This window comes from Canis lupus, chromosome 13 (assembly GCF_003254725.2).
Source record: "Canis lupus dingo isolate Sandy chromosome 13, ASM325472v2, whole genome shotgun sequence".
NCBI classification, from domain to species: Eukaryota; Metazoa; Chordata; class Mammalia; order Carnivora; family Canidae; genus Canis; species Canis lupus.
In genome coordinates, this window is record NC_064255.1 from 52,350,079 (window position 1) to 52,422,167 (window position 72,089).

The 72,089-nt window shown below is 34.7% G+C and overlaps 1 long non-coding RNA gene across 1 annotated transcript; it reads right to left on the minus strand.

Moving 5' to 3' along the window:
* Positions 1-7,548: 7,548 nt before the first annotated feature.
* On the minus strand, positions 7,549-40,907 carry LOC118355003 (uncharacterized). Its single transcript, XR_004816580.2, has 3 exons — positions 40,831-40,907; positions 29,956-30,083; positions 7,549-7,724 (listed from the first exon to the last, which is right to left on the minus strand). It is a non-coding gene; the product is annotated as an uncharacterized LOC118355003 (long non-coding RNA).
* Between the last annotated feature and the right edge of the window lie 31,182 nt (positions 40,908-72,089).

Below are 72,089 nucleotides of genomic sequence, written 5' to 3' on the forward strand. Positions count from 1 at the left end.
TGAAAAAGAAGAAAAACATTCCCAGATGAATGAAAATGAAGAAAATTTGTTGCTAACCCTAATACCCTATACCCAGACCTAAACAGAAAGGAAGCAATCAAAGAAAGAATCTTGGAATATCAGGAAGGAAGGAAGAACAGAGTAAGCAAAAATATGAATAAATACGATAGACTTTCCTTCTGTTGAATCTTCTAAATTGTGTTTGAAGCAAAAAAATAATATGATGTTGTCTGATTGGGTTCTAAATATATGTAGAGAAATATTTAAATCAACTTTATTTCAAATAGAAATTAAGGGTATATAAAAAGAAGTAAATTTTCTGCACATGACTTGAAGTTGAAAATAATGATCCCAGAGGCTGAGAGTTGTAAAATATAACAATATAAATTGTATTTCTATCTCCAAAGAAACGAGATCTTTAAATGATACACTGGACCAGATGGATTTCACAGATATCTACAGAACTTTACATCCAAACTCAACTGAATACACATTCTTCTCAAGCGCACATGGAACTTTCTCCAGAATAGACCACATATTGGGTCACAAATCGGGTCTGAACCGATACCAAAAGATTGGGATTGTCCCCTGCATATTCTCAGACCATAATGCCTTGAAATTAGAACTAAATCACAACAAGAAGTTTGGAAGGACCTCAAACACATGGAGGTTAAGGACCATCCTGCTAAAAGATAAAAGGGTCAACCAGGAAATTAAGGAAGAATTAAAAAGATTCATGGAAACTAATGAGAATGAAGATACAACCGTTCAAAATCTTTGGGATGCAGCAAAAGCAGTCCTAAGGGGGAAATACATCGCAATACAAGTATCCATTCAAAAACTGGAAAGAACTCAAATACAAAAGCTAACCTTACACATAAAGGAGCTAGAGAAAAAACAGCAAATAGATCCTACACCCAAGAGAAGAAAGGAGTTAATAAAGATTCAGGCAGAACTCAACTAAATCGAGACCAGAAGAACTGTGGAACAGATCAACAGAACCAGGAGTTGGTTCTTTGAAAGAATTAATAAGATAGATAAACCATGAGCCAGCCTTATTAAAAAGAAGAGAGAGAAGACTCAAATTAATAAAATCATGAATGAGAAAGGAGAGATCACTACCAACACCAAGGAAATACAAACGATTTTAAAAACATATTATGAACAGCTATATGCCAATAAATTAGGCAATCTAGAAGAAATGGACGCATTCCTGGAAAGCCACAAACTACCAAAACTGGAACAGGAAGAAATAGAAAACCTGAACAGGCCAATAACCAGGGAGGAAATTGAAGCAGTCATCAAAAACCTCCCAAGACACAAGAGTCCAGGGCCAGATGGCTTCCCAGCGGAATTTTATCAAACGTTTAAAGAAGAAACCATACCTATTCTCCTAAAGCTGTTTGGAAAGATAGAAAGAGATGGAGTACTTCCAAATTCGTTCTATGAAGCCAGCATCACCTTAATTCCAAAGCCAGACAAAGACCCCACCAAAAAGGAGAATTACAGACCAATATCCCTGATGAACATGGATGCAAAAATTCTCAACAAGATACTGGCCAATAGGATCCAACAGTACATTAAGAAAATTATTCACCATGACCAAGTAGGATTTATCCCTGGGACACAAGGCTGGTTCAACACCCGTAAAACAATCAATGTGATTCATCATATCAGCAAGAGAAAAACCAAGAACCATATGATCCTCTCATTGGATGCAGAGAAAGCATTTGACAAAATACAGCATCCATTCCTGATCAAAACTCTTCAGAGTGTAGGGATAGAGGGAACATTCCTCGACATCTTAAAAGCCATCTATGAAAAGCCCACAGCAAATATCATTCTCAATGGGGAAGCACTGGGAGCCTTTCCCCTAAGATCAGGAACAAGACAGGGATGTCCACTCTCACCACTGCTGTTCAACATAGTACTGGAAGTCCTAGCCTCAGCAATCAGACAACAAAAAGACATTAAAGGCATTCAAATTGGCAAAGAAGTCAAACTCTCCCTCTTCGCCGATGACATGATACTTTACATAGAAAACCCAAAAGTCTCCACCCCAAGATTACTAGAACTCATACAGCAATTCGGTAGTGTGGCAGGATACAAAATCAATGCCCAGAAGTCAGTGGCATTTCTATACACTAACAATGAGACTGAAGAAAGAGAAATTAAGGAGTCAATCCCATTTACAATCGCACCCAAAAGCATAAGATACCTAGGAATAAACCTAACTAAAGATGTAAAGGATCTATACCCTCAAAACTATAGAACACTTCTGAAAGAAATGGAGGAAGACACAAAGAGATGGAAAAATATTCCATGCTCATGGATTGGCAGAATTAATATTGTGAAAATGTCAATGTTACCCAGGGCAATATACACGTTTAATGCAATCCCTATCAAAATACCATGGACTTTCTTCAGAGAGTTAGAACAAATTATTTTAAGATTTGTGTGGAATCAGAAAAGACCCCGAATAGCCAGGGGAATTTTAAAAAAGAAAACCATATCTGGGGGCATCACAATGCCAGATTTCAGGTTGTACTACAAAGCTGTGGTCATCAAGACAGTGTGGTACTGGCACAAAAACAGACACATAGATCAGTGGAACAGAATAGAGAATCCAGAAGTGGACCCTGAACTTTATGGGCAACTAATATTCGATAAAGGAGGAAAGACTATCCATTGGAAGAAAAAAAGTCTCTTCAATAAATGGTGCTGGGAAAATTGGACATCCACATGCAGAAGAATGAAACTAGACCACTCTCTTGCACCATACACAAAGATAAACTCAAAATGGATGAAAGATCTAAATGTGAGACAAGATTCCATCAAAATCCTAGAGAAGAACACAGGCAACACCCTTTTTTAACTCGGCCATAGTAACTTCTTGCAAGATACATCCACGAAGGCAAAAGAAACAAAAGCAAAAATGAACTATTGGGACTTCATCAAGATAAGAAGCTTTTGCACAGCAAAGGATACAGTCAACAAAACTCAAAGACAACCTACAGAATGGGAGAAGATATTTGCAAATGACCAATCAGATAAAGGCCTAGTTTCCAAGATCTATAAAGAACTTTTTAAACTCAACACCAAAGAAACAAACAATCCAATCATGAAATGGGCAAAAGACATGAAGAGAAATCTCACAGAGGAAGACATAGACATGGCCAACATGCATATGAGAAAATGCTCTGCATCACTTGCCATCAGGGAAATACAAATCAAAACCACAATGAGATACCACCTCACACCAGTGAGAATGGGGAAAATTAACAAGGCAGGAAACAACAAATGTTGGAGGGGATGCGGAGAAAAGGGAACCCTCATACACTGTTGGTGGGAATGTGAACTGGTGCAGCCACTCTGGAAAACTGTGTGGAGGTTCCTCAAAGAGTTAAAAATAGACCTGCCCTACGACCCAGCAATTGCACTGTTGGGGATTTACCCCAAAGATTCAGATGCAATGAAACCCCGGGACACCTGCACCCCGATGTTTATAGCAGCAATGGCCACGATAGCCAAACTGTGGAAGGAGCCTCGGTGTCCAACGAAAGATGAATGGATAAAGAAGATGTGGTTTATGTATACAATGGAATATTACTCAGCTATTAGAAATGACAAATACCCACCATTTGCTTCAACGTGGATGGAAGTGGAGGGTATTATGCTGAGTGAAGTAAGTCAGTCGGAGAAGGACAAACATTATATGTTCTCATTCATTTGGGGAATATAAATAATAGTGAAAGGGAATATAAGGGAAGGGAGAAGAAATGTGTGGGAAATATCAGAAAGGGAGACAGAACATAAAGACTGCTAACTCTGGGAAACGAACTAGGGGTGGTAGAAGGGGAGGAGGGCGGGGGGTGGGAGTGAATGGGTGAGGGCACTGGGGGTTATTCTGTATGTTAGTAAATTGAACACCAATAAAAAATAAATTTAAAAAAATTGTATTTCTACAAAAAATGTCTAAAGCAACCACCTAGCAAGTTATACAGAGAGATACACTTAAAAATAGTATAAATAAGTCAAAACAAAATTCTAAAAGATGCTCCCAGTATCCTACAGAAAATCAGAAAAAAGTAAACAGGAGATGAAAGATCTGTATAGTGGAAATAACAAAACATTGATGAATGAAATTGAAGAAGATAAAAATAAATGGAAAAATGTCCTGTGTTCAGGGAACAGATGAACTTATATTGTTAAAATGTTTATACTACTCAAAGCCACTTGTAGATTCAATGAAATCATATCACAATTCTAATGGCATTTTTTTAAGAAACAGAAAACATTTCTAAAATTCATATGGAACCACAAAAGACCCTAAATAGCCAAAGCAATTCCAAGAAAGAAGAACAACACTGGAGGCATTATACTTTCTGACTTCAAACTATGTTACAAAGGTGCAGTAATAAATAAAAATGTGATACTAGCATAAAAACAGGTAAGTAGATCAATGGAACAGAATCAAGAGCCCAGAAATAAGACCTCATGTATACAGTAAACTAATATTTGACACGAGAACCAAGGATACTCAATGGGAAAAGGATAGTTTCTTTAGTAAATGATGCTGGGAAACCAAAGAATGAAATTTGACCTCCATCTTACACCACTCACAAAAGTAAACTCAAAATTAATTAAAAGTTAAACGTAAGACCTGAAACCATAAAACTCCTAGAAGAAAACAGGGAAAAACCTCCTTGACATTGGTCTTAGCAGTGTTTTTTTTGGATTTGACACCAAAAGCACAAGTAACCAAAGCAAAAAATAAACAAATGGAAGTACACCCAACTTAAAAACTTATGCACTGTGGGAAAGAAGCAATCAACAAAATGAAAAGGTAGCCTATGGAATGGAAAAAAAAATATAAACCATTTGCTGATAACTGAGCATATTCAAAATATATAAGAAAAGAATATAAATAAGGAGCTCATACAACTCAATATCAAAAAGAAAAACGATTTAAAAAATGGGCAGAAGATCTGAATAGGCTTTTTTCAAAATAAGATATATGGTAGGTACATGAGAAGGTGTTCAACATCACTAATCATTAGGGTAATGTAAATCAAAATCATAATAAGGTGTCACTCCAGACCTGTTGGAAATGGCTATTATAAAAAATAAGAGATAACCAGCATTGAGGAGAATGAGAAAAAGAGACCCTCTCTGTATACTGTCGGTGGGAATGGAGTTTCCTCCAAAAATTAAAAATAGAACTATCATATGATCTAGCAATCCCACTTCTGGGTATATATCTAAGATAAACGGAATCACTCTCATGAAGAGATATCTGTAACCCATGTTCATGCAGCATTATTCACAATACCCAAGGTATTAAAACAACCTGTGTCTATCTACAGATGAATGAGTAAAAAAGATGCGGTGGTGTGTGTGTGTGTGTGTGTGTGTGTGTGTGTGTGCATAAATATAAATAGCAGAATATTATTCAACATGAGAATAAGGAAATCCTGCCATATGCAGCAACATGGATAGAACTTGAGGGCATTCTACTAAGTGAAATAAGTCAGTCAGAGAAAGACAAGTGTCATATAACCTCACCTACATGTGAAACCTATAAAAGCCAAACTTATAATAACAGGATAGAATGGTCATTACCAGGGGCTGAAAATTGGGGGAAGTGTTGGTCAAAGGGTACAAATTTCCAGTAATAAGATGAATAAGTTCTGAGCATCTAATGTACAGCATGATGACTATAGTTAAAAATATTGTATTATATACCTGAAAGTTGCTGAGAGATTAGATCGTGTATGTTTTCACCACACACACACACACACACACACACGCACAGAATAATTATGTTGAGGTGATGGAGTTGTTAACTAACCCCACTGTGAAAATTATTTCACAATACATACACGTATCAATTTATCATGCTATCCTTAAAATTATACAATGTTATAGATCAATTATATACCTCAAGAATGTTGAGAAAAATAAAAAATGAGATTCTTTTTTTTCATTATGTTGAAAAAAATGTATATTTTTCTATAAAATAGTTTTTAAAAAAGAGGCAGACTTTAGAAACCTAAAGATTTAATCCCATGCTGATAATTTGCTTACAATATAGCATAATTTTGAAGGATGGCAATACGTATTCTATCAGATATATTTATCTTGAATCAAAGTTTTCCAAAAATGTATTTTCATATATGCTAACCAGTAAGCTTCTTATAATAACGTGATAATTATAATTGGGAAGAAATTGTGATTAACATTATACTTTAAAATATTTTTTTCAGAGTGTGTCTACACTGTACTGATTTGTTGGTTTTTTTAAAAGATTTTATTTATTTATTTGACAGAAAGAGAGAGTACAAACAGAGGGAGAAGCCGGCTCCCTGCTGAGCAGAGAGCCTGATGTGGGGCTAGATCCCAGAACCCTGGCATCATGATCTGAGCTGAAGGAAAACACTTAACTGACTGAGCCAACCAAGACACCCCTTTACTAATTTTTTTGAAATAAGTATTTAATGTGGGAGATCTATGGAGAGATGATAGAAATTCTTGCTCAAGGAAATTGAATTGTGATCAAGGAATATACTATATATATCATAGAATCCTCAGTCCTCACGATCTAAATTTAAAATATATATTGCAAAAAATATTAAAGACAAAAAATATATGTATGTTAAAGGCAATTTGACTAAACTATTATTCTATTTATATAAATCCTATATCTTCTGTAAGTCAGTGTACTGACAAGAGAAATTTCTTTTACTTGGAGAATATATATATATATATATATATATATATATACACACACACATATATATGCACACACACACATATAACACACAAATATATGTATTTCACATGCATATTTGAAAATAAAAGGTATAAAATTATTCATGTTTTCAGTAGATATCTGCAGTTAATACCTATTACTATAATTAACTAAGGCATTCATGAAGAAAAAGTGGGCCAAAAATTGAATACATAGTGCAGAACTGTTTAATCTTATTATAAAGAACAGAAAAACAATTTTGCCAAAATAACATAACTACTTAGAGTAGGTGACACTTAATACACATGAGTATTATATTGAACAAACCTTTTTGCCCTGCTCTTTCTGTATTATGTGAAGCTCAAAGAAAGGACACTTACCAAGCTTTAGAAGTGAGACACATTGAAAATAGGACAAGAATTCATAAAATAGAAACCATTGACCAAAGAGACATTTTGTTCGTTTCATGTCCCTATTTTATTCCCACATTTATTTCCATTTATTTTAAAGCATCTCCCCTTGTTGTTTTGTCCTTTTACTTGGCTAACTGAATCATCAAGGAGGATTAATGTGACTTTCAACCACCATGGACTTCTTTTGCCTTTTTCTCAGCACTCTTCCTACCCACCCAGGCCAAAGTTCCTTTGAAGTCAATGGGAAGTCCACATCAGAGGTGATTAGTAGGGTTCAGAGCAAACCAGAATAGCTTCCTGACAAAGGTATCGTACCTTTCCACAAATATCTCCAGCCTGGAGTGTCACAACTCTTTTCTAAAAATCCAAGTTACTTACCTATTCAATCGAGCTCACTTTTCGCCCCTGTGCCTTAGATCGGAGTCAGGCTGTTTGTTTGACTGCTTGGGACACATCTCACTTTGGGTTGCATATTAAACCATGAACTTTTCCTCTCAGGACTTCTCCCATAGTGTGCAACTATCTCTGTGTGTCATCCTTCATAGAATGCTGGAAAGGACCTGAAAAATTATGACAGAGTGAAATAGGGAAAGGTAGCTGCTGACAGGACAAAAATGATGAGACGGATACATTTTGAGACAGCTGCTGCATCCTGACAGCTGACAGAAAGCCAATCAGGCAAAGCAGCATTGCCAACACCAAAGAAAAGTCTGGCCAAGGGGTGAGGCATGCTCTCATAGCTATGGGAAATGGAGAAACATTTGCGGTGGGAAGAGGACCGGCGAGGTTCTGAACCTGCCTCTGCTGCTAGCCCCTACATACCTTTGGGCAAGACAAAGCACTTCCTGGAAACTATTTCTTAATGAAAGGAGTTAAGAGAAGAAATTTGGTTCCTTCCAGAATCTCATCATGAGAAATGTCACAGAATTTCCCCATCCAAATGTTTTCATCATTATCACTTGGTGCTGAAGACTACTTGGGATTTAAGGTACAAGAGGCAAGTAATCCACAAAGGACCATTAAATAAAAAGAGAAAAACAGGATATAAGACAAAAATAAATCAAATGTCATGTCTTCAGAAATGTCACTAACATGAAAATAAAAACTGGAAAGTCGAGTAGCTGTAGCTAGCATAATGTCATGTTCAAAAAGATACTGATTTTGGATGGAAATGTCTTCTTGTACCTCACATATCATCCTGTCATATGTAGCTACTTCTTATTTTGATCTCAGTAAAGATATTAAAAGAAAAAAAAACTTGCTGCCAATCTTTTCATAATGTTTTGATATCTTTTTTTTGGCATAACAGACACATGATTCTTAAGTATTTTTCTTATCACTCTTTTTAACTATTTATATTTCTAATTACTTATGATAAACATGTGACTGCTGAATTCTTCAATATCAAATGTAGCTTCGCATGTCCCACAAGGCAAATGTAACATATTAAAGGCATAGCGATGCAAATGTTAGAAAATCCATTAAATAAATATATATATATTTTTTCTTTTTTGCTAGTACATAAAACTTCAGCAGGCACATGAATTTCATAGAAACAAGCCAGGAATGAAGCAATGGAAAGAAGCTAGAGTAACATCCAACAGAGGCTAAGGGAGAAGAACAAATGAAATTTATTTTGATTATGAATAAACCAACTTATTCGGTGCAAGACAAATTCCAAGGATATTTCATTTCATTAACAAGGCTATTTCAAGCAATATCCATAAATATGAGACAAGTGTGCAGAAAATAAATATATAGAAAACAATACTTAATTTGGGGGAAAAATAGATAACGGAGAAGAAAAATGCATCATATCTGAAATACGGTAAAACTTTCCATAACCAAATTAACACAGCAGTTTTAAGAATACCAGTTATTTGATAATGAGCATGACATGAAGAATAGCTCTTAGCAAATGAGATATTACTTCTGTGGCAAATTTTTTCTTCAGAAAAATAATTGGTTTCTAAGTCAATGCCTTTCCAAACAGTAATTAATGAGAGCCACTGACAGTAGAGATCGGAGAAAACAATATTCACGGATTAACTGTGGGAGAAATTAGTTCACTATCTCAGTGTATGGGATAAATTGTTCATTAAGGAAAAAAGGATGAAGAGAAGAGAATGCATATATATTTCTCAATATGACATCATTATTGTATTGGCCCATATAAACAGGAAGTAGAACCAGGGCATAAGCACATTTCCTTTATAAATTATAAATAGAATGAGTTATATAATGAAAGAAAGACTAATTCACTATAAGTGTAGTTGGCTGATTCTAAGTAATTGTTAGTTGCAAAGGCAAATCAGAATTACCTTCAAAACTTATTTCTAAAATTATGCTGCATACTTGCTCCATTGTTATATAGTGAGAAATATGTTTACAGATCCTGAAAAATCTTTCGAATTTAAGTGATCTATCTGTTTTGTTGAATTACCAATAGACACTATATTAATAACACTCCAACATAAATTTGAAATGTTGAGGAGAAAGATATTTCAACATACACTATGTCTATCAGTTTTGAAAATATAAATGCTTAAAACATAAAAGGGAAATGTAAAATATATATGCTTGAAATTTATTGATTCATATTAAGTCCCTGCCTGCTGTGAATCAAAGACAAGTAGGAAGAACCTGAATGAATAGCAAATGGCTAATTTTAAATTGTTGGGTGCTTTGTTAACAAGTCAATCAACACACCTCAGTGATAAGAACTTTTACAATTCAGTTAAAAAATAGTAGAATGGCATAAATACACTATTGTCATCTTTAGGCTACAGTACAATTACATTATTTCTTTTCAATAACTGATTATGTACTGCCAACTTCCTAGTATCTTTTTAAGTATGTCGTCAAATTTTATCCCCATTGTGCAAGTGAGAAAACTAAAACACAAATAAGTTTACTGAAAAGAGAGATATTAATTATTATACTAGTCATAAATTAATATGGCCTGCCAGATGTATAACATTTTATCATTATTTTGAACTTCTTTCAACAGGCTTTCTTTTAAATATCAAATAAGTATTTAAAGCTGATTACTTTGTGTATCAGTAAACTGATCTCCTGAATACATTTTGTAAATGAGAAAAGAAATCATAAGAAGCTAAGATACTAGCAAAAACCAACATCAAATATTAGCTATCTATTTTGAAAAAAATTCTATGAAAACATGCAATAATTACAAGGATTAGAATTACATGTTCTAATTACAACATTAGAAAATGTTTCCAAAAGATGAGCACTCTAAAGCAAATGTCTTTTTTAGAGAATATGTAATGATCTTCAAGAAAGATGAGAATTGTACCTTAAGCAAATGTAAGTGCAAATCCACCATGTAGGGGTTGTCCAGCATTGAGGGACGACTTTTCTACTTCCTACAATGGCATTCATGGACTAACAGCTACTCTGTTCATGTGACAGCTCCTTGAATTACTTGGTCACCCATCAGTGGACCAAGGGTGGGGAGAGATCCTGAATAACTAAGTTGGCTCCCATGAGAAAATAACAATGGTTTCTTCAATAATATAGAGTACCACAGTCTGATGAGATTGATCTTCCACAAAAACAAAGTAATATTTTTCCAGTGTCCCGTAGAGAATGTTTCTTCTAAACTTGGCCAAGTGGTGCAGTCCTGGCATGCATCTGGATTGCTTCTCTAAAAGAAGATAATCCTCCTCATACAGCTTTGAAACAGTGCCTCTCATCACAGACCTATTTTTTAAAAATTGTGATCCTGTCAGTATATGCTTTCTCTTTCATTTTATTTATGCACCTAGCTATGCATGTAAAACTAGACAATGAAATATTTTAGTTTTTAATATAGATGAGAGAAAAACAAATGTCTTCATGTGACTGGTAGCTAAAGAGCTGGGTATAAAAGCTTTTGTGTTTGGTAATGTTTGATGAGAGAAGGAGAAGCACTCTTAATGGTATAGAAAATGAAACTGTATTATAGCAATTAGACCACATGCGTTTGTGGGAGCAGGTCCAGCAGTCTAGTGGCTATGGCTTCTGCTTCTGGTTTTAGGTCTGAATTCAGATTTAGAGGTTGGAAAGGAAAGGTAAATGCATAGTTAGGGGAAAGCAAGAACTAACTGAAAGCCTTATCTGTCTCTCACTTCCCGCAACCTTTACTATAAAAGGGATTGCATGCAGGATAGCCTCGCCCTCTTCACTGTGGAACTGTACATGCACTGGCTCAGGATTCCCCATGCTGCTTTGGGATATTGAAAAGAGGAGATTCAATGGGAATAGAATGAGCTTCAGGTCTGAAACTGCTGGGCCCAAACAATTAGTTAAACCAACAGATGAGGTATGTATGGAAGCAACAATAGCTCCTGGCCCTATGCAAACTTCAGATAATAAATACATAAATAAACAAACAAACAAACAAATAAATAAATCTGCTTCTCCTCCTACACAAATTTCTCTTAAGGTCAACCTAATTTGACAGCATGTCAGGAAGGAAATCTGTGAAATATAGCTCTAGTTTAGCTAAATTGACACAGTAAAAAAGCCACCATAGGTTTCATTTTACAAAGCAAATGAAGAACACTGGCATAGATCTTTCTATACATCTTAACTGGGAAGATACATAAGAGATTTCCTGAGACTGTCCAAAAGCTGTCCAGATTGTGAAGAAGTCTTCCTAGGCTTTAGACATAGTATGAGGACCTGAATAATCTGCTTAATCCAGAAGAGGACATCTGATGCTTACGATGGAAAACAAGCCAGAAGAAACAAAAGCACTTTGGAAAAAATGTGTTTGCTCAAATAGTCCCTTTACACTCTCACAAAGGATGAATAGATGGAGGATATCAATAGGCACAGATATAGATATTTAAAATTTTGAATAATCTATTTTTAAATAGTTCAAGATATATCAGTACCATCAACCATGATAGTTTGGAGCCTCTGAGCTCAAACTGACATTCAATCAGCAAAGATCTTTAATGATCTTCATATCAAAGTACCATGTATTCCCTTCCTACATTTAATTTAGCAGGAGATAAGTGAAAGCCTTACTTTTTGGTGAGACAAATCCATTTGACTTTCAAGAATACACAGTCTTTATTCAGGGAGAACAGTTATAAATATTGCTAATATTTATCCCATGCAATTATATGTTTTCATACTATGCACTTGGAGAACCAAGTACTTGTATTCTGTGAAGAGTCTCATTTTAACCCAATATATAGTAGATGTAGGTTGCCATAAGAATACTGATTTGAATACAATCTCTATGATTGAGGGCCTTATCAAGTGCTTATTTGAGTAATATGCAACAGAATACTTGGCTTTTATTAAAATCAGGGTTGGATATGAGTAAATAATTTTGAAATCTATCATCTATCTATCTATGTATCTACCTATCTTTCTATCTATCCATCTCTTTCATTTATTTCTGTCATGCTTTATTCAAAACAGATCCTTAGGGGGCAACTGAGTGGCTCCATTGGTTGAGCACCTGAGTCTTGGTTTCAACTCAGTTTATGATCTCAGGGTACTGAGATGGAGCCTACTTTTTTGCATTTTTTAAAGATTTTTATTTATTTATTCATGAGGGACACAGAAAGAGAGGCAGAGACATAGGCAGAGGGAGAAGCAGGCTCCCCATCAGGGACTGGAGGCAGAGACATAGGCAGAGGGAGAAGCAGGCTCCCCATCAGGGGACTTGGACTCAATTCCAAGATCCCAGGATCACAATCAGAGCCAAAGGCAGACACTCAACCACTGAACCGCCCAGGTGCACCGAGATGGAGCCTGCTTAAGATTCTCTCTCTCCCTCTGCTCCTTCCCCTGCCTATGAGTGTGTGGGTGTTTATGCTCTCATTCATTCTCTCTAAAATAAATAAATAAATCTTAAAACAACAACAACAGAACAGCATTTTAGCACTAAGGTCCTCCAAGATATTCAATAAAAATATCATATATTATACTCTAACACCTTACTCCAAGAATATCCGCTTAGTGGTTGTAAGAGTACCCTAGAGCAGCATGGAGAAGCTATTGAAAATAAAAGGAGGGCCATAAATACGAAGACAGGGAAAGAAATTAAGTAAGGAATGAAAAGAAGTAAAGAGAAAAATAAGAAAAGAGAGGGGATACTTGAATGGCTGTCACTTATGTGTCCAATCCTTGATTTTGGCCCAAGTCATGATCTCAGGGTCCTGGAATGTAGCCCCATATGGGGCTTTGCACTCAGCAGGGAGTCTGCTTAAGGATTCTCTCCCTCTACCCCTCTCCTCACTCTCTCTCTTTCTCTCTCTAAAATAAATAAATCTCTAAAAAAATAGAGACAAAATAACTTCATTTGTTAACTAGTTATCAAAGAATAGTGTTAAATTTTTCTCTTTCTCTCTCTCTCTCTCTCTCTCTCTCTTTCACATGCACACACACATATACACACACCACACATAGTCACATCAATAAACAACATTGAAAAAAACTTACTGTGCATTGTAATAAGATCTATAAATACAACAAAGGTTAAAACACAGAGAACACACAGAATAATTGTGGGAGTTTCTATCTCCTTTATCCTCCATCCCACCAGAGTCCTAGTTCCCACACTATGTCTAATAAATAATTATCCATTGTCATAGCTAAACTTGCCTATCTTCTCTTTAAGACTTGAAACCTACTGAGTTTGGTCATCTCCATTTTGTGTGGTCTAGTTATTTGTGACAATTCTAAATGATCTTTGTGATAATTAGTGCTAGTAACTATAATGGGTACTTATCAATGAAAGATATAACAGGTACAATATTATGTTATATATTATATAATATGTAGATGCTATAATGGACACAAGTTGAGTCTGAGACTGTCTATAAGAATGTATTTGTAGGCAGTTGTAGCTTGAGCAATAGTTATGGGCCTCAGTCTCAAAAGAGTAGTTTTGTTTAATTTTCTTGGTACATCTTAAATGTCTTTTCACCTTGTTTATATAGTTGAAGCCTACAAAAATTATTTATCTTTAATAAAAAATCTTACAAACAACGAGTAGAAGAAATAAGATAGACCCCAGGTGTTTACAATGCTGATACCCGTTTCTCACTGAACTGCAATCATCTGCATAATTAGCATTCTCTGTTTTGAGCACCTAGCAGAGGGCCTGGCTCATATATACCCTCATACATATTTCTTACGCATCCAAAGTTGATATGTACCAACGTGTTTCTTTCAGTTATCTTTGGTTGTTGCATGTTCTGATTGCTCAGTTCAACTACATTCTGAGTTTTAGAGAAATTTAAATTCACTTCTGGCTGCACCATTTCTTCACCCTATATCGATTTCATACTAAAAAAAATAACAATAAACGTCAGTAATGGCAAAGGATTCTCTTACTGTGCTAATAAAATCAGATAAGTCTGCATCCATAAATGGAAATAAATGATGGACAATTTGACGTATGTTTATTGGATATTTAATTATTCAGAGATTTGATGAAATTAATAGACTGCAATTTTTTATTGTATCTATGAGTCAAAAAAACATTTCCTGTAAGTTAAATAAAATGCTCGTAGATGCCTATTACTTAATATAAGTGTGTCCAACCTATTAAGCTGTAGAAGTGAAGTTTTGCTTAACTGAAGCTTTAAGAGTCTTAGAAAATGAGATACAGATATTAACTCTGAGTGGGGTCAGAAAGGATAGCCTACTAGGGCACTTGAGTGGCTCAGTCGGTTAAGCATCTGCCTTAGGCTCATGTCAGGATCTCAGGCGGGGGCAGTGGGAAGCCTGCTCCTCCCTTTTCCTCTGCCCCTCTCCCCCTACTTGTGTTCTCAATCATTTTGCTTGCTTGCTGTCTTTCTCTCAAATAAATAAACAGGTACGTAGACCTACAGTTAGCTGAAGCCTCTGGAAAGGGTTTAGGAACATGCATTTTAACAAATGTATCTGTTGATTTTTGTGATCATACACATTTGAGCAACACAAACAAACTGGACTTTTAAAAAGGAAAATATAATTTAGACTCTTAGCTCTCCTGTTAATTATCTGTATGACTTTGTACATAAGTTTTCTTTAGTTAACCTTAGCAGAATTTTGATGAGTGTTTATTATGTATAGAAAGGGTTTTATGCTTGGTGCTTCAGTTGAATATCTTATTAAGTAACAGGCTCAAAAGATATGCTGTCAAATGTCTTTTCTAGTTTTAAAATGTTGATACCATAAAACAGGCCCATTTGTTTTTTGTTTATCTGATGTGTTATTTTTTAAGAGATTTATGGGAACATAGTTTAATTGGAAAATGCTAACATGAAAGCATTATATTAGCAGTTTAAGCACATTGAGATTATCTCAATAGCTTTCTGACATACACAATTTCAGACACTATTAAACTAATCAAATGAGATATCACTATGATTACATGAGTCACTTACACTCAGAGTGAGATTTTTTATTTTTTTATATAATGGTATAACAATATCAATGAGAATAAAATATATGTATTTGACTTTGCTGAATCAATTTTGTGACAGCCTGGATTAACTATTTTGTAGAGTATAATTAAACTAATTTATAAAGTAAATTTGTACTAATCTCTTTATAAGAATGTATAGCTAAAATTTGAATCTCAGAAATATTTACATTTCCTCCAACATATAATCTTATTAATCTTAACATATTTTCTAAAGTGTGCTGCAACATACCCTCAATGTAAATTAGTAGTTAAAATATATTCACAGTAAAAATAATCCCTAATTCAGCTAAGAAATAACTTGGGTATCAACATTATAGGAGGAATTTCAAACGATATAAGAATAGGTATATTTTGTCTTAAAGATGAACTATAATATGGTTATATTCCATTTTCATCTTGATGAAAAGGAAGATATTATACTCTAATTTTATTAGTCATAAAAGATGTAATGATTAATACAATAATCAAATTTGTGGTATTACTGAACTGAAAGGCACTGAAATGATAGCAGTTTGGAGGAGTGGTAAAGTGAATAAATTACTTAAGAACTATTAAATATTATGCAACAAAGACAAAATAATCCTATATAATATAGTATGAAAACATCGAGATAATTATTTGTTATTCAAGAAAGTAAACTTTTTTACTTTTCGGCCAATAGAAACAAACCTGTATGATACATTTATGTATATGTTAATGAACAAAATAGTGATTTATTTTCATAGGTTAATATATGCATATTTTAAATATTTTTCCAAGTATGGTAGTTAAGAACTGCTCAGCAACAGGAGTACATAAGTGGTTCAGTCGGTTAAACATGCTACTCTTGGTTTCAGGTCAGGTCATGAGATGGAGCTCTGTATGAGTCAGGCTCCAGTCTGAGCCCAGAGTCAGCTTTCTCTGACTCTCCTCATGTTCTCTCCTTCTCTCTCAATCTCTCTCTCTTTCTCTCTTTCTCACTAAAAAACATAAGCAAATCTTTAAACAGGAACTACTCAACAATATATGAAAGTGCCTGTATTCTTATTCGCAATATAAGGAATTCCTCTTGTCAGTCTTATATGTTATTTTAATTTACATTTTCCTTACCAATACTAAAGATGAGCACCTTTTCTTCATGTTCATAGTAAATTTCCTACTTATAGTTTTTTCAATTTTTTCTCCAGACTGTATTTCTCTTATTTCTTAAGCTATATAAAAAATAAAAATTATTTGTAATTTTACTTCATATAGGTTGCAAATATTTGTAGCATCCATCATTTGCCTTTTCTATTTAATGTACCTTTTATTATACTTTTAAATTTTTTTGTACTGCTAAATATGTATACTTTTTCTCTGTTATCATGGGTTGCCTCTCTGACTTGGGGGACCATTAACAACCCATTTTTTTTTAACAACCCATTTTTTAAAAGTATTCTGATACTGTCTCTAATTTTTTTGTTATTTTCTTTAATATTTTATTTATTTATTCATGAAAGACACAAAAAGTGAGGCAGAGACATAGGCAGAGGGAGAAGCACAAGGAGCTCCACAGGATTCTCTATCCCAGGACCCCAGGATCAGGACATGAACCAAACACAAACACTCAATCACTGAGCCACTCAGGTGCCCCTAATTTTTTTTTGTTATTTATTTATTTATTTATTTATTTATTTATTTATTTATTTATTTATTTATTTATTATTTAAATCTCTGATATATTGGAAATTACCCATTTACAGCAGTAGAATAAAAAATAGAAAATGTGTGTTTGCTATCAAATGGATTACCAATTAAGACGAGATCATTAGTAAGTAAACCCCTTTTCCCTACTGAATTGAAATACAAATGTTTTTATATTAAATTTTATGGAGTATGTATTCTATTACACTGATCTAATTCACTATTCCTGTGACAATATCATGTTATAATTATAGTGGTTTTATAGAAAAATTCAATATCTTGTAAACTCAGCCCTCCGTAATTCCTTTTTTCATATTTTATTGTTTAATGGAACTGTAGACTTCCTTATTAATATTAGAATCTAGAAAACTATCCTCAGGGATTGTCAATGGAATTTCATTAAATTTATATATTATTTTTGGAGGATTGTTTCCTTCTTGAAATTAATTTAATTAAAATTAAATCTTCTCATTGAGGAAGTATAACTCTCCATTTCTTATAGTTTCAATGTCCTTAAAAATTGGTGTTCCCTTTCCATAAATGTTACAAATTTCTTATTAGATTTATTTCTTGGGTTCTTATGTCTTTGACTACTATTTTGAATATATATTTACATGTGTGTGTATGTCTTTATTTCCATCCAAATACAGCCTTTGCTTGAGTTAGAGAAAACCTGTTTTGTATTTATCTTATATTCAACTATCTTTAAAAATTCTGTCTTACTTAAGTGTTTTAACTAAAGTCTCTTGTTTTTTCTTAAATTTGTATTCTTATCATCCTCAAAAAATACATATTCTTGGCACTTCCTTCTGAAATGTGTAAAAAATTTCCCTGATCATAATAATAGTAGGTGAGGAAAAGCTTTCCTATTTTATTCCTGAATTTAATGAAAAGGGCTTCAATATATCATCATGTTGTCTGATATTTTCTACTTTGTTTTAAAAATTACCTTTATCCTATTTAATTACTGTCCCTCTCTTCCTGTTTTACTTAGAATTTTACTATGAATTGCTGTGAAAAAAACTATGGATGCAATAATTTTTTTTACAAAGTGGAAGACACAGAAGATAAAGATAAGTAAGAAAATAAATAATGTGTCAAAGCTTAGTAATCATGCACAGACCGCTGTAGCTCCAGGATTTTATTATTATTCAACATTTTCTTGTTTGTCTTTCTTGAGGCCAAATAGTTTTCTCAGTAGTGGACTTTCAAAGGGATAACTAAGAGATTAACAAAAACAAAATTCTATAAAGTTATATTTTGTCATACTAAATCATGGCTTTTAGAATTTTACTCTCATACAATGCATTAAACTTCATTTTACTGGGAGAAAAAAAAAAGAGAGAGAGAAAGGATGGAAAATTCTGGACAGATATCAGAGCACAAGTCTCCTTAAATCAGCAGCTCAACAACATCATCAAGACACAGTTTCTTTCAGTATGTGCCCTCAGCCATTATTAGGATGCTTTTCCTCTTAACATAGCAACTGGCAACTTTAACCTTTATCAGATCCCATGGAGAGTTTGTGACACCACTGAGTGTCTGCTTTAGTAGTTCTGGGATGGACTGAGCACAAAATTTTGTAGTCCCAACTTGTTTCCAGATGATGTTCTCTTTTTTTTTTTTTTTTTGATGTTGATGGTTCTAAGCGCACGGACTTCCCTCATGGCCCCCCAAATGAATGGCTGGAAACTTTTCCAGCATTTCATATGGATTACACTATAGTCAGGCAAAAGATAATGTATCCCTATTGAGTGTCCCATATTAGAAGCAATTTTTTTCAAAAGCCACAAAGTTGCCTTTTCTTCATTTCTTATTTTCTAAAATGTTGCTGTATGTCCATAACTAACCAGGATCTTTACAAAATGATTGAGTTAGTTAATTTGTTTAGACCCATCAAGTTTCACCATCTGGGGTTCTTTTAGATACCTTGATCACTTGAAAGACAGTAAAAAAGAATTAAAATTTTATAAACAACAAAAATGGGCAGAATGATCATGGATAGAAAATTAACAGAGCCTTAAACAACAAAAGCTAATATACATTTTCTCTTTTATGGCATAAATTAATTTACCGAAGATGTATCGGTCTTTTAAAAACTGATTTTGATTTTATTATTGTTCTATTTTTTTCCTTATTCATATTTCACTCGTAGTAACTTAATTTCCTAATTCTTTGATTTATTTGTAGTTTATTGTTCAGTTTGCTAATTTAAATATTTACCTAATGCTAATCTGATTTCATAATAAGTTTTACAGTGGTAACTATTTCTCTTAAATGCATTCTTGATTCCTATATATACTAAATTGTTATGTTTTCATTATTTTCTGTTGATTTGCATTTACTTTCCATTCTTGATATTTTCTGATACCTTGTGGTAATTTTAGAGAACATGTTCCTAACATGTTCTTTGAGCATGTTTCTGCTATTGATTTTTAGGTTTCATTTAATCATACCATATAAAATATCTACACTTTGAAACCGAATAAGAGTATCTGTATGATACAGTATATGTTATGTTTATGTAAGTGATGTATGGGTAAAAGGAAAAAATTTGCATTCTCTATAAATAACAATATGACATATATGTAATGACTGTAAACATATAAATAAACATTTAAGCTTTTTGATGACACATTATTCAAATCTGTTATTGCTATGTATTTGGTTTTCTGTATATTTAGCTTGTTTCATACACTCTTTGTGAAAATACATTTTTGAAAGATTTAATTAATTAATTAATTAATCTATTTATTTATTTATGTGAGTGAGAGAGAATCGAGACAGAGAGCAAGCAGGGAGAGGGGTGCAGGATGGCAGAGGCAGAGGGAAAAGTAGGCTCCCCACTGAGCAGGAAGCCCAGTGCAGGAATGGATCCCAGGACCCCTGGGATCATGACCTGAGCCACAGGCGGATGCTTAACTTGACTGAGCCACAGGTGCTCCAAAAAGGATGTATTAAATCATCTGCCAAATTTCTTCTTTTATGAAGTTGTCTTTGCAATTCAAACTCATTCTTATTCATGTATTTGACTTGTGATTGATTCATAAATATTTAATGTCTTTATGGATTTTAAAATTTATTAGTATATATGTGTGCTTCTTCTTTCATATAATACTTCTGGCCCTTAGTTCTAATTTATCTGATATTTATATTAATATGCACAATTTCTTCACTTTCATTTGGTTAGCATATAGTTGTTTAAGCCCTAGGTTTTACACTTTGTTTAGTTTGTTTTTGTTTTTTAGTTTCTTATAAGTTATATCCAGCTGATCGAGTTTTTTCAATAAACTAATCTTATTATGGGTTGGTTTTATAATTCTAGAGTTTGGACTCAAATTGGTTTTTTGTTTCTTTTTTTTTCTTTGCAGAGACTCTAGTTCACAAAACATGAGCCAAACATGAACAAACCATTTCCCACTATCCTGAAAGGCAGTGGAAGGAGAAATTCTATAGCTAAAAATAGAGTAAATAGTCATCCCTCAGGGGGTTTAAACACAGGCTCATATTTTACTTAATCCCATAGCTCCGAAAGGGAATTATGTTCTTTCTTATATTTCAAAAGGGGCATCAAGGACTAAATTCAAGCTGATGTATTATAATCAAGTTCCAATAGCCAGTTTCTTTTAGGCCTTTAGGCTTAAAATAATTTAAGGGATAGGCTGGTGACTGTCCTCTTACACAAAGTTAGAAACTGCGTGGGAAGGGAGTCTCCTCTCATTCTAATCAGGACATGCATCACTGTGGCTCTTTAAAATTTTGCTCAAGGGCCATCAAGACAAATGGCACCCCAGGCGAGACCAGCAATCTAACAATGTCTATATTTTGACAAAGGATTTAGCCAATCCACATTTAGTATAATGGCTGACATTTGATTTTGTGCTTCTCAGTCATACCTACAACCTGGTTACATTTCTGCTCGTTCATCTTAAACTTTTCCTAGTTCTGAAATTGTATTCTGCTCTTCAATTTTGCCCGATCCTTCCCTTCCTTATCAATAATAAATCAAGCCATATAACTTCAGTCTTTCAAATTATACTCTCACCCAAATGATTTATTCACCAACAGCATTTCCATCAGAATGAAACATTTTGAATACTTTCCTGTTTTATCCCCTTCCAACATGAAATCTTAATTTAGAATGCTTTTACTTCCCTGATTTTATCACCAAAATATAATATGCCTTATGCTGGGATTACTGTATATTTTTTTTTATGTATTTTATCTTTCGTTTCAATAGTTATCACTTAATTAATTACCATATTTTATTTAAGCATGAATCGTTTAATGCTTTTGCCATCAACTGTTTACCTAATGTATTTTCCATATCTTGGGATATCTATGACGGTTCAATTGCTACTTGGTTAGAGTACACAGGAATAAATAGTTTCTGAATTCTTGTATGCCTAAATATGTAGCACTTTGATGTTGATAGTCAATAGATGTAGTAGCTTAGTAGAGGATTCTGGAAATGCTATCATTTTCTCTCAGTAGTCTGCAGATATTCCTCCAGTCGCTGGCTTCTGGAATAGCAGATAAAATACCTGTAAGCAAAGTTTTTTGGGGGTCTAAAGTTTGGTAAGATATCTGTTTATCCTGGAAATGTAGGGATATCGCTGTTATGTCTGAGAGTAAGTCTTTAAAATTAATTTTCTAGAAGTTATTGAATTTTTCACAAATAAAGGCTTTTCTTAAGCTTAGGGAAATTCTCATATGTTCAATTATCTCTGCAATATTTTTCTGTTATATAATTTCCATTATTTGCATGAGATTTACTTCACCTGTTTTCCTTATCTTTTTCTTTTTAAAGATTTATTTACTTATTCAAGAGAGACACACAGAGAGAGAGGCAGAGACACAGGCAGAGGGAGAAGCAGACTCCATGCAGGGAGCCCAATGTGGGACCCCATCCCAGGACTCCAGGATCACGCCCTGGGCTGAAGGAAGGCAAGCACTCAACCACTGAGCCAACCAGGTGTCCCTATTTTTTTCTCAAGAATTCCATTTCCATATATATTACAGACAGAAAGAAAAAAAACACCATTAATATATATTTATTTAGTCTTCCTTAATAATGTTACTGTTTCTAATAGGAAAAATCCTGTTTTTAGTTGATCTACTGCCTTTAACATTTGAAAACCATGGGATATCTCTTGTTTCAGAAAATCTTTGTAAATATTTTTTAGGTTTCTCATTACTTTGTTGTTAATTTTCTCACAGTAGACTCTTGTGGTTTTCTTTAATGTACTTCAGGGAGAGACTTGTTCTGAATGTCTACCTTGAGCTTCGTCTTCATTTTCACATTAACATGTTCCCTTAATGAACTGTAATTATTTTCTCTTCCTGATCATGATTTTTTAGTTCAGTAAGGCTCAAGGCATTATTTTATGATTCTTTTCTTCATAGCAAATGAGTGATAAATAGAAGTAGAATATGGCATGGATTCCCTTCTAGGGGAACAGGTAGAGAGAATGCTTGGTAGAGAATTATTTCGTTGCTGAGGTACATGGAACAATCTCACATCCCAAGATTTCCTGGCTGTCCAAGCAGTAAGAATGATGACAATCAACTCACAAGAGCAGTTTACTTACAAGCCAACTGTAGTCAGCTGGATCCAGTAAGTTCTCCCACAAAAACCCCCAGCCAACTGGTAGGCTTTCTGATAGAATTTACTGGCTTTTTCCTGCTCAACCTTCAGGAAATCTTGACATCTTCATTATATGCCTTGGATCTGGAAGAAATGTACGATCTGTAGTTGGCTCTGAGCCCTGATTTACAATCCATACAAAGAAAAAACAAAGTACCACATGTTTTTCTTTCTTTGAGAGATACAGGGAGAAACACTGAGGTCAGACAAATGTTCTAGGCTCTGCCAAATTTCAGCGCCCTGTAAAAGAATTTGGGAAGAAGAGAGAAAAGAGGTAGCAACAAACAAGTTTATATGCCTAGGTATTGTTGAGCTTTTGAAATGTATTATTCATTTAATTCTTATAGCGACCTCAATGGTAGGAATTACTATTATCTTCATTTTCTGAGTACACAAACTACGGCATAGAGGCATTTTGCAATTTGGCCAACGTCTCATATGGCTAATAGAATAGCAGAAATAATGGTAAACCAGGGAGATACAAACCATGAGCTAAATCATCATGCTATATTACTTATTTCATTAGCTTCCTATCAGTTTATTTCCATCTGAACACAACATCCACAAAACATACTCTCATCATTTGTCTATTTTATCCATACTTTATCTTATGCGAACAAAGACTTGTTAAGACTTGGGAATACAAACAAGACAGCTCAAACTTTTAGAAGCTTATAGTTTAATGGCTTGACAGAACATAAAATCAATATTCAAATGTGAATTCCAACACTGGTAAGCAGAAGTGTTTGTATGTGTTTATGTGTGCGTGTAAAGAGAGTTTTAAAAATTTATACAAAACATTTTCATTTTTTAAAAGATTTTATTTATTTATTCATGAGAGACACACAGAGAGAGAGAGAAAGAGACAGAGACAGAGAGAGGTAGAGACACAGGCAGAGGGAGAAGCAGGCTCCATACAGGGAGCCTGACGTGGGACTCGATCCCAGGTCTCCAGGGTCACACCCTGGGCTGAAGGCGGCGCTAAACCACTGAGCCACCTGGGCTGCCCCACAAAACATTTTCAAAGTGTTTACAAACTATTCTACCAATTTAGCAAATTATCTACCTAAAAGATGCCAACAAATACTTAAAAATAAAATGGCTCATGGCAGTAATGACATGTAAATACTATAAATTTTACTTTAGTGCATAGTTTCTCAGCCTAGGTACTATGGGTGTTTGGGGCTGAATAACACTTTTGTGGGGGGGGCTTGTACTGTACGCTGCAGAATGTTTAGCACCAACCTTGTTCTTCACCCACTAGATCCTAGCAGCAGCCACTCCTCAGGTGTGCCAACCAAAAATATCTCCAGACATTGCCAAATGTCCTCGGGAGAAAAATTGTCCTCCATTAACCATGTTCTAGTGTTCTTCTTCAGGAATAACATTACTTATAATAATAAAAAAGAAGTTACATGTTCAAAGATTTGTATGGAGGAAAAGGGAAATTAAAATTTTTAAGGAATCCAATTGTTAGTTTGCCAATGCCAATGCTTATCTCAGGCAAGTTTAGTGATCATTCCTTAGTAGAAATATCATTTCTAAGTCCTTTTAATTCATAATCTCCACAGAATCACTCACAAGGCTCTCTCTTTGCCTCAAGCTACATCGGTCCTATGTTTTATTTAGTTTTTTGAAACAATATCTGCAACTCATCCAGAGGATAAGTGCATTCACCTTGGTTCTGGTATTTCCTCTACCTGGAATTCAAGTGTCTAAATTCCTACAGCTGGTTGGGCGTCCAACAATAGTTTGACACACCATTCAGAAAAGTTTGTCGTTGAGGAGACTAACTCTTCAGTATTTGATAAGTCATTGTGTCTGAAAGCAGAGCACCTACTAAAACAAACAAACAAACAAACAAACAAAAAGCAAAGGTTGGGAGCACCTGGGTGGCTCACTGGTGGAGTGTTTGCCTTTGGCTCAGGTTTCCTGGGATCCAGTCTTCCCACAGGGAGCCTGCTTCTCCCTCTGCCTATGTCGCTGCCTCTCTGTGTCTCTTGTGAATAAATAAATAAAACTTTAAAAAGAAAAAAAAAGAAAGAAAAAAGAAGGAAAACAAAGGCTAAGGTTTATGCTTCAGTCTCTATCGAAACTCTGACTTAAACATTGGTGATTTCTCTGCTAAAAACTATCTTGCTGCCTTCAGTCAGCTTTTTCTAAGTCTGCCATTCAGACTTTTCAGTTTGTTCACTACTAACAGAGGCTTTCATATCAAAGAAAGGCTCTAGTAGATTAGTCACATTTTTAGCACAAATATGCAATATGCAAACTTTGTGCTAGCAGAGCTTCCCTTGCATTAATTCAGATGGTGTTTAGTATAGAACCCAGCACTCAATAAGCCATGTAAGTGAAGCCACACCACCATTAAATCTTTTCACTTTTTAATTCTATGTTAATTCCTAGTCTTTTAGAACAAGCTAGCCATTAATCAATGTTACCTATATAACCATAGTCTTGTAAATTATTGGAATGACCACGCGTATAAAAAAATTACTTTTTTTTTTCTTTTGAGAGAGAGAGAGCACCTGTGCGTGCATACACAAGAGGGGAGGGGAGGGCGAGAGGGAGGAGACAGAAAATTAAGCAGGGTCCTCCAAGCTCAGTGCAGAGCCCAATGTGGGGCTCAGACTCACGACTCTGAGATCAAGAGCTGAGCCAAAATCAACAGTCAGATGCTTAACTGACAGAGCCACCCAGGCACCGCTAAACAACTTTTTAACTTGGAATGAGGACTCTCTCCTCTTTGACATATTATTACAGTTCTCTCTAGCAGTCAACTGTACACTTGAAAACCAATTTTTTTTATCGCTTCATATGTGATATCCAAGCTTGCCCCTGAGTGTTTGCCTATGCTTCATTTAAGGAAAAGTACTCTAACATTGTTCCAGGCAGTATGATATGACTCAAACTCCAAAGAAAATATTTAAAATAATAATAATAAAAAAACACCCACAAGGTCCTAATAGTGATTCTTCTTTTTAAATAAGAGAAGTTACTGCTACTCCTAACATCTCTACCTAATTTGTAATAGTCTAAGTTTTACAGTTTTCCTGGGCAATAAATTCTCTTCAAAATTTTTATATCTAATGCCAGACATAGCAATTTTCAAGCTGTGAGATCCACTTGTCACATCCTTGAAATTAGTTCCAGGTCTAAAGCAAGAATAAGAGGCATGTATAATCTTCCATCACTAGAAAACCAAACATATGTTTTGAATGGGAAAAAACAAAAGCATGTTTCTTATCAGCTATAACCATTGAGTGGCCAAAGTAACTTAGGTGCACTTATAGTTGGCTCTGTGTTTATATATATATATATATATATAATTATTTTATAATATTGGAACTGTAAAAGAACCTTTTAAAAAATGTTAGTGAGGAATTTAGAATTAGAGATTATTGGTAAGTGGAATTGGTTTCATTCATGCCTAGTTAAGGCATCAGTGTTCCTGGATAAAGCTAAATAGTGTCTATTGCACTTGGATCTAGAGTTTCAGTTCTGAGTTCATTACTTATTAGTTATAATACTCTGGCCAGGTTTTTTTGTTTTGGTTTTGTTTTTTTTTTTGTTTTGTTTTCTCTAAGCTTCACTTTCTCCAGTGTATTAACTAGGCTTCTCCAGAGAACAGAACTTATTATAGTTCTTTATTGTATATATATTGTTATATATTATATATGTACATTATATAGTTAATTTTATATATATATAATTAGAGAGAGATTGATTTATTATGAGAGATTCATTCACACAATTATGAAAGCTGAGAAGTCCTTTGATTTATCTGCAAGCTGGAGTCCCAAGAATGCTGGTGGAGTGTATAATTCCAGTGTAAACCTGAAGGCCTGAGAACCATGGGAACTAAAGCTATAAATTTCAATCTGAGTCCAATGGTGCACTAATGTCTAAGGGAGGAGAAGATGAATGTCCCAGCTTAAGCAAAAAAACAAATTCACCTTTTCACTGCTTTCTTGTTCAATTCAGATCCTCAATGGATTGGATGATGCCCACCTGTGTTGGTGAGGGCACTCTTCTTTCCTCAGTCTACCAATTCAAATGCTAATCTCTTCCATAAACACCCTCACAGACACCTTGAATATAATAGTTTACCAACTATCTAGGTATCCCTTAGCCCAGTCAATTTGCACCAAAATTAACTATCACACACATCCACCAAATAAGGATTATATTTAAAATCTTAAATTTGTTGTGAAGATTAGTTTAGATTATAAATGCCAACACATTTGTAGACTGTTGGGCAAAATGCAGTGTTTAATATGTTAGCTGCTACTAACATTTCAATGTATCTCATTATTTAAGTATAAGATAGGTAGAGATTTTTTGTGAGAGCAGATGTATACAATCACGCCACTTCACATTGTCCCCACACACCTGTCCAAGACAGATTCACAAGCCATTTAAAAACAAATGTACTCTAGTTAGTACGGTTGTTTAGGAAATGGGTAGTCTAGACACTGTATTGTTTTTAATTTAACATTGGACCTCAAATTGTCAAGTACAGTGACTATTTCTGGCACACACAACGTATCCCTGATTCTAGAACCAAATTCAGCCCAGCTATGTGTATATGTGTGTGAATGCAAAGAATTGTTTTCCTATTGCTATAAACTTTTAGATCCCCGAGGAAGTTTTACAATGAAACATCCCTTAGTGAATATAGTCAAAGAGAAGGAATTTCCTCTCTTAATCCTCAAGTATCAACTCTGTAATAGTATAGAGGATAATGTCTGTGCTCCTCTCAATATTCTCACTTTGCAGTCCTGGCCTGTGGATGATGATTTTCTAACCACAAATAAGATTTGGCGGTAATCCTTGTTTTAATTTTCTAATTTATCTATCCCCATCATGGAGGTTATGTGTTATTGATGAAAGCCTAACTGAGCTTCCTTTCACTAATGGGCAAGAATCCTATCGATATGTGTCAGAGAAGGGAATGCACAGTATATGCTTTTACTGACTTTAACTTCTTTACTTCCATGTGGCACAGCACACTTGGCATGACCTATTCTGCCAAATTTCGTTCCTCTCCAAGTACCTTCTCTTCCTTCTGAAGCAAGGTGAGTAATGTAATCAGCCATGCAGTTGGCCAGCCTGCCCAGCAGAGCCAGTCTTGTCTTACAATATATAAGCACATTTGAGCAAGTGAATCCAAACCCATTACTCTTTTTGGAATAAGAAGTAGGAGGTCCCACTTTAATATCAAGTAAAAGCCATGTTTTCTAATCTAGCTTTATTATATTCTATCTTTCTAAGAAATCAAAAACTTGCACATTTATTAACATTTTCCATTTCACTGTTTTCATTGGTCGCATATCCTGTATTGCAAGGAGACCAGAGGAGAATTAAGTGACACCTCAAACCTACTGCTGCCTGGATAATCTTCTGCATTATGGCAGTTATGGCAGGGTTTGCTCCAGAACAGGAGCAGGAAGGCAGTCAAGCCTCAGCTCCATGACTTGTCAAGGTTTGAGCAGTGTGTTTTGGCAACAAGGAAGTTCACTAAAAAGCCAAAATACAATTGTAGTTGGTAAATAATGTCTTGAAATAGAATTTCCTGAAGTCATAGATTGCAGATTTGCAGATCTCAGGAGTATACTTAAATTCTGGTAATCCTGGCAGAAACAGTACATTATGGGCAGGCTAAAGAAATCCTTCAGTTTATCAGAAAAAAAACTTGCAGGAAGAAACTTCTGCAAAGTACTAGAGTTGTTACTAGTAAGATAGGATGTAGTTATTTAGAGATTTTTTTTTAATGACCTCACACTGTGTTTGTGATATGTATATTTTCTTAAGGGTGTTCCAATAAAAATTAAAGCACAACAGCAACAGTGGAACATTTTCTAAAGATTATCTTTTTTACCATTTGATACACCCAACTTTGTGAATGAATGAGGAAAGGCAATATTACCTCTGTTAATATAAAGGTCATTCATTTAATAAGTGACACATCTGGAAGAACCACATGTCATAGCATCTCTTAACCTTACACCACAATGACATTGAATAATTTCAAGTTATTTTTTACTTCTTCTATTTAAAATTCTGGAAGTCTGCATGTATTTGTAGCTGGGCACAGGCCTTGCATTGTTAATCAGATACCCCATTCTCATCATTTCCTCATTATACTGTGATTTGTTGTACTTTGGAAAAACTGTCAGAAATGCCACATTACATGATTTCTAAATATCTTTCAATGAGGTGGATTGCTACCTACAGGATGATAGCAGAATAAATGCACATAAGAACTTTCCCCAGAAATGAGCTAGAAGTCTGTGGCAAAGGATGCATGTTTTATTTGTGAAAGCTGATTGTTAGTTTATTCAGATTTTCTACAGGAGAGATAGACAATACAGTATAGTAACAGAGACTGAATGTCTTTGAGTTAGACAAATCTTCGTTCAAATTCTACTTTACTTTCTACTGGCTGTTTGAGCAAGTTCCTTAACCTCTCTGAATCTTTTTTCTCTTTATATATATATATAGCTTAAATAATAGTTCACTGAGAAAACTTAAGTATAAAATGAGATGTTTTATGTAAAATACTTAGCATCGTACTTTGTGAAACATTCAAAATAGTTTTATTATGATATTAATAGTACATATATATTATATTGCATAAGTATAAGTTATAGGACTCAATCAACACATCTTTAGTTATTATTAAAATGTGTCAAACACTGTGCTAAGTTTCAGGAATTGGAAAATAAACAAATCCTTTGTTTATAAGCCTGTGTAGGAGATAAATATTAATCAAATAATCATACAAATTAATGTAAAATTACAGTTGTGATTAGTAATAAGAGGAAATACATCATGTTAATAAATTGAGTCTTTATACTAACATTAAAATTAGGTTAGTTTTATAATTTTTATTTTATTTTATTTTTTTTTTAGTTTTACAATTTTTAAAATAGGAGTTTTATACCTCTTATTGAGGATTTTAATATTTTCCTGAGTAGAAGACAATAATGCTTTTAAAACAAGGTGCTAATATGATTAATTCTTTGTATCAAAAAGTTACCTTTGATCACAGCTTGAGAAACAGGTAGTAGAAGGACAACAAACGGATGAGGAGAAGACAATTATCAAATGATTGTAATATTCCAGCCAACAGATGGTGTCAGATTTTGGTTGTAGATACTGGGAGGACTCAAAAAAAAATTCAAAAAAGAATTATAAGTTGACTAAACTTGGTAATAAAAGAACAAAGATGAAGGAAAAGAGTTGTCAGTGACGACCTAGCTTATGGACATGCTGAATGAGATGGATGATGTTGTCATTACAGTAGCATCGATAATAATTAATTATAATTAATAATGAAAATGTCATATTGGGAAAAGAACCTGTTAGCTTAAAGACTGGACAGTCACTTTTACCCATCCTATTGGTGTTAAATAGGTCCTTCAGAAATGTATGTCATGGTTCAAAATGTATTAGAACATATAAGAATGTTGAGGAGGCGAGAAGAATGCCATGGTTTCTAAAACTTTCTGATCTTGAGAATTACAAAGATCAAAAACCTATGAGTAGAAGTTCTATTTATGATGAAGTAAATGGGATCAGATTTACTTTCTGCTTAAAACAACAAAGACAAGCAATATGAAACAATGGTTTTAAGGTAAGTTTATTGGTCTGTAGGTAAATTTAAAATTTAATTTTACCCTGGGACATGAGAAATAATATAAGCCCTGTGACCATTCAAACATACAGGCCAAAATGGTTTATAGGTGTGATCCTGGGGGCATGTAATCAGACAGACTTCAGTGTCCTCCCTAAGTTGTGGAGACAGAGTTGAGTGTGCAGAAAAACCAAGAGAGCTATTATTCAAGAAAAGACTATAGCGAAGAGGGAAAATTCCAGAGAAATATTCCAGAAATTTGGAGAGACCCCTTTTGAGTATTTAGCTAACTACTGATCAGCATATGAGGGTACTAAGGAAAGTAGCACTCAAACAGGCTTTACATAAGAGTATTTGGTATTCATGCAGGCTTGCGAAAAGGTCTGTTCCCATCAAATAAACTGAAAAGCCTCAGGACACATGAGGCATGGGGTAATGGACAGGGAGTCTTGCCTCTTTAGTAGTGGGGAATAACTGACCCTTGAGAGATGACTGTTCCGATGCCACCTAATAAACATTAAAAGCAGGACCTGAAAAGATCAAACTCTTTCCAAATAATTTGATAGCATCCCAGACAAAGCTCAAGAATTGTATAGGAATATAAAATAACTCAGCACCAAACAAGCTGAAAATTATAATGTGTCTTATACAATAAAATTTATAAGACAAATAAATGAGGAAATACCATTTATGATAAAAAAAATCAATCCATTGAAATCTACCCAGAACTAATAAAGATGTTAGAATTAGCAAACAGGTACGTTAAAATAATTATTGTAACCCTATCCATATATTCACAAAATTAAGTAGAGTATGGAAGATATAAAAAGGACCCAAACCAAAATTCTATAGATACCAATCACAATGTGCAAGAAGAAAAACACTCGAATGTGATTAATTAAATATTAAGTATTGCAGAAGAAATGCTTAGTGAACTTATAAAAAGGGCAATAAGGTATTTAAAAATGAAACAGAAAAGGCAAACAGATTTAAAATAAATAAAAATTAATAGAAATCAGTGATCTGTGGGACTTCAAGTGGTTTAATATACTTGTAATTTGAGTCTCCCAACTAGAGGAAGCATATGTAGAAAGAGAAAAAAAAATTTGCATGTGAAAAAAATTGCCGACAATATTTTAATTTCAAGGAACATAGTCAAGAAGATCAAGAATTCTGGAATCAAGACAAGCAAGGACTGTTTTAATTATTATGGATTTATAATATATTTTACAATCAAAAAGTGTGATGCCTCTAGCTTTGTTTTATCTCTCAAGATATTTGGCTATTCAGGGTCTTTGGCAGTTTCAAATGAATTTTAGAATTGCTTTTACCATTTCTTTTAAAAAAAGTTTTGAATGGGAGAAAATATTTGCAGACCATATACCTGAAGTTGGTTTAAAATCCAAAATATATAAGAAACACAAACAACTCAACAGCCAAAAAAAAAAAAAAAAGACCCAATTTAAAAATAGACAAAAAACTTAAATAGATATTTCTCCAAAGAAAATATGCAAATAATCAAGAGGTATATGAAAAGGTAATCAATATCACTATACATAAGGGAAATATAAGTCAAAATCACAAAATGATGTCACCTCACTTCTTTTAAGATGGCTATTACCCAAAGAGCAAAAGATAGTGTTTGGAGGACTGAGAGAAATTGAAACCCCAGTACACTATTCGTAGGAATGTAAAATGATATGTGGCTGCTATGGAAAACAGTATGGAAGTTTCTCAAAAGATTAAAAATAGAATTACTACATGACCTAGCAATCCCATTTCTGGGTATATACTTAAAATAATTGAAATCAGAATTTTAAGAGATAGCTACACTATTTTTCATAATAGCCAAGATGAAAGTAACCTAAATGTCCATTGTTGGATGAATGGATTTAAAAATGCGGGAAGGGCCTGAGTGGCTCAGTTTATTGTCTGCCTTTGGCTCAGGTCATGATCCCTGGGTCCCAGCAATGAGGCTCACATTTGGCTCCCTACTCAGTGGGGAGTCTGCTTCTCCTTTGCTCTCTGCCCCTCCCCCTGCTTGCACTCTCTCTTTCTCTCTCTTAAATAAATAATTAAAATCTTTTTAAAAATATGGCATATGCACACAATAGAATATTATTCAACCTTGAAAAAGAAAGAAGCCCTGCCATGTGAGACAAAATGGGTGAACCTGGAAGTCATTATGCCAAGTGAAATAAGCTAGACACAGGAGGATAGATACTGTATACTTTCACCTCTATAAGTTATATAAAATAGTCAAATTCAGAGGAAAAGGTAATAGAATGGTGGTTTCCAGGCACTGAGAGAGGGAAAATGGGGGGTTGCTATTTAACAGATATAAAGTGGTAGGTTTTGCAAAGAGGCTAAGTTCTGGAGATCTGCTGTACACATTATGCCTATAGGTAGCAATATTGTATCATGTACTTAAAACTGTTAAGATGGTTGTTCTTAGCACAATAAAAACAAAATAATTTAAAAGAAATATACTCTAACTGTAAAGACACAAATGGACTAAATGTAAGAGGATGGAAAAATATACTAATACAAGTTAAAAGAAAGTAGAGGGGCTATGTTAATATAAAGCAAAGGTGATTTCAGAATAAGAGGACTCTTTCATTACAATAAATGTGTCAATTTATCAAGAATACAACAAATCTTAAGTGTTTGTGTGCTTAATAGCAGGGTTTCAAAATACCTAAAGTAAAAACTGGTAGAACTTCAATGAGAAATAGATAAATCAAAATGTATGAGATATTTTAATACCCTTTTCTCAATAACTGATGGAATAAGAGACACAAAGAGATAAGATTGTAACTTTTCCAACTGGATCTAACTTAACCTGACCAACATTTACACAACACTCTGTTCTACAACAGTAAAATATGTGTGCTCCTCAAATACACATAGAACATTTATTAAGATGGACCATGCTCTGAGTCATAAAATATGTCCCAATAAACTTTTAGAAGACTTAAGCCCTATAGTACATATTCTCTGACAACAATGAAATTAAATCAGCTAGTAATCTCAGGAAGATATCTCTTAAAAATCTCTAAATATTTACAAATCAGATAAAATACTTCTAAATAACCCATTACTTAAGAAGAAATCAAAAGGGAAAATAGAAAGTATTTGGAACTTAATAAAAGTAAAAACTCAACATATAGAAATTTATAAGATTCTGTTAAAAACAGTATACATGGAGAAATTTATGGCAATGAAATAAATTAGAACTATATCAAAAAATAATAGAGGTATTAATAATTTTAGCCTCAGGTTGCTTCTTAAGACACTATAAAATTAAAACCAAAGTGAGTAAAGGAAAAGAAACCATAAAGATTACAATGAATATCAGTGAAATATAAACTGAAAAGAAAAAGGAAAAATCAATGAAAACAAAAGATTCATTAAGAAGATCAATAATTGATAAAGTTTTAATCACATTGTTCAGGAAAAAGAGAAAGAAGACACAAATTACCAATATCAGGATTTAGAGAATTGATAACACTACAAATTCTATGTATATTAAAGTGATATAATAAGGAAGTGACAATAAATTAACAACAGAAATGCACAAAATCATTGAAACACACAAATCTCATTCAGGAAGAAATGAAGAAACTGAACAGGACTACGTATATTAGGAAATATAAATTGTAGTTGAAAACCTTCCCACAAAGAAAACCAATTCTAGTAAACATTTATAAGAAAGAAAATAACACAATTTCTATACAAACTCTTCCAGAAAGTTGACAGGGAAAGAATATATTGCAACACATTTTATAAAGAGACCATTCCCCTGATATAAAAACTATGAAAAAATATATTACTGCAGGAAAAAAAAACCTACAGAATAATAACTGTCAAAACAGATGCAAAAATTCTAAACCAAACCCAAGGACATATAAAAAGACTAATTTGTAATGACCAGTGGGGTCAATTTCAGGAAGGCAAGATTGGTTAACATTCAACTAAATAATTCACCAGGTTAATGAGTCAATAAAATCATATGGTCATCTCAATTGACACACACACAAACACCATTTGGTAAAATCCCATATTTGATTGCTTTCCACAATGTCTTGAATTAATTGGATGTTCATATTCAAAATTTAACTGATCCATGCACCATTTTATATAAATTTTTTTAAGGTGACTATTGACATAAATGTAAAATTACAAACTGTGATACTTCTAGGAAAAAAAACATCCAAGAAAACTTATGTGACTTTAAGTTAGGCAAAGATTTTTTAGATATGACACCAAAAAGCACAATCTTTTAAAGAAGAAATAGATCGATTTGTCTTGCTCACTGATTAAAAATGTCTACTTTTCTAAAAATATGGTTAAAGTAATGAGAAACAAGCCACAGACTGGGAGAAAATATTTGCAAGTCAGGAATATATATAAAAACCCTCAGAAATCTATTTTAAAAAGGAACTTTAAAAAAAAGAAGGACATAAGTTTTGAACAGATACTTCACCAAAGAAGATATATAAAGATATTCATCATTAGTTATTAGAAAGCTAAAATTAAAGCCACAGTACTACTACCCATGAATTAAGATTGTTAAGAGTTAAAAACCCCGATCTTGTCAAGTACTAGCAGATTTGTTTGTATTAGCCCAAACTGGAAATAACCAGGACATCCAATAGCAGGTGAATAAATAAACCAAGTTTGGTATATTAGTACAATAGAAAGCTACTCAGAAATAAAAAGTAATGAGTTCTTGAAACATGCTACAACTTGGATAATTCTCTGAATAATTATGCTGAGTGAAGCAATCAAACCAAAACAAAATTTTTTTTAAAGAACACACGTTCTGTGAGTCTCATATACATTTCTACAAAACAAAACCTAATCTCCAGTGAGAGAAATTAATTCAGTGGTTGCTTGGGGATAAGATGGACAGAAGGGAATTACTAAGGACATGACAAAGATATAGGGTGATGGATACCTTAATTATCCTGCTTTTGTCGATGGCTTCTCCCTATATACATATGTTGAACTTTATTGAGTTTTATATTTTAAATAGGCACACTTTATTGCTTGCCAATAAAATATCAAAAGAAGATCTTAATTTTAAGAAATTTCATTCACCAGAAAACATCACAGAGACAGTTGAAAGAAGGAAAAATAAGAAAGCTACTGGACTTGGTTAATTAGTACTAAGTGTTATCATTAGCATGATAATTTCCAGCTGGAGGTGCAGAGGCTTCCCACAGGCAAATGGCTGAACCAGCTCTGGGGACTGCAAACTAAAGGCTTTAAGGATTGCAGGGAACACCCGTGTCTCATTATGGGTAACAAGAGAAAAGAATGAAGAGAAAGGAAAATGAAAATGTTCAGTTTGATGCAATAATCCCATTAACTTTTTCTTCCTCTGTGTTCTTGCTCCAGAGAATTTATGCTAAAGGTTTAAACCTGCCTGTGATGTCCAGAGCTAAGGGGATGTTACCATCATGTGTTTGCCAGATGTTAGTCCACCCAGAAGATAAATAACACAGTTTTTTTTTGTCCCAACATTTTATACTATTTCTAATTGAAAATATTTTCCAATGCATAGAACGATTTTCTATTAGGAAATATATAACCTGTAATTAATAATTGAATAATTGACATGCGGATTAAAAAGAGAATTAAAATCATCATGAACATACCTCAAGTACTAGCTTGATCACATTGGTAAAAACAGCCCAATTTTGGACTACTACGTAAGAGATCAGAAAAGGCCTTTTTACTGTCTCGCAAGGATGTTTATTGTTAAGTTGCACATCGCATGTTATCTTCTATTTCTCTTGTCTTTTTAATATCATAATTGTGATATGATAAGTGTTAGTAATGGGAATAAAAATATGTCACGCAAAAAGTAGCAGGATAAGACTCTGAGTTTTGCACATTATCTTGCCAACATTTATATGGAAGATTTTCTCCAGAAGCCTTGAGTTTACGCGGTACCTTTCCTTTTTTTTTTTTTTTTTAAGATTTTTATTTATTTATTCATGATAGACATAGAGAGAGAGAGAGAGGCAGAGGCAGAGGGAGAAGCAGGCTCCATGCAGGGAGCCCGATGTGGGACTTGATCTTGGGACTCCAGGACTGCGCCCTGGGCCAAAGGCAGGCGCTAAACCGTTGAGCCACCCAGGGATCCCTCTACGTGGTACTTTTCCTAACTCAACATAGTGTAACCTAGAAAGCACATTAGAAAACTTTGAGGCAGTTCTCTTCATCAGACAAGTATATGTTGTTAGGTTCCCCACTGACCTCATTATCCCTTTCTTTCGTGTCACAATAGGTCTTATGTAGCAGTGCAAGGAAATAGCCAAAGTTTCCTGACTACCCCTCCTGAAGCTAATCAATGAATTCTGTAAGCAGGCAAGACCATTTCAGTCACCTCCTGAAATCTTTGGTGAAGCTTCTACTGTTCAGTTAGGTCTGGACAGCTGCTTCTATATTACTTCTTCCTCTGTTCTTTAAAGCAATCATTATTGTCATCTTTGTCTGTGTTTATATAAAGCTCTCTTTTACACACTGGAAAGACTGAACACGATCTCAGAATTTTATTCTATTAGAGGGAAAGAAGCTTCAGAGAAGGCAGTGATTCTGGCACCCTGCGAATCAGTAAAATCTGAGGATCCATTTAGAGAATATCTGTCATTCTGACAGCTCTTTCAGGCCTTGAGCCAGGAGGACCTGTTATCTCAGTGCTCCATGAAATTACTGATTGGAGTACAGTGAAGGAGAATTGTGACAGGGAGGGAAAGAGTGACTGAAAATAATAGAAATATGAGAAAACACAGTAATAAAGGAAAGAGGAGAGGAGTGAAAGGGAACTCGGGGAAGGAGTGCGAAAAACAGAAAACTCTGAGCCCAAAAGCAAGGAACACACAAAGATGGCCATCCACACACAAATATATGTCTGGAAAAATTAGTGGTAATCTTAAAACTATCTTGCAACCTTGTTCCAGACAAAGTACTCTTGTGACGTTCACTTCCTGACCCCATAGTGACTTATTCTGAGGCAAATAGTGCTCACTTGAAGAATATTTTTGTCTCCTACAAATTCAGAAAATGTCAAGAGATGAAGTTGGAGATAATCATACTGATATCATTTCAATGCAATAAAGGCTATATCATTTAGTGTTCAAGGTAAAAACACCAGAAACCACCCTAAGGAAAAAAGAATTTACTGTAAGAATTAGGCTGTTTACAAAGTTATCAAAGGGGCTAAAAGAATCATTTAGAAGCTGGGACTCTAGAGTTATGCCAAGAAGGACCCAGAACTAACCTACTCTGAAGCAAGGCTGTTCCAGCGTGGGCCATCAAGCCGTCTCTACTACCAGAGAAGACTTGGAGCAGAAAACTGAAATGACACACACAGTCATAACCCATGGAGTAAACAGTAAGATTAAGAGGCAACTACTCTGGAAAGCTGAAGAATGAGCACTGGATCCTGTTGCAAGAGAACCATGACTTTCCTAAGGAAGCAGGGCAGCCAGAGTTGAGGAAAGAGGGCCTTTCTTGGCTTTGACTTCCAAATCTTCTGGAAGCACATTTAATGGGTGAACACTAATTTGAATCTAGAACCCTAGCTGCAAAGGGGCTTTAAAAATATAGTTTTAAGCATTATACCATCTCCAAATAGAAGACAGGTAAAATAAGTAGAGAGAGCCAATTACAATATCTTAATACATGAGAATAATTTTACATTAGTAATAGAAAGTAAACATCCCAAGAGTTGCCTCCATAAGGTATATAACTATGCATAGATCTTTGGAATAAATTTTTTTATATATATATACTTAATATTTGTGGTCTATAGGAAGTGAGTTATAGAAGGCACAGAGTATCATGTAATTTCTGTTCCAGGAATTTTATTTTGACTATTCCATGAGAGCATTACGGGGCTCAGAAAATATCTCAGTTTGTGTTCGTTTAAATACAATACCTAAAAACTTTTAGGTAGATATGAAAATAGTGATCTTCAAATTTGGTGATTTTGGTAGTTAATATATTTCAAGTCACCTATGAAAAATGCTAAATAACAAGGATAATTTGAAAATATTGAATGATTGTTGCGTCTTTCCATGTTTGTTTAACTTTACCTCTGAGGATAGGATACCTGACATTTCAATACAAAGTACATTATAGGGATGTGTGGGTGGCTCAGTGGTTGAGCTTTTGCCTTTGGCTCAGGGCGTGATCCTGGAGACCCGGGATCAAGTCCCACGTCGGGCTCCCTGCATGGAGCCTGCTTCTCCCTCTGCCTGTGTCTCTGCTTCTCTCTCTGTGTCTCTCATAAATAAATAAATAAAATCTTAAAAAAAATAAGTACATTACATAGATGCCTGTTGGCATAGAGAATTCACTAGCAAAAATTTATAAGAATTAATAACTCTCAGTGCACAGTAAGATATGGGTCCTCTATAGATTTGGCATTCTCTCTCTCTCTCTCTCTCTCTCTTTTTTTTTTTTTTTTTTTTTTAGATTTGGCATTCTCAATTCTGTTCTTTTCTTCACGGCAGAAAATATAAAGGGATGCTTTCTTTGTTTTAGACTCTACTGAAATAACCCCCCCCCCCAAAAAAGGTGATATTTTCTTAGCAAAACTTTACATCAACACCAATACTGTTTAGATCCTCAATACCTCTCATCTAGGTACTATAATAAATTTCTGACTTATCTTTGACCTCTCTGATTTCTCTTCTTATTCTCACAAATTCATCCTAGCTCCTTCACTCCTGTGTTCAACTTTTCACTAGTTTTAATGGTTCCCCATGTGTACCTCCATTTCTTTAGTTTAAATTCACTAGTTTCTCACTGAGAGTCACCCCTGCTACTACAACTATCCCACCTTTTCATAATCCTAGTAATTTTATAGCATTTGAAAAGGTATTGTATTGCTATCACATCATTTCTGATTTCTCCCCATATTCCCCTACTGACACATATTTCACATGCTGTGCATTTAACTGTAATGTCTTTTCTTCTCCATATCCCACTATTGGCTGTGTTCATTCTTTGCAAACCAGCTCAAATGTTACTTTCCTCCTTTAGATTTCTTTCCCCATCAAGCTCTCCAAGGGTGACTTGTTTTTCCTCCGAAACTTTAAAGACATACATATTTCAGGGTCTCTTATGGCATGGGACAATTTCTCTTGTTTAATAATTATTTTGAGTCTGCTTCTATGCTGCCAGCTGACAAGGAGAGACATTGTCTATGTTTATGCCCCCACAGTGCTCTCATAAGGACATATGCTGAGTAGACAGTAAGTTATTACTAATTGAATACATACATTTGTGAATCATGCTAGAAAATGAAACCATTTCTATTTATTGAAAACATGAAAACAACTTCATATCCAGTCCTCTTTCTACTTTTTCCTTCCCCTGACATCCTACAGAAAGTAGCTTGAAGCAGTTTTGCAATTTTCTAACTAAGAAATAATTCATATGTAGGCTTTTTCTTATTACTTCACATAACCCGTTTTGTAGAATTCAAGCTTTCATTATGAATCAGAGTTCAAAGTTTTCATATTAGTGGGGAAAATGGTATTGGGGATTATATGAAAAAATCAATGCATGACCAGCCTTTAAAATAGCATTTTATAAACTACATAATTGTACATTTGTGCTAATTCATTCCATCTTCTTTTTCTTAGAAATACTTAAAATAGGTTACTATTTTTTAATATTATAAGATATTTATCACATTAATTTTTAGGACATTAGATACCTCTTTTGAAAGCTAAAAAATAAATAAAAAAGCAGACCTTCCCATTTTAATCCAGGAACACTGATCAAAAGTAGAATAAACTTCCAATACATTCACACACATGCACACATACACACAAACACAAGCTCAAATGATTATTACTTTACACAATGACTTGAAACACTGGATTTTCAATAATAATATCAAAGCATACACAATAACCTACTTGTATAATTTTAGTGTTTTCAGAATTATATTGCATGATATGGACATTGAAATAACGTAAATATATAGCTTTAGGAGGGAGTTGGATTTATTTTATTGTCATTACCCAGAATGTTGAAAGCCAGTTTGCAAAGAATACTGAACTCAAATATAAATGTGATTTAAAAACCAGGGAAAGGAAAACACTGTACGTTGCCTTGATTGAATACTTATTTAGGCATTAGGGTAAGACTTAGAAGCTGAACATTATATTCAGGACAACACTGTAAATAGGAAATTTTGGAGACTTTTATTTTTTATATCTTTGAAAAGTTAGGCATAATCTTATTACTTACATTCTCAGAATGTTAAATCAAATTCTCCTCTCTTTAGCTGCTTCCCTAAGATATTTTCCCCCTCACTGGCACTTATGGCCACACATACATAGTCATTATTCTCACCATTATGATCCAAATAGCTTCTTAACCTATCTTCAGCCCAGCTCCTGCCAGCTCTCTCTCCCACAGAGTTTTAAGTGATCCTTTAAAATTGCAAATGTGATAGACATTTCCTTATTTCCAATGTTTTAATAAGTGTCCATTTTCATCAAAATGAACTCCAGAGTCATCCTGGAATACAAGGCCTTTCATGACCTCAATTGTAGCTACATTATTCAGCCTCAATTTTACCATTCTTTGATTTTGTTTAGTATTCAAAAATATGTATCCCACCTAATCCCTTTTTGACTATTTTATTCTCTAAAGAGTTAGAAAACAGCTCTATACTTGGCCAAAAAGAATTAGTTACTAACAAGTGATCTTTTTTTAGGGAGTTCATTAACTTATTTTGACTTATGATAGATTTAAAAAAAAAAAAAAACCTTACTATTTCATGTTGAGACAAGCAGAGTAAAAAAAAAAAGAAAATTCAATAGTTCAATTTTTTTCAAATATATGTTAAGGACATGTGATAGATCAAGGACAAATCCAAAAGGATTTAGGATTCTAAGACCAAAGATAGAGTCCTTAAGAAAGCACATCTCTAAGGACAGAGAAATTGCACTTCGTGATCAGATAACAAAGCTAGAGCATCCAGAGGGATATTCCTGTGGAGACTCAGTACTTCTTTCTTTCTTTCACAGCTTCAGCAATGGTTTTCTTGTCTAGTTTATTTCTTTGCTTCATATCATTTTGCTTTGTTGTTGAATGTGGGTTAGTGATATTGAGGAAAACAAATGGATTTTCAATGAAAGTGAAGACAGTCTTCTCAGCCTTTTCTGGGGTCAGAATGAGAATTGAAAGGATGGCTGCTCCAGAGTTCAAGGTGAGGGCAGGAGGGAGGTAAGTGAAGCCTCAAAACAGACCCAAAAGTAGTTGTTGAGAGTCAGGTGACAAGAGAGAAAGAAACTGTGGCATGAATTGATCTAGGAGAGAATTAAAAAACAAGACAGAAAAGAAACAGAGAAGCTTCTCAAATATATCGTGGGCAGGAGACTTTGAAAGTAGAGTGTAAGTCAACCCTGAGCTCTCCTTGAAAAAAAAAAAAAACTCTGAAACACAAAGTTCTCTTCCCTCATCTCTGATTTCACACAGAATTACCTGAAAAAATTGTCAGGCACGGCTAGGCTCTCTATTTTGAATATTCAAAATACCTAAAGTAGGTCACCTTAAAATAATTCTTTATAAATGTCCTTCTTGTCCATTCAGAAATCACAACGATGAAAATATTATAATAATCATTGGTAATAGAATGTCAGTTGTTCAGAAAAGCAAATTTCTACTTTCCTGTGTGCCTGACCATATGAATAATCTCTCCAAACTGAGGAGAGGAGGCAAGGAATCCAAGGAAAGCGTTATTTCATTTGCTGACTTCTGAGCTGTGTTGTTTACAGTTTACAAGTTCATGTAATTTCATAGGTGGAATTTCACAGTTAGTAGAATGATGAGGGAGGCAGATGGCATAATCATTTATTAAAAAAAATCAGCCACTTTCTCATATATATGATAGCTCTTACTTCATTCTTGGGATTTGCATTTTAAATGATTAAGGATCCAGTAAGACAGCATGAAACCTCATTAACAAAGATATATCTTCAGGCCTCTACCTGAAGGGAAAGTGGTGATTTTTCCACCTCATAGCCCTCAGTTTAAATACCTGCTGATTTGTTTTATCTCTACTTACTTCAAAGTATTTCAGCCACATTAATGCAGCTTTTAACTATAGAAACCAACAGAATACAAAATCAAGCTTTTAGCTACATCCTAAAATAAACAAACCAGAAAATTTTTCACTTACGAAGCTTCTATTTTCTATAACATTGTGTGCTATGTTAGTGGTTAACTGAGGGCTTCTTTTGATACTAAGGTAAGAGGGGACAAACAAACCTCTGTGATTTTCCAGTTCATTATGAAAACTAACAGAGCAGATTTGCTTTTAAAATAGATGTGGTGTCTTTAGCTGCTGCTTTGAAGTAAGATGCTGGCAGCAATACGGGACGGAAGAGATCATATATTCTCACAGTGCATATAGCAAAGGTGGTCTAATAATTAAGGTTTAATCAGAGCCTACTCCTGCTGCTTTCCCAATCACTGTTGAAGATAATAATAGCATTATAGATTAGATAGCAAATTGCAACAAAGTTAGGCAACTACATCATAAAAAGCAATATTGATGTGTAAAAGAATTAGGTAAACTTAGTCAATGGAGCATAGCATCTCATTCATATTAACCTCCAGCAGGGCCCTCACAGTCCCAGGCATTGATCCAATCATTTGCTTGCCTAAGTATTTTCTACCTTCTGTGCAGTTGCTTATCTCTTTTCTGCAACATTCACCTCTCTTCTTTAAAAATGCTTTGTGTTCTCTCTTTTACTGAGTAGATCCCGAGAAAAAGAAGTGGGAAGCTCTTTTCAGCAAAAGACTATTGAAGTAGTTAAAGTTGCAGGATCCAGAAAAAGCATCCAGAATCCCTGGGCTGTGTTTTTACCTGGCTCAGCCCTACAAGTGTTAATTTGAGCACCATGATACTACTGATTTGATAGTACTGTGGGATGTCCGTGGTACATAAATCCAGTAGGTGGTAGTTATGCTAAATAATGCTGGTGTGTGTGTGTGTGTGTGTGTGTGTGTGTGGTTTTCTTTCTTTTTATCCTATTGTGGATTATCTCCCAATCAACACTTTTCAACCCAATTTCCATGATAAACAATAGATATTTTATAAGTAGCAGTGAACATTTAAAACAGTGAAAAGAATAGTCATTCTCAGAATGGGGAAGGAATGTTTGGTCTAGGTGAATTTAAGAAAATGGGAGCAAAGGATTTGAGTGATGTCTATAGATTCCACTGAGAAGGAGAAGTTTTCTATCCGGATCCCTGTAAAAATGGGAAGAATTATTACCAGGTCTCTCATTAGTCTAGCACATTAGATGATAAATAACTCTTCAGGAGAGTCATGAAAATGATATAGAGTATTAATTCAAGGCTCAGTGAGAGACACAATGACACCTAAGATAAAAGGCATATATAAGGAAACACAGAAATAAGTGCTCAAAAGGCTTTCCTTGATATATTAATTTCCTCTTATTTATCTGGGGTCAAGACCAACCACTCCTAGATGTTGGAGAAGATAAAAATGAGCCAGCTCTTGTATGGCAAAGCATCAGAAACAATCTGCCATAAGTATTTTTTAAAATGTACTTTATTCCAAATGAAATAATTGGCTATGCAGACGGATCACCATCCTGAAATAACAGCATTGGAGCATTGGAAGAAAACATTAATTAGAAAGAAAATATATGTTTAGGGTTTTTTTTAATCATGGAAATCAGTTCCACTAACTAAAACATCTATAAATCTGCTCTGCCACCAGTCCATCACAGGACTTTTCATAGAAAAATGTCAGAATAAACAGAGATTCTCATACATAGGCTTTATTTCTAACATTCTCTCTTCATAGGAGGAAATATTGGAACAAAATAACCTACGTACTTTTTGTCATCTACAAAAGATTTGAGATCCTCAAATTTCTCATCATACTAAACAAACATCAGTTCCTCAGATTGAAATAAGGATGAGCAGATTGCATGTAACTTCCTTTCGAATCAAAATTTCTCCGTGTTTTGATCGTGGGTACTTATCTTTCACTTTCTTTATCTCTATTCTCTCACTTTCCCTCTTGCTCTCTCTGGATCTCTCTGTTCATCCACAAGACAGACAGAGTGAAAACCACCAATCCTCTATTAATTACTTAAATAATTACATTCCCTTGTAATTTTTCTCATAGGTGTTTCATCTGCTAGATCTTTCACCTCCAGATGTTAATGTTTGCTGGAGTCTAAGGGTACACTATCTGTAAAGGATTTCTAAAAGTGCACAGAGACAAGATGATTCGAGGTCACTTCAAAGTTATAATTCAAAAAGTCTTTAGGTAATTAAAAAATGAGAGTATATACCTGATTTAATGAGAGCTGAGGAAATTGAACAAGAAATTTTTAAAAACGTAGCCCATCTAATTCAAATATATGAAACAAAAGTGTCTTCCTTAAACAGGAAACATGTTTTGTTTTGTTATGTTTTTACTTCGACTTATTCATCCCTTATTTCTTTTTTTTTTTTTTTTAATTTTCTCACTTCTTCACTCATGAAATAGAGAATTTGATAAGGAAAAAAAACAAGAAGTAGAATACATTTAGTACAGGAAAAATATTAATTGCTTGAAAATGCAAAGTGAGGAAAGAAATCAATTGTGAATAAACAGCACGGAATGAAACCTCTTGACCTTGTCAGACGCTTTATGGGAGAGACCCTTCAATCAGAAATGTGCTGATGCTAAATTATCACAGGATTTGATCTATCCTCTAATAATTGAAAACTCCCACTCCTGGAAGAAGACCAGATTTCTGAACAGCCACTAATTTTTCAAAGTGGAAATTTAGTACTGAGGAGATTGCACATTTATCCACTAAGATTTGTATTTGTATTTTATGGCCCATCACATTCAATATTAGACTCTGATTGTAAATTGCCACATTGTGTTTTGAGTTGCACAATTCTGTGATGTGCTATTGCAATTCTTTTAAGGGCATATGTAGTTTAACTTATTACCTTTAGTATCATTCTTTTAAATATCGCAGTGTGTGAAAAACTAAACCATGAACAAAGATAAATGCCATCAACTGCAACATCAGTGTTGAATCTTACTTGCCTACATCTTGCCTATAAAGAAAATGCTAACTTTGAATTCATTAGGTATTTTTGTACAAGGATATAACATAAAGAGATGAATACTTAATATTTTTATTCAAGTGTTCCACTTAATTTTATGTGTGCAATATGTTTTGTGTCACTTTATCATTAAACAACCTCTCATTCTAAGATTATTTCTGAATAGTAAAAGCACCTAAAGCAAATTTAAGATTGATGGTTCATGTGATTATGTAATGAAATGACCCAAGATGGGTTTTCTAGGTATTAAAAATAGATAGCTTAGAGACTTCTAGGAAATGTAAAATAATTTTACTTGAAGCTCTAATCCCTATGATGCTTCATTAATAGCTCTTTTATACTCAGGTATGTGTAATAACTCTAAGAGGAAAATGAGAGAAGGCATGTCAAGGATGAAACCACTTTAGAAAAATTATATATATATAACATAAATTAATATATATAATCATATAAAATATATATAATTATAAGGCTCAGCCTGGAATTAAAAGCAGAGTCTGAACAGTACTATTCCCTATTAGTTGAAACACATTAAAGAAGTTTTAAAAAATAGACATGTCTATGTATAAAAAGTTAACTTGAACACTCTTAGTATTCATTCAATGGACTAATTTGAGCACTTGTTAAGCACTAGGATTGTGCAAAAAGTTAAAAACACAATGATGAGCATGCAAAGTATCTGCCCTCATGAAACTTAGTGTGGGAGGCAGACAAGTGCAGTAAATGCAACGCTTGCCATCCATGACATAGGGTTAAAAGTAAATGCAGAGGCTCCAAGTCTGGGCTGTGGGAAATGGTTAGAGTCGACGCTCAAGAAGTGACTGTCTCACTAACACTTCAAAAATCCTAAAAGATTTTAAGCAGGAAGTGACATGATCTTATTTGCTCTTTACATAACCAAAGAACTTCAAAAGAAAGACTTAAAAAAATAAATGGTGGTGACTCTGTGGGTCAAATGGTGACTTAAAAAAGTAATATGTCGAACAATCCTTGCTGCTTCCAAAGCTAACAGAAGTAGGGACAGTGTGTAAATAGTCTGGGAAGGCTGTGCTGTTTTGTTCAAAATAAATGAGGTCTTCTTGATGCAACAATGTCTCCTGGTGTCTTTCCTGCCAAATTCTATATATTTTCTTCATCTGAAACTATTCAGACAAATACCTGTAATTTCAGTTCAGTGTATACCTCCACACAACCTGACACTTTCTTGGTTGATGATGTGTTAGAATGCCAGCTTCCGAGGACAGGAAAGGGCAGTTTTGGGGTAGACAAAGCTGGACTTGAATGATATATTTTGGGGATGATTTCTCAAAACTCCCAAATGGTACTTTCTCATTCTCTTGAGAAACTTATAAAATAGGGATAATATTAGTTTACAGTATTTTTGAGAGAATTAAATAAGGAATACATATGCTGGAACATAGGTTAGGCCAGATACATTTTTGTTTCTTTTTTTCTCCTTATATGTGATAAGAATCTGATTGGACTGATTGAAGTTTTAAAAACATTTTTTTTTTCAGTCTAACTGTATTTTTTTATTCAGTCAACCACCTTTTGGAGTGAGTTGAATAGTCCATTGAAATAGAGTAAAAAAATAATAAGCCTCCTCTTTCACTAACTAGACCCGTAAACTAACTGTAAATCTCTTTACTTCTTTGCAGTTGAGGATACTCATTTGGGAAATAGGCACATTGAATGCAACAGTCCCTGGTATCCTGTCTTGTTACAAAAATTAAAATTCTTTTATAAAATTATATGAGAATTAATAGTATATTAAGTACCAGAAGACAGTGGATGAGAAAAGCAAATATTCATAATAAGGCATAAGGCAAAAACCCCTCCATAGTCTAGAAGTATCTATGAAAGCATCTCAATGTCTGAGTGATGGACTAAGACATATAATAAACTCTGATAGAAATATTTATTTTCAAAGGTAGCAGGCCACAAAAGATTGTACTTTCCTGATTTTAATATTACAAAAAAAAAATTCTTACTCTAATAATCAGGTAGGGTTATGATTGCCAGATAAAATACAAGATGTCTCCTTAAATTTGAAGTTTAGATAAAACAACATTTTAAAAGTATAATACATACAATATTTGGAACATATTTATGCTAAAAATATTTTTATAATTTATTTTTTCATTTTTTCACTTTTATAACTATTTTTTATCTGAAATGCAGATTTAATTGCATATTCTGTATTCCTTTATCTAAATATAGAAACACCAATGGAGTTTACCAAATAAGTTATCTACACTTAAAAATACGTTAAAGGTTTCTTTAACCTGCAAATTAATTAAGAAAGATTAACTCTGGCCCAGGGAATCCATTCATCATTCATTAAGTCATTGTGTCAGAGAATCTCAGATGTCAAGTCCTATACAAGGCACAGAGCAGTCAATCTTCAACAAATACAAGGGCATATCGTCATGAATTCATAGAGATATTTGTCACAGAGATAAATGCCACAAGTAAAAAATGATTTTCAGGGGATCTTGATATGCTTCCAGTTACCCTTTACTAAGACACTACTGCTAACTCTTATGCTAACTCTTAATCCTTATGAATGAGATAAAAAAGTGTGATTGCCTGAAATTCTCTGTTTGGTTTTGTTATTAAATATACTCTAAAAAAATATATATATATACTCTAAACTAATGCAGCACATTAAAAGTGACTAACTAACCAAAATCACAACATCTTAAAACCCTGGGAATTTTAGAAACAGGTTCATCTAGCAATTATGGTCACAGCATTGTACCACTTCTGTTTTGATCCCATTATGTTCTGATCCTGCCAGACTCCAGCACGTTTACTTCTCTCAGCCTTCATTGTTGACCACAGATTGTTCCTGATCTTTACTTATGGACTCTAAGAACCACTGCAGTATGAAAAAAGAAAGTAAAAAAAAGAAAGAAAAAAGCTCTGTCTGTGTCACCTGCAGCACCCTCTTGCTCTATATGGCTATGGAGGACATGTTCTCTCTGTGCATGAAACCTCTTCTATGAGCTGTAGCTAGGAGAAAGGGTTCATAACTTCTTTGGCAAAAATAGTCATTTCTTAATTGGAATGTACTCTGGAAATGAAGTTAGCTCTTGCATAGTAGTAGACATTTCTTGTGAAATATTTACCTCTCATGACTTCTCTCTCCCAAATCTCTGTCCTCAGAACCCCCAGAAAAGGTAACTCATGATACTTTTATGTCTAGGACACTGTGAGTTCCAATGCCATAAACTTAAACTATACCTATCAACAAACACTTCCAAAAGGACTTAGAAATGGTATGTCTGTTGCTAACCATGACTATGTCCATTTAATAAATAATTAATGCCATTAAATCATACTATAGAACATGTCTCAAACTAAAACAACTAGAATATACACGCTTCCGTATTTGAGAGGGGAGAAGGCTATTATTTCATCAACTTGCAAGCCATTTGAAAAAATACAGTAAGAAATGATAAGCAAATTTATTCTTTTCCTGCTTATATACTGACTGAGGTATTGTAGTAAAAATAGAAAATGAACTTAGCTTGAAAGCAACTTAGCCTATGACTCTAAATAACTGTAAGACATTTAGAGAATTATTTAGCTTTCGTGGCTTCAGTCTTTCCATCTATTAAGTAGGAATGACAGGAAGAGAGGAGAAGCAGTTTACTGTATATTCTCTAAGCTTAAATTGTAGGCTTTACATCTACTGATAAAGGACCGGACTTATAAAAAGAAAATTCTCTCAGGAATGGCATGTGTGTGTGTGTGTGTGTGTGTGTGTGTGTGTTTAATCCATCTTGAGTACAATTCCAATTAATTTATTAAATATCAACTGAAGGCTAAATGCACGTAAACTATTGGTCTGGTATACTATGCATTGCTATAGTATTCTTTTCTCATTAGTAACAGAAAATAGAATGTATCCAATTCCCTTATTTAGGTGTTGGAAAGGCCGTACTCCCCCCTGCAATTAGTAGCATAAGTATAAAGGCGCATCCATAACAATAATCCCCAAAGAATATTTCAGTGACAGAAAAAGAAAACTAGATGTTCTCTTTTTATAGAGGAATCCAAAAATCGTTAATAGCTTCAACCCATCCACCAAAACACCCTTGAATGAGTTGGAGACCGTACCACCTTATTAACCTTATCATTTCCACAAAATGATATTCTCGGAATATTTATACAGACCATAATTTTCTTAAGCATTCCAGGTCATAGAAAAGTAAAACACTGGAAATGATGGGGAGGTGTGTAATACTGTTGCAATTATGGAATTCGGTAAAAATGAGCTGAAATGGCAGGTCATTTTCTGAGTCTTGTGAGGATATGCAGTCTTAGTCTTTCCTGTATATCCTCCATCATTCATGCATATCCTGCATCATTCCTTCACCTTGATTGCCTTTGGCTCCCTGTTTCTCATTTCTGGAGCCCTCAGATACTCATGTCAATCGGTTACTCCTTTTACACATTTTGATTCTTTGGCTCCCACTTCTTGTCTGACCACCTTCTGTTAACCACCTGCTGCAGTGAAATAAATACTGATGTTTGCCTTTACCCGTTGTTGCAGGTTCCAAGTGCTTTAATATTTCACACTTGCTATCCTTCCCAAGTACCCTTCTTCAACATCCCAAATGATCAATCATTTCTGATATAGGTAATAAATGTGTCAACACTCTTTTTAGAGTGTTACATTTTCATTGCATTCACTGTGGTCAGAAGTAATTCCTCAGTATCTGGCATTGAAATTGCCTGTTTCAAAAGCCTCCACTACTCTAGCCATACATCTGGGGAAATAGAGATAATTGCTACACGTATGCTGATCTTGTCCTTAGAGCTTTTCACACATCAAGAGCAAGGCCACTTTTTCCTCATTAGTGCAGCAAACACCTGTCCACACATTGTGATTTTAAAAGCTGTGAGAAGATCTTAGTGCTTCTCCAACAATCTTTCCCCATCCCTGTAATTCCTTTAATTGAGAGAAAGCCTTTCATATGAGAAAAAATAAATGGCTGATATGAGATCATTTCCTAAAAAAAAAAAGAATTCAAAAATTGATATGAACTAGAAAACACAAGGATATTCAGCAACACGAATCTGAAGAAAATGTGAAGATGCTTCATAAAATGTGAATCTTAAAAAAAAAAAAGTGAATCTTAATTGGAAAAAGGAAACTGAGAGCAGTGAGAAAATTATACTCTGTTCCATTTTTGTGTTATGATTACTGCATACCCCATTTTGCTCTATGCCTGACTGTTGATTCCACTGCCAAAAAGCTCCTTTAACTCTCTTAACATTATTTAGGTAAAGTTTCAAAGCCATTAGGGACCCTATAACTCTTTGGTTGATAAAGTGTAGATATTTTGCTATACCTGGAAATTTTTTTCACCAGAGATGACCTACACCACTTTTCAGTTCCCTTCCAATGCCTAGGATGCCTGAACTAGTCCAGACGATTTACACAGGCATTTATGAGAGATCACGCAATGGGATTATGCCATATGCCCTCAAACTGAAAGAATTTGTCAAGTTCTACATCAAATTCCCATTTCATTGAGCTTTTATTTAGCACGAATGTAGAGCAAATTATCAATTTCACAAAAGCCTATTTAAGGATAAAAATAATTTTATTTCATATGAGAAAATGAATGTAAATATGTAATCAAGGCATATATTTACCCAATATCAATTAACTGAATGTTACAAAACATTAGTTGATACAAATAAACATTCAGAATTATATCAACAGCATTTCCAGTTATATCTTTCAATAAAAGCAGAGGCAAAGTGACTTCAGTGAAAGCTAATGAATCATAAAAGTAGATTAAATAGTTGGAAAGACATTGGATGACTTTGAACACCAAATGTGTAGGGCATATCTACTCCACTAAATGGACAGCAGAACAGACAGTAAATGCCTGATGAGAGCTGCGGTAAATTTGGAAGACATTTCATTTGAAAACAAAAAGAATTACTTTATCAAGATAGATAATATAAAATTTAATCATGAGAAAATTTTCCCTCGACACTAGACAAATAGCCAAATTCTTTACGGTGTTTGAGGGCCGGAACCTGCTGTTTTGTACTTATAAGTAACAGTGTTTCTAGCCAGGAACAGTAATCCTGGGATATTATAGCTGAGATTTTACCGCCTCCCCCTAAAAGGTATATTATATATCTATGATGGATATATCTGATGATTCAGTGACAGATTCCATATTATGATGGTTGTTTGAATGCTAAATGTGCAAAGTCACTTTAAACATCCTCTAAGGCAACATTTTTCTCTGTGTTTTAGCAGAATAAAGCAATAATATTGTCGTATCTTTTCAACTATTAGAAGAAAATCTTACATATGTTAAACTAAGCCTCAAGTGAGTTAGGCTTTAATCAAGCTGTTTTGATTTATGTGTGTTATTAATGTGGTTCAATTCAAATAACCATTTATTGAAGGCAGAATCAATGAGGACACTGTGTAAGGTAGAGTTCTCGCAGTTAGTGTGAAATAAAGAGGGTAAGAACATTGCAGACGCCGAAAGTAAAAACTGAATAGAGCTGAGAGTTTGAGAAGCACTATTCAGCCCTGTGCTTCTGCACTGTCCATTCAAGTGTCCCTGCACCCTTACCCACACCTTTATGATTAGCCCCCGACGATTAATCCTGCTGGAATTATCCTGAATTGTCTTTCATCTCTTTCTGCTTGGGACCACTGACTAATTCACCTCCCAAACAGAAACTTGTTTGGGGAATCTTCCCCAGGGCCCTATAAATTCTCCATTTCAGCACCACAAGTCATGCCAAGAAAAAATTTCTATGGGTCAGAATGCCCCAAATTGAATCAAAAAAAGCCTTCTAGGGGTAGGGAAGGAAAATGTGGCTCATATTCAGGAAGAGAAATGAGGATATATCAATAAATTATCCTAATAAATATATCTGAAGATAATAAATATTAAAAAAAATGCTCATATAAATGTATAACAGCTATATTGGGGCTTTATAAACTATAAGTACCTGTTAGTTTAAACATGACTTTCTTTAAAGGGAATAAAATGAATTGTTTAAGCTCATGTCTTTGGGATAGGAGGCTCTGAAATGATGAAAATTTGCTAAACTGTCTTCACTTTAAACTGAAAATACTGAAGATATATATCATGCTTAAGATTCAGTGAAAAATTTTACATTAGCAGACTTCAATGCTAATTTAACTGTAGCAAAAACAAACAGAAAAGGTGCTTTTGGGTGTACATGTTTCTTTACTTAAATATGTATATTCAAAAACAGAATCATTGAAACTGAAATCAGTATTTTACAGATAATATAAATGAAGATAATTAAGTTAACTTAGCTATATAATGGCAGGACTTTAAAAGCCCTCTACTCTTTCAATTCTGTTCTTCTGTATTACATAATTCCTTTTATGATGGTGCCATTTCTAAATGTGTGTATAATTTAACATATTTACATTTAAGAAAAACACTGCTATTGTATCTTTTCCTTGCAAAGAATTCTTTTTTCTTTCTTAATTGTACTTTAACAAGAAACATAAACAGGTTAGTTGAGCAACTGACTATTGTTAAAATATAAGTTTAATCAACATTTTACATATTTAGTTGGCTTTTAGATAGACTATTGCTAGACATATGTGGTCAAACATGATTCTTTATAAATACCTTTGACAATTTTACAAATATGACTTTAGTTTACTAAGCTACTTCCCTTTAAAATAAAAGAAAGTCACAAGTTTTTTCTCCCCACTATTTTTTGCTGAGACAACCTATTTATTTTGGCATCTAACGCACTCCTTCTACCATCTTGATCTTGTGTTTTCAATTTAATCTCCCACTTTCCCCCTACCCCAAAAAACACCAGAAATTTATTTCAACCTAGAATATGATTTTCGCTTTCCTGTCTTTACTTAGCCTCTTTCCCTCTGTCAGAGATCTTATTTTCCCAACATTGTTGATGGTCAAAAGAAAAATTTCCTTCAAGCTATTCTAATATTACTTCCACTGTATGCTTTCTCATTCCCTCAGTTAAGAGTAATTTTGCCCTCTATCTGTTCTTATAGTTCCTCCATTGTAATATTTACATACACTAATATTTTATTTCATTGTATAGTTAATAGGTGTTCATACCTGACCCAGTCTCCACACTACTGAAAATGCAAAGATCTCAAAGATAAAAAGAATTGTGTACTCAAGAAAAAATGAAAATATAAGTTTGGAACCAAAAGCGGGGGGGGGGGGGGACTTGAATGTCAAATAAAGTCCATGGCCTCAGTGAGTAAATAGTAGAAAGAGAAAAACCCTATTTCTCTTTATTTTCGAACCAGCAAAATATCTTTAAAGATTCAGAAAAGATATCATTTCATCCCATGGACCATTTTGGATTCCACATGTTGCTTCCTGTGATAGTTGGCCCATCGCAGTCACTTGTCCTGTAATGCAGAATTTAATATATGGACAGACGTATTTTTTTTTAATTTTTATTTATTTATGATAGTCACAGAGAGAGAGAGAGAGGCAGAGACACAGGCAGAGGGAGAAGCAGGATCCATGCACCGGGAGCCCCACGTGGGATTCGATCCCGGGTCTCCAGGATCGCGCCCTGGGTCAAAGGCAGGCACTAAACCGCTGCGCCACCCAGGGATCCCGGACAGACGTATTTTTTATAAAGCAATTCATTGGAAAGGACTATCGAATCAAAAATAATGACATGTAATGTATCTGATATTTGTTATTGAGCAATTTAATTGCTATATTTTTCTAACAATAAGAACACATTTCCAACTATGCCTAAAATGATCTTGAGATTCTGATATGAATATTTTCACATTCCCTCTGCCAGGATCTATTATAATCATCCCTTCTTTTCACTGGAATAAAATGTTTTTAGACTGTTCATCAAAAATACCATAACATCACATTAATTATACTTGGCAAAACATAAAACACAAGTCACTTACAAACATTGATTTTTCCAAACATAACTATGAACTAGTATAATATTGTGCAGGTTTTGCAGATTGTATTTAAGATCTATTTTCAACATTCAACATGTGTATCTGGATCGCTGCACCCAATATTGCATCACAAATATTTGAGCATAACTGAGTAGCTATATTCCAGCTATATCCCACTGACATTTTCTATAATGCAAAAGGGTGACATCTGCTTCCTTTCTTATTCATTTTCATAAGAACATCCCACTTCTGTTTTTTTTATATATATAAACCATCAATACATATTCTAAAATAAGATACATCCTTCAGATGTAAACCCAAGAGTTCACAGACTGAAAGATCTGCTTCCACACCTGTATCTTTCTGGCGGAAAGATGCTTCATTTGGATAGAAAAAAGATAGAGTGGGAGCCAGGAACAGTCATAGAATGTGCTTTGGCAGCTTTTCTACGCCACCGTATTTTTATTTTTAATCTCTAGGGATAATTCACAGAGAAAGGATCTTCTAATGTGTTGCTGAAATATGTATTATATTGACAGCCAAAATGAAAACTCACTCAGTTGTCTTCGATGTTTAAAAAGATATACTCACTTTAAGATGTTTCAGCATGTTAAACTGTGAAGAAGAAAATATATATGGCAAATTAATATTAAAATATTTTTCACATGTTCTTCAGCTGTAATAAACTACCAGATCTCAAAATTACATTTAATGATTATTGAAGTATGTGGAATATGTTTAATTTAAGGGCAAACAAGTATAATTGTATGCATTTGAAGAGGTTTCAAACTCTCACTTATGTTTATACACTTTTTCAACTAATTTTTGTGTTGAACTCAGATGTGAAGGAAAGAGATACATTTAAAAATCTTCTACTCCACTTCCTTCCTTTCCTCTCTCTTTCCTGCCCCTTCCTTTCCTTTGTTTCAACTTTTATGGAGCACTTTCCATGTACCGGAACCATACTCAGTAGAGAAATTTCAGGACAGAATTAAATTTATGAATAAGTGTAGGAAATTGAGACTATTAAGATAGGCTTAAATAGCAAGTGTTCAAGTAGAGTTAAGGTAATTATATTCATCCAGTTAAAAAAGATTAACACTTACTCTGCCTTGGCCACTGGTGTCTCCATGTTAAATAGCATTCCAGGTTCACTAATATCATGACTTTCCTAAGGATGGATGGATTTGGTGATAATTTCATAAACTTTTCTCGCAGTATGTTTACTTTTACCTTTTGTCTTTTATATAATCGGTAGATTTATGCAGTTTTTTAAAGTGATAACTTCATTCAGGATATGTTAGCCTAAGTCATGCCTTTCTATTAAGATATTGAGAACGACCATTTCCATCACAAACTTCTCTTAATGATCTCAGCAGTCTCTGGATCACCAGAAACCAAGAAAGCAAGTTGTTAAACTGATTGGTTAGAACCCCTCAGGAACAATATTTCTGAACTGGAAATAAATGTTGTATATAACTAATTGCTTCCGCTTCCCCTCTTTCTTCAGATAACTCCTCCCCAGTAGTCACTATACCTCGCACTCTTCATGAATATGGTTTGAGCTGTTGTGTTGATGGAAAAATGTTGATAAAAATGTTTCCAAGGGGAATATGGTTTTAAAAGAGTTGAGGTTTGAGAGATTTAATACATGGCATCCCTCAAGTTCTGAACCAAATAAAGAAGCTGATGGCATCAACCCAAAGAGAAAGGAATGTTAGCTTTATTCCTGACAGCTAGTGTAGACCACACCTCAGTGTAAGAATTCCATGCGCTAGTCCACAGATCTAGAACTTGAACAGCTCATCTGAGGGAGTGTTGGACTTTCCAGCAAAGTTATCTCAACCCAGATCACCAACTCACATCTATTCAGGATAAATGTGCAAGGACATACATAGAGATAGATCTCTTTCATATGAGGCTGAAATTTTCTCCATCCACTTGAGAAATGCAAACCAATGGCTGGTACTTTTGAATGAATTAACTCACTCCCCCACAACTTGGAGCGGGGAGAAGAGTAGCAAAAGACCAATGGAAATGCTTTCTTATGCAGACCAGAGAAATTGGAATTACTCAACTAAACCTTCCAGCAGAAATTGTGTATTTCTGTCAAAAAGCACCCTAAATGCTATATGTGATGAGTCACTGAATTCTACACCTGAAATTAATATTATGCTGTTTGTTAGCTAACTGAAATTTAAATGAAAATTTAAAAAAAAAAGTACCCTAAATGCAATTCTATGTAGTTTAGGTCTACCATGCTGGTGATCTCCAAGAAGCTAGTCAATTCTTCTCAATTTCTTTGAGATGGCTGGGTTTCATTCTTCATTTTATTATCCCAGGAGTTCTGTGGGCCATGACTACTGAGGCAATAACAAAAACTAAAAATTGATTATACTATATGTTAATTTTTGACTTACCACATAGTAGCCATTGAAATACTATGAATAACTAAATGTTAAAAACAACAAAGAGTTTTTCATTTTATCTTTTTTAACTGGTGAGGACAGCTCTAATTAGTGCACTTATTTTATTTTTTAATTTTTTAAAGATTTATTTATTTATTCATGAGAGACGCAGAAAGAGGGGCGGGGGGGGGGGGGAGGCAGAAACACAGGCAGAGGGAGAAGCAGGCTCCATGCAGAGAGCCCGACATGGAACTCGATCCTGGGTCTCCAGGATCACACCCTGAGCTGAAAGCAGTGCTAAACTGCTGGACCACTGGGGCTGCCCTAATTAGTGCATTTAAAAGCTAGTGTTTCCCAGCAAAAGCATAAGACTATCCCCAAAACATAGATCAATGGTAGCCTTATCCTTTGACAGAAAAGAGGGGAGAATAATGCACTGAACAGCTTTGTTATTATCATAATTACACAGGTGGAAAAACAGCATTAGAAGGATCGACATCAGCTATAGCAGCATGTCTTGCTAATTAAAATAGAAATCCCTTATCCTATAGTGATGAAAAAAAAACAAATGAAGGTAGGAATCTGAGCACCACAGAAACCTCTAAAATATGAAGTTCTAGAAACTAATACTTTAAATTTGTAAAAGAAAATATAGTATTTGTAAAAGATAAAATAATATTTTGTGAACAGTGAGGGACAAGAAGATAACTCTGAGTCTGATGTAAGTGAATCAACCTTCACTGTTAATTTTTACTAATAAAGTATTGATGGTAATATAAGGACCATACTTGAATAAAGCATATGAGATCTGCTTATATTCAAGGTTAACTATTTTAGTGTATATCCAGATATGTATCCATAGGATCCTTTGTTTTTGTCTTCAAGTTTTTGTTGAAGCTCTATTAAAAATCCAGAAATAGAAATAAGTTGAGATAGGCATATCTGATCATGCAGTGCTCCCTATTTATTATTGACAGAATTGTATCACCCCACAATCTATATGTTAGTCCTAACCCTCTAGTATGTTAGAATGCTGCTGTAACTGGAGATAAGTCCTTTAAAGAGGTAATTAACTTTAAATGAAACCATTAGGGTGGGCCCTAATGCAATCTGACTGGTGTTCTCATAGAAAGGGGGTATTAGGATACACAAGGAGGAAAGACCTTGATAGGACACTGCAGCCAGAAAGTGGCTGTCTGCAAGCCAATGAGAGAGGCCACAGAAGAAAATAGACCTGCTGACACCTGGATTTTGGACTTCTAGTCTCCAGAGCTGTGAGAAAATGAGTACCTGTGGTTTAAGCCACCCAGTAAGTGGCAGTTTGTTATGGCAGCCCTAGCAAACTCATACTCTATTCTTCATTCATAAGGGACTGCATGTTGCTTGAATCTGCCAGAAAAGCTGATTCCAAACTACAAGAAGTTTGGTTTCAGATTACCTAGTACTTAAAGTTCACTCATAAGCAAACAAAAATCAAATATGATATAGGATATTAATAAGAAAGAGCAGCTTTCTAAATTATAAATTTTAAAGCTTTATAATTCCTTTCTTATTTAAAAATTGCAATCTCTAGGTTTAAAGTAGCTTACATGCCCTGATCATGGGTGTCCATAGGTAAACTTGTAGCTAATTTTAGTTCTTGACTATGAAACTGATAACCTGATTTTAAAGATGCTTATGAAAATTAAATTCTCTCCTAAAGACTCATAGTTACTCATACTTATTAAAGCAATTACTTTTATTAAAATAACAGATGCATCAAAAAGCTTAATTAATGAACCGGCATTTGAAATTACTCTGTAAAGTAGACATTACCCTATTGCCTTTTTAGCTCTATTTTAATATATGCGTTTAATACTGTAGTCTGGTATTCACATTGGCAACCTTAATATGTTTTTACTACAGTTATATGTCATGTTTGCCCATATATAATATTTCACTTAACTCTTTCTTTATGCTATTCAAATTTTCTTAAGTCAAGCCTAACCCTGTAACAATGGCATAACACAATAACTGCAAGTCTTATTCTATGCTTGACTTTGGCACATTTTGCATTATAACACAACCTATCATTATGGAATCTTAGAACTGCGTCAAAGACATTTATTAAATATACTTAAATTGTGAAAGTGTTACTGCAATTAGATATGAAATAGGCATTTCATGTACACAATCTTACAATATTTTAAATTGAAATGGAACTGAAAACTCTCTAGGTTTTTTGGATCATATAGAATATTAAAAGAATAAAAAATAAATCTATGTTTTTACTGCAGAGACATTATTATTTTTTTATTTTTAAAGATTTTACTTATTTATTCATGAGAGACACAGAGAGAGGCAGAGACACATAGGCAGAGGGAGAAGCAGACTACATGCAAGGAGCCCAGTGCAGCACTCGATCCCAGGACCCCCAAGATCATGACCTGAGCCAAAGGCAGACACTGCCACCACTGAGCCATCCAGGTGCCCCAACAGAGGCAATATTATTTTGAAATTATTTCTTTCAATTCAGAATAATTTGATATGATCACACTGCATTGATAATTTATACATTTTTTCATCAGTATTATCCCTTTGTTGTTTTTTTTATGCATATATACACTGTATTTGTGCTAAGTTCCAATAGGTATGTTCAAGTGCTCACACTAAAAATCAAATCTTCAACAAGGTTATGTCAAAGACAGTTCGGGATGTTGAAAGACGTAACCAAAAAAGCTGTAGATTATTTATAAACACGCATTTATTTTTATTCAATACATTTTGTGAGCATCAAATCAATTAAGCAATTTACTTAATTTAGCAATTAAGCAGCTATGTTAGCACCTAAAGAAGAGTGCATGGCACATACCATCTTATCACAAGTACTGATTGGGCCAATCTCTCTCTGCTCCCAGGGAACAATCTCTCTCTGTTCCCTTCCAGGGGCATTTAATGGCCTCATTATTCACTGGTACTCTCAGCCTGATTGGCTCAAATATTGGCTTTTTATCCAATATCTTCACTCTAGTCTGTGCATGTACACATATGGACAGATGTATAAAAATGTACACACACACACACATACACATGCATACACATTAGAGAAGTTCATACAAGGAAACATGACTCTAGGCATTTAACAAATAGGTATTCAATGCAGGGAAGTATACGCTTCCAGAGCCATTGGTAGCACTAGAAGGTGGACACTGAGAATCACTGTTGGCCTTAATGAAATCAGTAAGCACTAGAATCTCAGTATCAGAAATCTCAGCTACATGAGCATCAAAGCAGAGGCATAGGATCACAACTATAAACCTCTATACCTTGCATCTGAGGTTTTCTTTTGGTTCTATCTACTACTACTCCAGAAGCATAATACTTCTTTCATACCTTCCAATGTCTCTCAATTAGTGTAACCTAAACCAAAATTCTGCCTACAAGTGAGTCTTGGAAAGGTAGGTTTCAGAATTCTAGAAGAGCATAAAAAGCTAGGGATGGTATAAACAGATGATATCTGTCATATCTGAGATATTAGATGATTTATTAAACCAAATGATTCTATGGGGATAATTTTCTATCTCTATTCTTTCTGAAGATGAGAATAATTTGGAGAGTTTGTAACTTTCTTAAAATGTGACAATGAGGAATTTTCTTTAGTACTTGTACGGATTAGAGTATCTCTAAATTATATTTGTTTGACCAAGAAGAAAAGGCCAAGGAAAGTTGTGGAGGATATGGTTCCCTTGTTTCTTGAGCAGCATAAGTACTATTTTAGACAAGATCTTAAGATTACTAGTGAATAATGTTATTTGTATGATTTTTTTGAGAAATGGAACATGCAGAAAACATCGATGATACTTTCAAAATCTATTCCACTCAGTGATGTAATTGTTTTAAAAACATCTTTGATTTTGACAACTATTTAATTGTCATTTATATTTTTAGAGTGGTTATAGAATCTTATTTTTTTTCTATGTGAATATATTCCTGTGTGTTTGAAAAGGAGCTTTAGAAATGGATTTCTAGGCATTCCTTCCTCTTTTGGCCTATGCGCTATATATTTCAAAGATACTATGCAACCTAATATTTGAATAGAAGTTACAGATATCTGTGATAGAATCAGATTTTTACATAGTAGCAAAATTGATTAAGTGAACTGGCATTTATGACAGAATATGGAAAATGGGATATAACAGACTTACTGTGATAAATGAGAAACCATGAAATTAATGATGACTCTAAAATCACCTAGCTTCTCATATCCATTCTACAAAATCTATCATTAATATGTTCTAGCCTGGAAAATAAAGATAGTGATTAAAACAGTTAAATGGATACTTCTCATATCCCACAATACTCTAATCTTTCCCTATGGTGGATATATTTTTTAGGATCTTAACAAAAATATCCCCATGTGGTCTGAATGGAAAAATAATCTCTAAAATGAGTTTTCTTGCTCTGTATATAAGAAACTATAAAAAAGAAAAACACGCTGAACTGTTCACTCATTTGGTTTTTCTTAATTTAAAAATATGTACTAAGTAATTATTATTTGTTCAGCACCACTTTGTATCCTAAGAATTTAAATTCAAGAGGATGCTGCAAGAAGATGGGATCTAATTATTTCCTAAAACTTTATCAAGTCGAAGCTAAAAAGAGGAGTCAATTAAAAATGAAACAGTATTGCTGCCTTAAAATTTCAAAGATTTGAATATATTTTAGAAGCATACTGTTCCCTTTTGTGGGACCCAAGAATCTCTCAAATTCCTCCCCCCAAAACCTCTTATTCAAAAATAATAATAATCATTGTCTCTTTTTTATAGAACTTTCACAGCATCTTAGGAAGAAGAGGATCAAATTAGTCCTATTGTCCTAAGGCAGAGGCCTATCTCTGCCATAAAGCTAAGAAGTAGAGGGAAAAGTGAAATTCCAAGGCCAGGTTTGAATCATGTGCTCTGCCCAGTAACAGGGTGCAGGACACCCTGCATGAACTACCAGCAATGAAAATGTCAGTAGAATGGATGACTCAACTCCCAAAAGGAAAGGAGGATTCTGTACCAGAAGTAGCAGCGCGCAGGCTAACACAAAAGATGTCCACTATGCAGACATTCAGCAAGTAATTATAAGAGCGATGCATGTTATTAAATTGAGTTTAAGGGTTCATTACCAAGGGAATTTAACTTAAAGCTTGTCAAGATCTTCCTGATGTGTAGAACAACTAGGAATTTGCTAAATAAAGGGAGGAGAGATGGGAGTAGGTCAGAGGAGATATTTTAGACAGAATGAATAGTAAATGAAGGAACAAATTTGAAACATTGTGGAATATTTAGTAAACCAGAGGACGTTCAGAATGGCTCCAATCTTGAGAACAAGAGAGAGAGAGACAAGTCAGGGGAATGGGAGGGCAGAGGTACAGAGGGGATAAAAGGGACCAGACTATAGGCCATGGTAGGAATTTTAAACTTGATCTTAAAAGCAATCGGAAATGACTTAAACTTGGGATCAACGTGATCTGATCCCTCTTTTAAAACTACAGCTTTGCTGTTGTATCCAAAATGGAATGGAGTGGAAGAGGGATTATTTAGTAGGCTGAAACAGAATTTCAGACAGCAGGGGACGCCTGGGTGGCTCAGCGGTTGAGGGTCTGCCTTTGGCTCAGAGCATGATCCTGGAGTCCCGGGAATAAGTACTACATCAGGCTTCCTGCGAGGAACAGGCTTCTCCCTCTGCCTGTGTCTCTGCCTCTTTCTCTGTGTCTCTCATGAATAAATAAATAAAATAAAAATAAAAATAAAAAAATAATTTCAGACAGCAGGTGACAGTGAATGGGAATAGGATAAAAAAAGGAGACAGAGAATGAGCAAGTCGAAAAGCTATTTAGTGAGCAGAAATGATAGAATTTGGAGAACAAGAGAGAGGAAGGACTAATTCACTCATTAACACATATTTATCAAACGAATATTACTGGTGTGGGTGATGCAATAGTGAATAAAACAAATAAAAATCCCCGCAATCATGGATTATACCTTCCAATGGAAAGAGAATTTTCAGGATTCAAGCTACTAGTCTTTCAATTCAAAGTGAAGTTAATTGAGAACTTATGTTTCAAGACAAAGGGCAAATCTAAATCTGTCACAAGCATGATTGATTATCATTGAAAGTCCTCAGTCTTCCAAATAAATTGGAAGAATACAATAAAGTGATGCAGCCCTGAAGGAAATCTTCCACAAATTTATTTTACATGTGGACAGTAAATTAAGGGACACCTGATGAGAGCAGACTCTTGGTCAGACAACCAACCTGGCTCCCCCAGAACTCACTCCGCTTCCAGGACAGGAATCTGCTCTGCTTGCCAGAAAGAACATTGTGATTCTTTTTCCTGTACCATAGTCCAAATGGCAACTTTTACTGCCATTCTCCTACACCATTGTATTATGGATGTGTGAGAGTTTATAAAATTTATCATTTCTCCACAGATTACTGGACTGTGATGAGCTCCATCTGGAATTGAATGAAAGGAATGCTAATCATCCTGGATGTGAAACTGGGCAGGCATGTGTCGTCTTCCTCTGGGGACAAGATGAGTAAGTTTTCATCTGTATGTAGAATAGTTAGTTACATTAGTTAAAAAGAGAGTATTTTTAAAATGGATTTTATGGAAAGTTTATGGGAAGGAAGTTTCTGGGCACCCATAGAAGTGTTAGAACATAGCCAATATATTGTTCTTTCTTTTCCAATACAGTATTCCTACTCCCGATAATATTCTTTCTTCCTTTCAGAAACTATCCCTCCCCAATGCTCTATTCATGTGATCTGTGTAGGATTGATGCCAACTCCAGTTTCCAGCCATGAGCAAATGGTCCGGACCTGGGCAGTTAGAGCACCTTTTTTCTTAGCCATATTGACTAGTTCATGAATGATTATAAAAAGGAAAACATAGATAAAAGAGGGAGAGAGAAGATTGCTGACTACATTGTTTGAACTCACAGAAATAATGTTAAATCATCTCTACTACTAGCTTTTTCAATGAGCATAAAGGCTATGTCTGTCTTGATTACTGTATTATTCACATGCAATAGGAGAGTACCTGGAAGATAACTATTTGTTTAATTGAATCAAATCAAATTCAATTGAGTATTTTAAATTGTTCCTGGACTGTGAAAATATAATTCTGAGATAAAAGGAGAAAAGAACGAATTATATCACACAATGAAATGAATTCAGTAGCCCTGAATTATTGGTCTTCCTTCCATTGGACACTTCACTTTGAATCTTGCCTTTTGTTATCCTTTTCAAATTCTCAGCTCAAATTTAGAGCCAGGTACAAGAGTAAAATGTTGTACCTGACAAGTCCACTTCTTTCTTTATAATAGTCAGAAGACTTTTTTTTTATTATTAGAATTTTTTCATAGCATATTCCTTAATCTTACTTTTAGTCTATTGATGACATATGCTGTAATGTCTCTTGTTTATTTATAGGTAAAAGGTTTTGTTGACTAGATATTTGAGTAAAGGACCACAGGAAAATTAGCAATTATGGGGAGGAATATAATGAGTTGAGTTTAGATGTGTTGAGATGACATATTGTGTGATATCTGGGTGAAGATATCCAATATATACTATCTGCATATTATTTTTTCAAGATTTTATTTATTCATGAGAGACACAGAGAGAGAGGCAGAGACATAGGCTGAGGAAGAAGCAGACTTCCTGCAGAGAGTCTGATGCAGGACTCGATCCCAGGACCCCAGGATCACGACCTGAGCCAAAGGCAGATGCTCAACCACTGAGCCACCCATGTGTCCCACTATCTGCATATTAGAAGGAAGTTTTAAGTTAGAAAAACACATTTCATAGTTGTCATCTTATAGATGCTGAGTAATGTAGACAGACAAGGAAGTGAGTCCATTTAAAGAGAGTATCTAGACTAAGAAATGAAGAATGGAACCAGGGACAAACTAACATTTGAGTGGTACAAAGAACAAAACATAAAGGGATAAATGTACCAGAGGACAGGAGAGAAACTATTTCATGAACTGGGATTAACTTACATGGAAGACAAGTCAAGTAAGATTCATTAGTTTGTTTATTCAATGAATATTTGTTAAACTACTACCATGTGTCAGGTACTGTTCTGAGAATTGAATAGACAGGACTTAATGAAACTGAAGAAGATCTCTCTTGTTCTCGAGCTTACATTTGCTCACTCCTGTGCCTTCCACATACTGCTACCACAGGGAAGGATAGGCAAGGGGCCCATGAATGGGTCAAGAAGAGTTGTCCCATTCATGAAAGAATATCCATTCCTAGTTCGGCATAGTTTAAGACTGATCAGAGAGAGGATAACATCACCACATTGCCTGGAAGATAAAGAAAGGATTAACTGAAAAGGCCCATTTGGCTGAAATATCTTTAAAGTCCCCAAAAGAGACAGGTGCAGCCAGTCCTGAAGAATTGCCTGACACATGGCAAGAAACTTAAAGAGGAAGTGCTATCACTCTTCTGGGTGCCCACAGCGAAGGGTTCACATGGTAAATATATTTATTGGATCCCCACCAACCTTAAAAGTTACAGATGGAAGTGACATCATGCTCAGAGCACCTTCAAGTGACAGCTGATAAGTGAGCTCAAGAGTTAACAGTGGAGTATGGGTAACCAGAGTCCTGAACTCAACCTGTGTCCTACGTAAGTGAGAGTCACTGAAAACCAGCATGTCATCACTATTTTGGCCATCCAATCTCAGTCCATAGCAGGAAGGAAATACCATGTTGGTCAGCAGGATCAGTCCATTCACCAGGCTGTCCTCCTGGATCCAGAGTCCTGGGACAACTATATGGGGGAGTCACAGAGTACCTCACATCTGACCAATCCCACGTGTGGAGTAAAAAGTTGGAAAACTCTCCAAAAGGAAAAACAGGGACTATATCCCATGTGATTCACAATTGAAATCACATTGGATTCAGTACACACCATCAGAACAGTAAACTGCCAGTGCCAACAAGACCTGGAAGTCCAAGAAAGGCATTTTCAGCCACCAAGCAGTCTGCACCTATGGATGGCACTCTGCCCATATGGCACCACTGTCCCAGGCTACTGCCAGCCACCAGAGGGTGACTGAGAAAAAATGAGAAAAGCATTCCAAAGCACAAGAGACCCTGAGGTACAGCCTGGACAAAAGCATTGCTCTCTAGGTCTATGGGTCATATTGCAGCGCACTACTCAGATAATCTACTAACCATCAAATCCTTGTGTCAGGATCAGCTTTTAAGACAGGTATGTTAACCTAAAGTTAAAACAAACATTCAAATAACCAACGGAAACAATGCCTGTACCTACTGAACTTTGTACACATCCCAGTTCCATCATGAGAAAACAGGCATGTTTAATTTTCTAGGCGTCAAGTCCCTCACCAGAAAAATGATAACAATTCTTTCCTTAAGGGACAATTGTGAGGCTTTAAAGAGATCAAATATTATAAATTCTTCATATTCCTCCTAGCACAAAACAAACACTCAAGAAGAAAATGACTTTTATTAATTAATTAAAGCATCCTTCATTGAAATTTATGATGATAAAGTAAATGTTGGCTAAAATTTACTAGTTTATTTACCCACTAAAAATTATAACTATTAAATGTTTCTATTTTATTTAATTTAACTATTAAAATGTCAGTAAAATAAATGTTGGCTATCCTTCAATTTTTTCCTCATTCTGACAGAAAAAAAAACTGTTTCCAGTGACAAAATTTCAGACTTATGTATAATAATGTATTTCTATGTAGGAAACTGAATAACTAAACGGTAGGAGGATTATGTTTTAAACTATATATTAAAATAAGATTGTCAATGCCTGGTCAAATAAATCCATTTATCAAAACACTGGATGCTTGAATAAATTGCCAGGTGTTTACTGAAATATATGTAGGTTAAAATAATTTATCATGCTGATTTAGTGCTGTTTTCATTTATTTGTTTGTTGTAATGAACTCAAATGTATCCTGATGAACTGATGGCTAATAACCTTATCTGAAAAGGGCATATACTGGCTACAAGTATGTATTAGGTAACTGTCTTAGTTCAGGCTATAATAACAAATTACCAGGCAGCCCTGGTGGCGCAGCGGTTTAGGGCTTCCTGCAGCTCAGGGCGTGATCCTGGAGACCCGGTATCGAGTCCCACGTCAGGCTCTCTGTGTGGTGCCTGCTTCTCCCTCTGCCTGTGTCTCTGCCTCCCTCTCTCTCTGTCTCTATGAATAAATAAAATAAAATCTTAAAAAAAAATCAAATTACCAGAGACTGAGTGGCTTAAACAACAAATATTTATTTATTTATTTATTTATTTATTTATTTATTTATTTAAGACAGAGCAAAGCAAGAGAGAAGGGGGGCGGCTGGTAGGGGGTGGAGGGGCAGAAAGAGAGGGATAAGCAGGCTCCCTGCTGAGCAGGGAGGTTGAGGTGGGGTCTATCCCAGGACCCTGGGATCATGACCTGAGCCAAAGGCAGATGCTTAACTGACTGAGCCACCCAGGTGCCCTTATTTTCTATTTTTTTAAATTTATATTCTGTATCTTAGTCATTGGTGATTCAAATGCAGCATATTTATTGCATTTAAGCTGTATTCAACAAATATTTATCTCTCAAATTTCTGAAGGATGAGAAGTCAAAAATCAAGGCACTAACATATCTGGTGTAGATGGCTGTGTTCTCATTGGACCCACACACAGCTAAGAGTCCCAAAAGCAGACTTTCTTATGATTTTTCTATGGGTGCAAATCTTATTCATTAGGAGAGAGGCCTCTTCACTACATTTAATCCTAATTACCTCCTAAAGGCTCTGCCTCATATTACTATCACACTAGGGAGCAGGGTTTCAACATACAAATTTTGGGGGAAACACAAACATTCAGTTCATAACAGTAACCATGTTCATAGAAATTTAAAATGCTTAAGAATGGGATACCTGGGTGGGTCAGTGGTTAGCGTCTGCCTTTGGCTCAGGTCATGATCCTGGGATCCAGGACCAAATCCCACATCAGGCTCCCTGTGAGGAGCCTGCTTCTCCCTCTGCCTATGTCTCTGCCTCTCTCAGTCTGAGTCTGTCATGAATAAATAAATAAATCTTTAAAAAAATAAAATAAAATAAAATGCATGAGAAGAGTAAAATTATACCTATTTCGAAAGATTGTGTAATGCCACTTAAAAAAAAAAAAAACTAACTAGGGATCCCTGGGTGGCGCAGCGGTTTGGCGCCTGCCTTTGGCCCAGGGCGCGATCCTGGAGACCCGGGATCGAATCCCACATCGGGCTCCCGGTGCATGGAGCCTGCTTCTCCCTCTGCCTGTGTCTCTGCGCCTCTCTCTCTCTCTCTGTGACTATCATAAATAAATAAAAATTTAAAAAAAAAAAAAAAAAAAAAAAAAAAAACTAACTAAATAAACAAACGCTAAGACACCTATTGGAATAGTGAGAAGTATAGTTTTAAGAGTTTCTCAGAGATTGTTTAGTAAGCAAATGTTAATGTTTTATTGTTTGTTGAATACAGCTTAAATGCAATAAATATGCTCCATTTGAATCACCAATATCTTAATTAATCTTAATCTTAATCTTGTATCTTAATACAGAATATAAATTTTAAAAAATTAGAAAATAAGGACACCTGGGTGGCTCAGTCAGTTAAGCATCTGCCTTTGGCTCAGGTCATGATCCCAGGGTCCTGAGATAGAGCCTGCTTATCCTTCTCTTTCTACCCCTTCACTTCCTACCAGTCCCCCCTTCTCTCTTGCTTTGCTCTGTCTCAAATAAATCAATAAATCAATAAATAAATCTTTTTTAAAAATAGAGAATAACTTCATATAAATAATGAGGTACAATTATTAATAAAATTGAGGGCCAGAGGAAAAAGAGAGCCAAAACTACTAAACTAACCTTAGTTATTGGAGAAGAGGGGGGGAAATCACTTGTATTAATTGGGTAATGCCAAATAGACAAAGAAACTAGTTTATTATAAATTTCACATTAAAATGATTTAGGTTTTGTGTGTACTATTCAAGCATCACTACCAACGAATTTTACCATAAAAATGGATAACTTTCTCAACATATAAAACTTGGTTCCTACACCCACATGATCTCTTGGTTCTTCTCTCACCTTACTGGAAACTTACTCATTTTTCAAATATTTACTGTGTATTCCACTCTGTGCCTAACCTCGTCCAGACACTGGGAGCCCTCTTAATAATTTGATGAAGAAACAAATGATACATTAATAATCACACATAATACTATTTCTTCTCAGGCATATTACTGGCTACTCTTTATTTTTATATTAGTATCTACATTTCCTATGGCTTACATTCTATCTTCCATGCAGATTTTCTTGGTTAATTCCTAAAATGCCAAATACACATAGATCCTTGATTCTCAAAGCCACATGTATGTATCTGACCCCATCTTTGAGCCGAAGCCCTGAATTTCCAACTACTCTATCTGATATGACTAAAATAGAATGTCGTATGAGCTGATTCCTGGCCTGCTTCACTCTGGAACGCTCAAAAGAAAAGCCTTTTCTATGTGTCTTTCATTTTTCACATCCTGTTGCTAACAAAATCTGATTCTGTAACTTCAGAATTGTTTATTCATCCATTCATTCATTTATCAAAACTTTATTTACCACTTATTATATTTCAGCCACTGGGAATAGAGAGAAATAAAAACTACATAGTTTTTAAAATAAGATAGTTATTTCTTAGGACAAGTTGATCCATTATAACACAGTATGAAAAGCAATATGATGAAAAGTCATGCATCAGAATAAAGAAGGAGCAGCTCAGACTGAGAATGGAGTGCTCTAAGAATTAAAGAAAAAAAAAAGGCTCACCGTAGCTGTGACTTCAAGGTCAAATAAGAGCATTTTTAGATATTAAAGCAGGTGATCCCAGACAAAGGATTGGCTGGTGCACAGATGCTGATTGTGTGAGAGAAGATGGCACAGTCCAGCCTGTTCGAATGGTTTATTATGACTCAGGTCAATAGATCAGGTGTCAGGAAGAAATAGGGTTGGATAATCGGATAGGGTATAGATGAGGCTTGAATATTTTCCTGAAAGCTATGAGAAGTATGCAAATCCTTTACAGGGATTTGCATAAAATCTGTGCATTTTGGAACACCATTCTGATAGTATTGTGGAGAAAGAACATCATGAACAGCTTGGATGCACTGTTACCTGTTAGAGACAAACTGAGTCTCAGTGAGATTAGTTGTGTCTCCCACTTACCTCGGTTCCATTCTGGGATTTTCTCACTCCAAATCCTATGTTCCCATCAACCCTGCTATATGGGCCAAGATGCTCACCAGGAAGTCTGTCATACATTAGTCATGCATTCTATGCCCTCCTTCTAGTCTCATCTTCTACCACTTTATACTTTATAATATTTATTCCACTAAGACTGAATGCTTAGTTCACCCAAACACCAGGATACCTCATGCTTCTGGACCTTGGCTCCTATTTCACCTTATCCGTGTCTGCCAGTGTTGCCATTGTTCGGTAAAATCGTATGGGCCCTTACCGAAAGTTTGATGTCAAGGCTGATGACATCACACACAAAGGGTAATAAGAGCTGTCTGGTGAGAGAACAATCCTCTCAAGCTTGTCCAAAAGGGGGACTTACAGGAGCAGGGAAAGGAGACAGGCCAGGGTTTCTATGATGGTTAAGGGATGGGATTTCTGTGCGCTGGTAGGGGCCTGCATGATTTGAAACTCCCACTGGTGCCAAAGCAAAGAATGTGCTTTCTTATCAGCTTGCCCAGATGTGGAGCAGAGGGGAAGAAGGGGTGAGAGGCTTAAAGCTATCAGCAGTCAAACAACAAAAGATTGAGTCAGACTTTTTATTACAGTTTACCCATGATGTTGCTGACATAAACACAGATGATTACCATACAAAGAGGCATGGCTTCTCTATTAAGTTTTGCCCACTTGCTCTGCTATTATTTTTTTTTTCTCCATGGTTCCTACCTCTACTTGACAAACTTTGTTTCCTTAATTGCTTATTGTCTGCCTTTCATATTAGAATGCAAGTTCCATGGTATGAGATTTTTGCTCTTTTTTATTCACTGCTATATCTCTAGCATGCAGAATAGTAACTCACTTGTAGTAGGTGTTCAGTAAAGATTTTTCTGAGTAAATTAATTGAAAGTTGGGGGAAAGGCACATTGCAATAGTAGATATTTGGAAAGAAATCTTGAAAGCGTCAGGTTTGAGCTAAATTTTAAAGAAAAAATTGATTTCAACAGACTTAAGAGATATTTAAAGCAGAAAATGACACAACATACAAAGGAGTTTGGCTTAATTTGTACTTGTGCTTTGACATTTTTTTTTTCATTCTATTTGGCCTCCAATTTTTCCACATTAACTCGCAATTTAGTATTTAGTCAGGGTTGTCTTACCTGTCTACTGAAGCAAAAACAAGTTCCAGCAAGAATGGCTTTGACAATGATTGAGTAAATGTTCTTTGGTGATCTTGTTTTGTCTGTGGCATTAGGTATGGTTCATTGGTGGTATTAATGGAGAAGTTTAAAATAACTGAGATGATATATAAACTCAATGCCCCCAGAAAACCATACCTGAGGTATCAGAACAGCATGCCAAATGTGTTTATTAAAGCATAAGTAGAAAAAAAAAATAAAGTATGAGTAGAAAGACTAAAATTCAGGCAGTAAATTTATCTGCATTTTTATTAATAGAACTATGAACCTTATGCATATAAACAGAGTAGGAATTGCATTAAGAATAAGCAAGGCACTTATTTTTTTAAGATTTTACTTATTTATTTATTCATGCAAGACAGAGAGAGAGAGAGGCAGAGACATAGGCAGACAGAGAAGCAGGCTCCATGCAGGATCACGCCCTGGGCCGAAGGCAGGCGCTCAACCACTATGTCACCCAGGCGTCCCATCAAGGCACTTACTATAGTGATCTCAACTATCTTAAATGTTGAGATAGTTTCCTGTGCAACTTCAGTACTTCTAATTTTCCTCACTCTACTTTATTGTACA